Source organism: Stylophora pistillata, chromosome 2 (genome assembly GCF_964205215.1).
Source record: "Stylophora pistillata chromosome 2, jaStyPist1.2, whole genome shotgun sequence".
Lineage (NCBI taxonomy): Eukaryota > Metazoa > Cnidaria > Anthozoa > Scleractinia > Pocilloporidae > Stylophora > Stylophora pistillata.
In genome coordinates this window covers 54346958-54414877 of record NC_142520.1, presented here as the reverse complement: position 1 = coordinate 54414877, position 67920 = coordinate 54346958, and the positions used below count along the sequence as shown (strand labels likewise).

At 38.4% G+C, this 67920-nt stretch overlaps 7 protein-coding genes and 1 pseudogene across 14 annotated transcripts in view; 5 read left to right on the top strand and 3 right to left on the bottom strand.

Moving 5' to 3' along the window:
* Positions 1-7987: 7987 nt before the first annotated feature.
* Positions 7988-19400, top strand: LOC148740407 (uncharacterized). 2 transcript variants are annotated; one of them, XM_088750612.1, is made up of 8 exons: positions 7988-8195; positions 8449-8641; positions 9009-9083; positions 17936-18016; positions 18326-18406; positions 18660-18740; positions 18954-19034; positions 19292-19400. In XM_088750612.1, the coding sequence occupies exons 2-8, from the start codon at positions 8494-8496 to the stop codon at positions 19396-19398; spliced, it is 654 nt and encodes a 217-aa protein (XP_088606738.1). In that variant the 5' UTR covers positions 7988-8195; positions 8449-8493; the 3' UTR covers positions 19399-19400. The 2 variants fall into 2 exon arrangements, with proteins under 2 accessions (XP_088606738.1, XP_088606739.1); XM_088750613.1 differs by lacking the exon at positions 18326-18406.
* On the top strand, positions 10127-15866 carry LOC148740408 (uncharacterized). Of its 2 annotated transcripts, XM_088750642.1 has the most exons (5): positions 10131-10732; positions 11313-11442; positions 11730-11806; positions 12088-12208; positions 15079-15866. In XM_088750642.1, exons 2-5 carry the CDS (start codon positions 11341-11343, stop codon positions 15127-15129), a joined length of 351 nt encoding a protein of 116 aa, XP_088606768.1. In that variant the 5' UTR covers positions 10131-10732; positions 11313-11340; the 3' UTR covers positions 15130-15866. The 2 variants fall into 2 exon arrangements, 1 of the variants encoding a protein (XP_088606768.1); XR_015997133.1 differs by lacking the exon at positions 11730-11806 and having other exon boundaries at positions 10127-10732; positions 11353-11442; positions 12088-15866.
* Positions 19401-24563: 5163 nt separating the features above from the next.
* Positions 24564-27178, bottom strand: LOC148740406 (uncharacterized). The gene is made up of 4 exons (XM_088750582.1): positions 27038-27178; positions 26342-26516; positions 26197-26261; positions 24564-25949 (listed from the first exon to the last, which is right to left on the bottom strand). The coding sequence occupies exons 2-4, from the start codon at positions 26424-26426 to the stop codon at positions 25299-25301; spliced, it is 801 nt and encodes a 266-aa protein (XP_088606708.1). The 5' UTR covers positions 26427-26516; positions 27038-27178; the 3' UTR covers positions 24564-25298.
* A 24-nt stretch (positions 27179-27202) lies between these two features.
* On the bottom strand, positions 27203-31813 carry LOC148740405 (uncharacterized). 5 transcript variants are annotated; one of them, XM_088750616.1, is made up of 6 exons: positions 31307-31813; positions 31143-31226; positions 30188-30509; positions 29948-30043; positions 29363-29695; positions 28995-29117 (listed from the first exon to the last, which is right to left on the bottom strand). In XM_088750616.1, the coding sequence occupies exons 1-5, from the start codon at positions 31347-31349 to the stop codon at positions 29605-29607; spliced, it is 636 nt and encodes a 211-aa protein (XP_088606742.1). In that variant the 5' UTR covers positions 31350-31813; the 3' UTR covers positions 28995-29117; positions 29363-29604. The 5 variants fall into 5 exon arrangements, with proteins under 5 accessions (XP_088606746.1, XP_088606742.1, XP_088606743.1 ...); XM_088750617.1 differs by having other exon boundaries at positions 29363-29512; XM_088750620.1 differs by lacking the exons at positions 31143-31226; positions 31307-31813 and adding exons at positions 27203-27357; positions 27963-28088; positions 28249-28369 and having other exon boundaries at positions 28997-29117; positions 29363-30328.
* A 5270-nt stretch (positions 31814-37083) lies between these two features.
* LOC148740404 (uncharacterized) lies at positions 37084-50222 on the top strand. The gene is made up of 11 exons (XM_088750446.1): positions 37084-38280; positions 39453-39859; positions 40769-41477; positions 42167-42263; positions 42764-43013; positions 43533-44333; positions 44827-46003; positions 46194-46289; positions 48472-48728; positions 49202-49469; positions 49794-50222. The coding sequence occupies exons 1-11, from the start codon at positions 37089-37091 to the stop codon at positions 49796-49798; spliced, it is 5259 nt and encodes a 1752-aa protein (XP_088606572.1). The 5' UTR covers positions 37084-37088; the 3' UTR covers positions 49799-50222.
* Positions 50223-58103: 7881 nt separating this feature from the next.
* Positions 58104-59968, top strand: LOC148740403 (uncharacterized). The gene is made up of 3 exons (XM_088749673.1): positions 58104-58371; positions 58740-58817; positions 59868-59968. Exons 1-3 carry the CDS (start codon positions 58224-58226, stop codon positions 59966-59968), a joined length of 327 nt encoding a protein of 108 aa, XP_088605799.1. The 5' UTR covers positions 58104-58223.
* Positions 59969-60297: 329 nt separating this feature from the next.
* Positions 60298-62864, top strand: LOC148740402 (uncharacterized). Its single transcript, XM_088750632.1, has 4 exons — positions 60298-60672; positions 60891-60966; positions 61224-61301; positions 61907-62864. Exons 1-4 carry the CDS (start codon positions 60574-60576, stop codon positions 62092-62094), a joined length of 441 nt encoding a protein of 146 aa, XP_088606758.1. The 5' UTR covers positions 60298-60573; the 3' UTR covers positions 62095-62864.
* Positions 62865-65135: 2271 nt separating this feature from the next.
* LOC148740401 (uncharacterized) overlaps positions 65136-67920 on the bottom strand; it is a 4914-nt pseudogene continuing 2129 nt past the window's right edge. The window contains exons 3-4 of the transcript XR_015997112.1: positions 66404-67406; positions 65136-66107 (exon numbers count right to left, since the gene is read on the bottom strand). The product of XR_015997112.1 is annotated as an uncharacterized LOC148740401 (transcript). The remainder of the gene's footprint in view (positions 66108-66403; positions 67407-67920) is intronic.

The following is a 67920-nucleotide window of genomic DNA, read 5'->3' as shown; positions in this document are numbered from 1 at the left end:
TAATTTAAAGTTTTTAAGAATGATGGATTTAACTGAGTGGTTGTGAGGGTGAAACGTGAGAGTGAATGGAATGCGGTCGGAATCTTCCTTATGCGACGTTTGTAGTGCTGAATGTCGATCAATAAGTTGAGCGCGGTGGTAACCCGCTTGAACGACGGAAACAGGGTAACCACGTTTATCGAAGAACTGGCACATTGACTCTGATTTGTGGTGAAAATCAGAGTCATTACTACATAAACGACGAAGTCTTAGAAACTGAGAAAAAGGAATGGAATTCTTAACGTGAGATGGATGAGAAGACGAATATAACAAGTAATTATGCGAGTCTGTAGGTTTGTAATACACAGTAGTGCATAAACCGTTACCTTCAATTGAAACTTTGACGTCTAAAAAGGATAAAGAATTGTCAGAAATTTCCCAAGTATATTTCAGAGCCGGGTGAAAAGAATTGACTGCAGTTATGAATTGAGTGAGCTCCTCTCTAGTAGAGGAGGTAGCACCGATACAGTCGTCGATGTAGCGACCGTAGAGTTCAGGTTTGGACCCGTTGTATTGGCTGAAAAATTGATGTTCGACAAAACCTGCAAAAAGATTCGTATAGCTAGGTCCCATTTTTGTGCCCATGGCTACACCATTGCCGGTTTGTTTGAAGAAGTTGTTTCCGAATGAAAAACAATTGAGTGTGAGCACTAGTTCGGCTAAGCGTAGTAGTGTTTCAGATTTAGGTTCCTTAACAGTACGTTGATCAAAAAAATGTTTAAGGGCCAGAAGGCCTTCGCCATTAGGAATGACAGTGTAAAGAGACGTAATGTCCATGGTGAAAAGAAGTTTGTTTTGGCCAAGGAAATTAAAGTCTCGAAAAATTTGAAGAGCGTGTTGGCTGTCTTTAATATATGATGGTAAAGTTTTGACGATGGGAGCCATAATTTTGTCTAGATAGCTGGAGATAAGTTCGGTAGGGCAACTGCAAGCCGAGACAATGGGCCGACCCGGGTTGTTAGGTTTGTGAATTTTAGGTAAAAAGTAAATACGAGAAGTTCTAGGAGTGGCTATGATGAGATTCTTTGCTGTGGCCGGAAATTCTTGTTTAGTTATGAGTTGGTTGATCGTATTCTTGACGGAGTTTTGATTGCTGGCAGTGGGGTCTTTGCCGATCTTTTGATAAAAAGAGGTGTCAGAAAGTTGCCGCAAGGCTTCTTTTTGGTAGAGGTCGGTGCGCCAAGCAACGACTGAGCCGCCCTTATCGGCCGCTTTGATAACTATGTCTTTGCGTTTTCTAAGACTTTTTAGAGCCGAGCACTCTTCAGAAGAGAGATTAGAAAATTTGGTAATGGGTTTGAAATTGAGTTTGTTGATATCGTGGCGGCATTTTTTGATAAAAAAGTCTAATGATGCGAATTGGCCCTCTGGGGGAGTCCATTTAGACTCTCGAGTCTGAAGTGTTTCGAAAGTGTCTTTGTTCGAGGTGTTAGAATCATCCTCTTTGTTGTGAAAAAAAGGCTTTTAATTGAACGCGGCGAAGGAATTTTTCTACCTCTTGTTTAATAGAGAATTCGTCCATTGTTTTAGAAATGGGAACGAAATTTAAGCCCTTACTGAGGACGGATTTTTCTGAATCGGAAAGTGAGAGGTTTTCTGGAATGGTAACTACAGTTTTGAGGTTTTCTGGTAATGAGTGGTTAGCGATTTGGGGACCGATAAGTTGGTCAAGTTTTTGGGCCTTAATTTGGTTTAAATGATTGAAAAGTTTCGAATTAGTTTCCTGAATTTTGGCGCGGATAGATTGTAACAAAACTGCTGGACAGATTTTGGAAAATTCAGAGCGGCAATGTAGGATTTGTTCGGTGAGGCGATTACGTTTTTGGCACATAGCTCTAATGGTGATTCTCATGATGTTACGTGAAAAAGAATTTTGGGCGCATTGAATTTAGTGGTGGTATTGTTTCCATCGTTCAAGCGGGTTACCACCGCGCTCAACTTATTGATCGACATTCAGCACTACAAACGTCGCATAAGGAAGATTCCGACCGCATTCCATTCACTCTCACGTTTCACCCTCACAACCACTCAGTTAAATCCATCATTCTTAAAAACTTTAAATTACTTCAAAACGATCCAGAGACTAGCACTATCTTTTCGCAGCCTCCGCTCATTTCATTCAAACGCGACAAAAACATAGGCAATTTTTTGGTCAGAAGTTCTTTTCAGACTAATGAGCAACCAGGCACTTTTAAATGCGCTCGTGCACGATGCAAAACGTGTCCTTTCATTCACAACACTGATACAATATCGGGACCTAAACGATCCATTAAGATCACCGATCACTTCACGTGCACCTCCGCTAATGTAATCTATTGCATAACTTGCACTTATTGCAAAAAGATATACATCGGCGAAACAGGCAGAAGACTAGGTGACCGATTCCGAGAACACCTTCGAGACGTGGAAAGGAATGACAAGGACACATCGAAACCAGTCGCTAGACATTTTAATTTACCTAATCATTCTAAGCAACATATGGCAATCTGCGGTCTTTCCTTGCACTTAGGTGGCACGGAAAGCCGTAAAAATCTTGAACAAAAGCTCATCTTTCAAACCGGCAGTCTAAATCCCACAGGGATCAATGAACGCTTTTCATTCCACTAATTTATTCATGTTTTTCTCGTTGCCATGCACCCACCAATAACGTAGCTCCATTTTCTGCCTTTAAAAGCACACACAACCCACAATTCCTCTATTCGCTCCGACGAAGGGCTAACGCTCGAAACGTCAGCTTTTGTAATCATGACGGTGGCCAATTTACCATTTCAACTTTGTTGATATATCCAAATTATTTCGTTACTCCCACCGACGCAGCCCCAAACAGTTTCTTTCGAAACTATCAGCCTTTATTCCTGTGTTTGCTCGGAAACTCAAAGTATTGTTTAAATATTGTCCAGTCAGCCAACCAGTTGCCGGTCATTCACTAAGACATGCAGTCAGTCAACCAGTTGCCGGTCATTCACTAAGACATGCAGTCAGTCAACCAGTTGCCGGTCATTCACTAAGACATGCAGTCAGTCAACCAGTTGCCGGTCATTCACTAAGACAAGCAGTCAGCCAACCAGTTGCCGGTCATTCACTAAGACATGCAGTCAGCCAACCAGTTGCCGGTCATTCACTAAGACATGCAGTCAGCCAACCAGTTGCCGGTCATTCACTAAGACATGCAGTCAGCCAACCAGTTGCCGGTCATTCACTAAGACATGCAGTCAGTCAACCAGTTGCCGGTCATTCACTAAGACATGCAGTCAGCCAACCAGTTGCCGGTCATTCACTAAGACATGTAGTCAGCCAACCAGTGGCCGGTCATTCACTAAGACATGTAGTCAGCTAACCAGTTGCCGGTCATTCACTAAGATGATATGTAATCAGTCGTACAGTCAGTCGGTCGAACGACTATGCTCATTGTATTGTTTTGAGTTTTTGAGTAAGCCCTTACACTCTCATAGTCCCTTACTTCACTCATGATTGCACACCGGAATCGGGTTGTTCAAAGGTGGGTTAAGAAGATCCAGGGTGAGTGTGAAATCTGATCTTAGATCTCAAAGCTTGGAAAGAAAATTCAATAGGATTTTTGTTTTTGTCTACAGTTTGATGATATGATGTTCTGAAAAGAAAAGAGAAAATTATCCGAAAAAGGCTTTCAAACAAAGAAATAGAGAAACCAGGGTTAATTAACCCTGGGATTGCACTAATCAGCCTTTGAAGAACTGGGCCTGAGAGGCTTACAGAAATGCTAGCGTTGGAGGTTACGTGCGGTGGATCATCATCAGCATTGTTACTCATTAGCAGGAACAACATTGGGCCGAGTTTTGTTTCCTGGGGAACGCCGATGCACCGCGTGCTTAGGGGTGTTAACCCGCGGGGACTGCCTGTGCGCTAGACTAGGTTGCCAAAATACGATGTTATGATCACTTGAGCCTCGCGGGGCATGGATAGGTGGGCTGCTATAGAGGTTATGCATATTTGTTACAATAAGATGTAAGATAGTAGAGTCTCCAGTAGGTTGTTGAACGACTTGCTTTAAACTGTGATGAGAAACCAGGTCGCTACAATCGAAATCGTTGAAATCGCTTCCGTAGAAACACCAGACCATGGTCAGGACATTCGTCAAACAGACGATCAGTAGCATTAAATAAATAGTCATTCGGTTCTTTGTGACTTTAGGCAGGTCGACCTGGAGGGTGATAAACGACGCAGATAGCTATGCCAGATAAAGGTCTAGCCCGGCGTTTGGGACGCAAAAGTGAGCCACAGGCATTGGGTTCGGGTTTTCTAAGTCCAATCACCGTCTACAAGGTATTACGTTGTTCAAGTAAACGTAGATTCCGCCAGTTCGGCCAGCTACTCGATCTTTGCGGAAGGGATTGAAAGCACTGATTGATAAAAGGCTGTCATCGATATTACTACGCAACCACGACTCTGTGATAGCGACTAATAAGTCAACTGGATACGTTGCCAGCAATGCTGTTAATTCGTCTAGCTTCAGAAAAAGGGAACGTGCACTGAATAAGTAAAAACTTGGTAGCATTGCTTTCTGACTAGTAATCAAGTTGTTGTTGCTGTTGTTGCTACTGCTACTGCTGTTACCGTACATGTTGTTTAGCGCGGGGGTACCATGGGTAAAGGCTCAATAACACATGCTGATGGAGCTTCAGGTCTTTTGAAAGCATGGTCACATTCGGTGATCCTCACGGGAATCACTCTGATGAAAATTATTCAACAATTACATGAGTCAACCATCCTTAAAGAACCGAGCAATCATATTTATCCGTCAAACTTAAGGTACTTGTTTCAAAATTTTGAGAGCCACCATGAATGCCAATTCCTTACATGATTTCTAGCCATGATATCTTTAACTAAGCAAAACACTGAGTTCCACTAATTACCAAAACAACCATTTTCTGTGAGCTGAAAGAAAGTAAGAAATAAGACAAATTAAAAAAAAAAACCATAAACCTATGGAGTGTGAGTGGTTTATCCTTGTTTGGCGTAGTGAACATCAAAAAATCGTTTCTCAATCATACCAAATTAAAGCTGTTATTTGTTTCGACAATATTGGAAACTCGACAAGAAATCATTCAACAGATGGAGAGGACAATATATAAATTTTTGTGGAAAGGTGCAGACAAATTGACTAGACTCTCAGTCATTAACTCCCTGAAGAACGGTGGTCTAAAAGTTTACAGACCTTGAAACCCAAATTAAAGCCATAAGGTTCTCCTGGATTCAACAGGTTCTTGACGAGCGAGTAGGTCCATAGAAGTGCTATTTTCAATTGCATTTCATTTGAAAAAATATGGAGGAACTCTACTCTTAAAATGCAATTATGATGTAATGGATCTCAATTTAATTTTAAACGGTTTTTATCAACAGTTACTTGACTGGTGGGCAGATTTAAGAAATGCTTTCTTTGATATTATTTATTCTCATTATGTAATTTGGAATAATAAAGAGATAAGAATTAATAAACAATCTATCTTCTATAAAAAATATACAGAGTGCGGAATTATTCATTTTAATGATCTATTATTTAATTTGTATAATATACGCTCTTTTGAAAACCTAAAGAATGCAGGGCTTGATTCCAATGTTTTGACATGGTCTGCCTTACGATTGTCTGTGTCTGAGGACAAGTTATCCTCTTTTCCACCGGTGGAATTTGGTCCTGGGACGTTCAAATACAATATCATCGAATTCCAAACGTACTCAGCTTAGTCAAAACAGTTCTATTCCCTGCTGATTGTTAATAAAGCTAAATATCCGAATGGATTGTAAACTCTTTCAGCCGATTTGGAACTTTCAACCACGTTACATGAATTAATTTCGATCCCCCACGGCGAGGCTGGTAAACCCAATGTCTGTTCTTTCCAATATAAATTATGAAATAACATCTTGTTTACAAATACCAAATCATTTAAAATTGGGTTAGTTGAGTCAAAGATGTGTTCCTTTTGTGCAATTTACAAAGAAGAGAAGACTTATACCATCTCTTTTATGACTGCTCCTATGCGCGAGCGTTTTGGAACAGGTTTTGCAATTGTTGATCTGATTTTCGGAGTGAACATCTGAACATACTCTCTAAAACAAGTTATAATTGGCTTTTTAAATAGAAATGACCTGTTAAATTATTTTATCATGCTCGGTAAACTGTGTATAAGGGAGTGAAGAAGAATGAAGTCAATCCCAAAGTTTAATTTGTTTCTACGCAAAGTAGAAGCTAATAAGAAGGAGAGTGAAAAACTTATTGTCTTAAGAAACAAGAAGCTTCAAGATTTCGGGAGAAGATGAGAACCATTATTGTGTCAGAATTTTTGTTGTGATACTGTGCGCCAAAAGGAAATATATGGATGGCTCACTAAACATCTGCATTGTCTATTTTCATTATCAACTAAAAATCTAATTGAAGTATTTGCACCGTCTCTGTGATGTACTGTGGTGTCTGCCTCCCTAGAATATATATTATAAGTTAAGTATTAACTGTAATAGGGGTAGCATTGTGAGTAATGTAAACATTGTTAGTATTGTAATTACCGTAAGTGATTTAAGTAATATTAGCAACGTACTGTTACATGTAGTTAATAAGTGTAAGTAATCGCATGGGGCCGAGTAAAATTAAGGATTAATATCACGCGTGTTTTCGGAAGTTGCTGAAATTGCCCGAGTTATTAAGGATAAAATTGTATAGAAAATGACCTGAAGGGAAATTAAAATTGCTTTGAGTTAGTGGGAGGCTCAAGTTATTGAGGGTTTGAGTTACCGAGGTAAACTTACAGTAAATGTATGAAAGGAATCCAAGGGAAATAATGATGTCGGTTTGAGTTAATGCAAGGTTCGAATTAGCGAGGATTCGCGTTATCCGGAGTCCACTGTATGTTCAAATTTTCTCCCCCTACCCTGGGGCGTATCCAATTGAACTCATCAAGCCTTGATTACCAGATTAAAATTTTGCGAGCTGAATAAAACTCGAGTGGCATGGCGTGGTCGCTGAATGGTTAGTGCATTGGACTCCAGATCGAATAGTTCAGGTTTGAGCATCTGCCAGGGCATTGCGTTGTGTACTTAGGCAAGACACCTTAAACTCACAGTTCCTCTCTTCACCCAGGTGTATAAATGGGTACCACCGAATTTACTGTTGGGGCTAACCCTGCGATGGACTAGCATCCCATCTAGGGGGGAGTAGAAATGCTCCTACATGCTTCATGCTACAGAAATCAAGATAAGCTCCGGCCTGATGGGCCACTTGCCTCAAATGCAGACTTAAGCTATCAGAAATCGAAATTGAAAATCAAAATCAAGATTATGTTATCAGCCTGTGCCAAAGTCTTCAGGTGATAGCAACAAACTTTAACGATAAAGACCTTGATGATTCTGGATATCACAGAAACCTCAATAAGTATTAACACTACATATATTATTATTAATATAGTTTACCTAATTCTCCAAGCACAGCTCACTGTAAGTATTGTATCACATACATACATTGTGTGAACATTGGTTGATAAATTAAGGCCAATAACACTTTGCACTCCCCCTTTATCTACTAGCATTCTATCTCAAATCCATTTCTCTGATTGGCTATTCTACCCTTTCTATCTATGATGTGATAGAACACGAGTAGTGATTCTCAACAAAATGGTAGTAAGTTTTTATGTGTAACTTTCGAAGTGTTTTAAATTGTACTGTTCTGACAGAAAAGTTGCGATCTAATGGACTGAGGTGTTGTACTCCCAAATTTGACTACAATCACAAGTTTCCAACCTGATTATCCAGTTGCCCAAAAGGTCTATACCTTCCCAAATATTTTTTTGGTATTAAACCCCTCCCCTAACCCCCACCCTCCCTCCCCTGGAAAGTTCTCTTAAGCTTCATTTTTTCCTTTAAAATCTCTGGCTATTGAGACCTCCCTCGATCCCCCTCAGATTTTCCAAATAACCATCCTTTGGCTTGGTATGGATATTTTTATAACCTTGGTTGTTCTTTAATTATTTTAAGAAATGTCCATCCTGTTTGGCTGATTGCCCTGTTGCACTGAAAAAATGTAGAACAGCTACATGCAATTATAAATTTGAAAAAAAAAGAAGGACTGGGACAAAGTGTTGAAGAGGGGGAAAACAAGCTCCACCCATGAAACCAGAAAGCTACATTACAGGGTATGTACATGTAGCCTTATTAACTAGATGTAGTTTTTTTTATTAAAACTTCAGTTGTTCCATTATTCCTGCTGATATTGAATTTATTGAATCTCTCAATCATTAATTACATGTGTTTGTGTTAAGTGCAGCACCAAACATCATTGTACCAGGCAGTTCATTTTAATCAAGAGGTGTCAACTGTTTTAATTATTAATTTTTCACACATGGATTAAGCTATAATGCATATTTATTATATGCCTTTGGATTTCAGGCTGATGTCCTTCGCCTCCACCATGACTACAATGTTGTTGTGCTCATGCATAAGAAGCATGGCAGAGGCCATAATATCTATAAATATGGCACCCCTGGGGTGGCATATGATTTTATTGGGGACAAAACAACAATGGTGGCACCCTGCAGGGAGGGACAGCTTTTTTTAAATTTATATGCTGCTTTTTGTGAAGGTATTTAATACTTTTTATTATGTGACTGTATAGTTATTATGTGTATAGTTTATTGTAACTAGAAAAAAGTCATTGTTTTCCTTCATTTACATAAAGTTGACACTGCATACTAGAAACAATATAATATGAAGAACCTTTAAGAATGAAATAATAAAGACTCCTTATAACTTATAACTCCTTCTAACTCTTCAAGATTAATTTTGTATGAAGTCAATGAAAAAAAAACATTACAAGATGACCACAAACAGGGTTATCAGTGATATGTTATATGCAAGCTAGGATAACATAAACTGTCTGGGTAACTTCATTCATATTAACTTTACCCTCTGTTACATTGAGTTTATTTAAATTTTCATTCTTCATTCAGCCAGATGTAGGCAAAAGGGAAAAAACACAACATCAACCCCAAGCCTAGATGAATTGATGGAACAACTGTCTTCATGTAAGTATTCCATTTTTACTTAGTTGTCCTACAACATATTCGTTAAAAGGTAAGCAAAGCATTTGGTGGAACTGGTTTGGTTCAATTTCTAGCCTTGTCCACTTCAGGGTGTTGTGTTGTCGTACAAGAAACATGCCCAGTTTCACCAAGCATGTGACAGGTCTACATGTAAATACTGACTAAACAATTTGGTAAACTTTTTGCTTTAGGTGAAATTACAAGGAAATAATAACAAGTTTTTACTACTGAGTAATTGATTTGTCATGTTCTCATTGTCATAAGTCATGTTGGCCTAATGGCTCTTAATTTTGCTGGACTCTGGATTGAGCAGTCTGGGTTTGAGCCCAGGCTGCCATTGCTGTGCTGTACTTTTGATCACTTTATACTCACAGTACTACTCAACTGAGAATGAATGAATGAATGAATGAATGAATGAGTGAGTGAGTGAGTGAGTGAATGAGTGAATGAGTGAATGAATGAATGAGTGAGTGAGTGAGTGAGTGAGTGAGTGAATGAGTGAATGAGTGAATGAGTGAATGAGTGAATGAGTGAATGAATGAATGAATGAATGAGTGAATGAATGAATGAATGAATGAATGAATGAGTGAGTGAGTGAGTGAGTGAGTGAGTGAGTGAGTGAATGAATGAATGGGTGTCGTTGAATTGTTGAGGCAACCAGACAGATCAGTGTTGTGGGGGGGGGGGGAGTGTGATATACCATTGTCCAGGAAGAGCTGCGATACTTATTGGAATAGAGTAGTTTTTACTTAAGAGTACAAAAAAAACTTGCATTTACTTTGGTTTTGCATTACTGTGATTGGTCTTAAAAACTGTTTGGTGGTTGCTTAAAAAATCTGTGCCACTTTCTAAACCAATCAGATGTGTAAGTAAACCAAATCTAATCACAAGTAAAGGCAGAAGCAATCTTGACTTGCTCACACAAGTTTTACTGCACTTGTTGCTAAGGAAAGCATCATCACGAGCCACAGGTAAACGGAAGTTCAAATATTCGAAAAGGCTGGTTGCTATGGAGTGACGTCATAAACCGGATAAGTTTCCATCATCGCCTTGACAGCCTTTTTCGATATTTGCTCGCAGTAATCTGAGTAGTTGCTTGAATTTGTACAATCTCTGTTCCTGCTGGGTACAATGAAGCCTTTTGTTTATTAGGGGCTGGATCGGCCTATTGACATTTGGAGATTGGATTTCATATTAATATGCGTAAGCAAAAGCGGGAATGTTTAGTTTCGCGCGGTCGCGTGCAGTTATGGATCCCTTGAAACTTCGAAGGGTTGAATTGCTTCATTCTCCTCCAGATGAGTCAAGGGAATGGTTTATCTTAAATTTCAAGAAATGTGGCATAAGAGTCAGCAAGTTTTTTGAAGTAGCCTGTTGGTGGCACATTTTCCAAGCGTTTTGTACGGTCCAGCTTTTAAAAAATGGCGGAAGCTTGGATGACCGATATGTTCAGAACAACAAAGTGGCCATCGCCTCTCTATTTGGAGTTGTTTCTACCATCTTCCGGCAGAAATTCGAAGAAGGAGAAGTGGTGAGATATCTTTGGTTGATCGATAAAATAAATTCTTGATCCTGGATCAAGAAAAGCTTGGCAAACGTTACTTAGCATTTTCAAGCTAAGACGAACCGGGGTAAGTCATAACGTTTATATTTTTATTAAGATTGGAAAAAGTGAGTTTGCTCTCTTATGTTTTGTTGTGAATGCTGGTTTCACGGTGTATCAGAACTCATCTCTGCTTGGCAGGAAAATCACATAATTGGCTGAGTTTGATTTTACGCTGAGCCTCTAAGTCTTCTAGCTATGATCACTTTTTATGGCTACTTTAGGAGAAATTTCGGGTTTGTTTCCTTGATAGGGTCTTGACAGTATTATAATTTATTTCATTTTTATTTTTCTACGATAAAAGATTTAAATCGCCAGAGGGATGCCATTGAGAAAACTGGAATAGTAGTTAATGGAAGATGCTTTAAAGTTAAATTTCCAGGTTATTTGTGTGTGCCAATCTTGACTCTTTATATTTTTTTTATCTTATTATTTTTTATTTTTGTAATGTTTTTATGTTACATGTCTAGCTACGTGATAGTAATTATTGAATCCATTTTATGCTTGGCAGTGTTAGAAAATATCTGGGAAAGTATAACATTTGAGATCTTTGGTGTAGCTATTTTAACTTCAACTTCTTGTTATCTTCTTGTCTTTTTTCATGACAGTTACTCTTGATTTAACAAAACACTGATAATGCTGCTCAAGCAAAGAGCTGGTGATGCCAAAAAATATATCAATGAACTTTGCAAGCAAGGATTGGACACAGAGTGCTGTGTATTCTGCAAAGTTATTAAGGTAGGTTATAGCTACAATGCTAAATGACATGCATCATAGTGGAATTATACAATAACACAAAACATATTCAGCCTACTGGTATTTGTTATGCAATTTATTTATAATCAATTAGTGAGAGCTTCCTTGGCTTTCTTGACTTTACAGAAAGGCAGACGAAAGGTGTTCATAAAAGTGAACATATTTTATCTGTGGTGAACAGTGATTATATATCTACCATTAGTAGTGAACATTATATGACTTTAGCTCAGTTAATTCATTATTGAGTGATACATGCAATTTATTTGTAGGAATATGCCTCTCCTGATGTTCCTTTTGGGGAAGCCTTTGCTGAGTGTTTCCTAAAGAGCAAAGCAAATATTGGGGGGTAGGTACAACTCTGCATTTCTGCATTGACATGCATAAAAAGTTCCAGCTTGCAGTATGGTATTTCACTTTCTATTGGAATACATGTCTTTAAATCTCACTTGGGATACTTAGTTTGATGGACAGTTGGCATACTGCCGGCCGACAGTTGGCCGACAGTTGGCCGACAGACTTTTAGGGGAGCTGTTCTTCACTTTTATCCAGTTACCAGCAAAAATATGGTAAGCTTGGATTATAAAGGTGGAAACTTTATTCACTGTTTTTTTTTTCTGTCTGTTTCAGATGGAAGGGGTTAAGAGATGACTTGCTCTTTCTCCTTGAAGAGGAGCCATGTGATGTTAATTTATGTGCTCTGCCTGCAGTGTATGACATTTTAATTTTTAAATTCTGTGCACCCATTGAAGTAAGGCATAGTCAACATTGTATCATTTAAAAAAATCTATTTTCTTGAAGTCTTATCCTGTAACAATATTATTTTGTTTAGTGTTGCCTGGTCACTTCTGAGATATATATTTATTTGTCATATTTCTAAGATTTATATGGCATTCGGCGTAATGCCTGAGAGCTTCTGGGATATAGCAAACTTAGTTTTTCATTCACTGTTAATAGAGGGAAATTATGCCTTTCCTTTCTGGTTCACCCAGGCTGAAGTCCTTCATTCAGAGTAATGCCTGAGCAATTCTGGGATATATAACATACCTAGCTTTTCATTCATGGTCAATATAGGGAAGTGTTGTCTATCCTTTCTGGTTCACACAGGCTGAAGTCCAGGCATTCAGAGTAATACCAGACCACTTCTCGGATTTATAACATACTTAGCTTTTCATTCATGGTCAATATTGGGAAGTGTTGTCTATCCTTTCTGGTTCACCCAGGCTGAAGTCCTCGCATTCAGTGTAATGCCTGGGATATATAACATACATAGCTTTTCATTCATGGTCAATATAGGGAAGTGTTGTCTATCCTTTCTGGTTCACCCAGGCTGAAGTCCTGGCATTCAGTGTAATGCCTGAGCACTTCTGGGATATATAACATACTTAGCTTTTCATTCATGGTCAATATAGGGAAGTGTTGTCTATCCTTTCTGGTTCACCCAGGGTGAAGTCCTGGCATTCAGTGTAATGCCTGAGCGCTTCTGGGATATACAACATACTTAGCTTTTCATTCATGGTCAATATAGGGAAGTGTTGTCTATCCTTTCTGGTTCACCCAGGCTGAAGTCCTGGCATTCAGTGTAATGCCTGAGCACTTCTGGGATATATAACATACTTAGCTTTTCATTCATGGTCAATATAGGGAAGTGTTGTCTATCCTTTCTGGTTCACCCAGGGTGAAGTCCTGGCATTCAGTGTAATGCCTGAGCGCTTCTGGGATATACAACATACTTAGCTTTTCATTCATGGTCAATATAGGGAAGTGTTGTCTATCCTTTCTGGTTCACCCAGGCTGAAGTCCTGGCATTCAGTGAAATGCCTGAGCGCTTCTGGGATATACAACATACTTAGCTTTTCATTCATTGTCAATATAGGGAAGTGTTGTCTATCCTTTCTGGTTCCCCCAGGCTGAAGTCCTGGCATTCAGAGTAATGCCTGAGCACTTCTGGGATATATAACATACTGAACTTTTTATTCATGATCAATATAGGGAAGTGTTGTCTATCCTTTCTGGTTTACCCAGGCTGAAGTCCTGGCATTCAGTGTAATGCCTGAGCGCTTCTGGGATATATAACTTACATAGCTTTTCATTCATGGTCAATATAGGGAAGTGTTGTCTATCCTTTCTGGTTCACCCAGGCTGAAGTCCTGGCATTGACTGTAATGCCTGAGCACTTCTGGGATATATAACAAAGTTTCACATAGCTTTTCATTCATGGTCAATATAGGGAAGTGTTGTCTATCCTTTCTGGTTCACCCAGGCTGAAGTCCTGGCATTCAGTGTAATACCAGAGCACTTCTGGGATTGATAACATACTTAGCTTTTCATTCATGGTCAATATTGGGAAGTGTTGTCTATCCTTTCTGGTTCACCCAGGCTGAAGTCCTCGCATTCAGTGTAATGCCTGGGATATATAACATACATAGCTTTTCATTCATGGTCAATATAGGGAAGTGTTGTCTATCCTTTCTGGTTCACCCAGGCTGAAGTCCTGGCATTCAGAGTAATGCCTGAGCGCATCTGGGATATATAACATACTTAGCTTTTCATTCATTGTCAATATTGGGAAGTGTTGTCTATCCTTTCTGGTTTACCCAGGCTGAAGTCCTGGCATTCAGTGTAATGCCTGAGCGCTTCTGGGATATATAACTTACATAGCTTTTCATTCATGGTCAATATAGGGAAGTGTTGTCTATCCTTTCTGGTTCACCCAGGCTGAAGTCCTGGCATTCAGAGTAATGCCTGAGCGCTTCTGGGATATATAACATACTTAGCTTTTCATTCATTGTCAATATTGGGAAGTGTTGTCTATCCTTTCTGGTTTACCCAGGCTGAAGTCCTGGCATTCAGTGTAATGCCTGAGCGCTTCTGGGATATATAACTTACATAGCTTTTCATTCATGGTCAATATAGGGAAGTGTTGTCTATCCTTTCTGGTTCACCCAGGCTGAAGTCCTGGCATTGACTGTAATGCCTGAGCACTTCTGGGATATATAACAAAGTTTCACATAGCTTTTCATTCATGGTCAATATAGGGAAGTGTTTTCTATCCTTTCTGGTTCACCCAGGCTGAAGTCCTGGCATTCAGTGTAATGCCTGAGCACTTCTCGGATATACAACATACTGAGCTTTTTATTCATGGTCAATATAGGGAAGTGTTGTCTATCCTTTCTGGTTCACCCAGGCTGAAGTCCTGGCATTCAGAGTAATGCCTGAGCGCTTCTGGGATATATAACATACTTAGCTTTTCATTCATTGTCAATATAGGGAAGTGTTGTCTATCCTTTCTGGTCCACCCATATTGAAGTCCTGGCATTCAGTGTAATGCCTGAGCGCTTCTGGGATATACAACATACTTAGCTTTTCATTCATGGTCAATATAGGGAAGTGTTGTCTATCCTTTCTGGTTCACCCAGGCTGAAGTCCTGGCATTCAGTGTAATGCCTGAGCGCTTCTGGGATATACAACATACTTTAAGTTTTTTCATTCATGGTCAATACGGGGAAGTGTTGTTTATCTTTTCTGGTTCACCCAGGCTGAATGGAAGTTCTGCTATTCACAGTAATCCCTTAGTGCTTCTGGGATACCTAACATTCTTATTTTCTTTGACATTCACAGGTTAATCAAGGGAAGTGTTGTCTCTCGGCCTTACTGGTTCACCCAGGCTGAAGTCCTGGCATTCAGTTTAATGCCTGAGCGCCTCTGAGATATTTGACTTACTTAGCTTTTTATTGATGGTTAATATAGGGAAGTATTGTCTATCCTTTCTGGTTCACCCAGGCTGAAGTCCTGGCATTCAGTGTAATGCCTGAGCGCTTCTGGGATATACAACATACTTTAAGTTTTTCATTCGTGGTCAATACGGGGAAGTGTTGTTTATCTTTTCTGGTTCACCCAGGCTGAAGGGAAGTTCTGCTATTCACAGTAATCCCTTAGTGCTTCTGGGATACCTAACATTCTTATTTTCTTTGACATTCACAGGTTAATCTAGGGAAGTGTTGTCTATCGGCCTTACTGGTTCACCCAGGCTGAAGTCTTGGCATTCAGTTTAATGCCTGAGCGCCTCTGAGATATTTGACTTACTTAGCTTTTCATTGATGGTTAATATAGGGAAGTATTGTCTATCCTTTCTGGTTCACCCAGGCTGAAGTTCTGGCATTCAGAGTAATGCCTGAGGTTTTCTGGCATATATAATGTGAATAAATTCTTGTGACGCAAACTTTTCTGTTATTTGAGCTCTTCACCTACATCTACAGCAGAGCGACAGGAATAAATAGTCGTTTGAGACAAAAATTTGGAAAACAGCTTCATTTACTGTTAAAAGTCGCCCTGCAAACCGCGACGGGAAGAGAACATCAAAACAAAAAATGCTGCCAAAAAAACTCAATAAATAACACAAGGCAAAACACTGCTGGTACATTTCTTTGCGAAGCTAGATCGTGAAACTCTGATGCGACGTTTTTGTAGGGCGTAAACACACGACGACGATTGATTTCCTGACGAACTGGGTAATATGAGATAATATAAAGTATGAAACAACACGAAGTAACGCGCACAGCCTCAAGTGATCGATATACCGTAATTCCTTGAATAAGTTCCCACCCCTTGGCCATTCAAACTTGTAACTCTGAATAAGAGCGACACCGGAACCCTTTCTTTTTCAGCTTTCATAACATTTTAAACTTTTACTACCTTAGATGAATGTGTTGGGAGAGATTCTTGCTTTAAGAGTTATATTACGCCGATGTATTATCTTTCCTTTTTATATGGCTGGCTTCGCAAGCGGTGCAAGATGCAGCGAATTCTGTGAGCTGATTGACTATTAACCCTTGCTTATTTTTCGTTTTCTGCGGTGGCCAGCGTTGCAGCCATTTTGTCTTTGTGTAACCTGCAGGCAAGCTCTCGTTTGGCTCTTATCGCTTGGCTCAGGTTTGAGTTTTCCTGCTTGGTCAATAACGCATTACTGGATCTACCGCGCTCTATGTTAATTTCCAAACCACTCTAGCGCACAGCGCTTGACTCAGTATTTAAAGTTGGTTTTTCGGAAAAAGTCAACGTCCCACCCCTCTCAAGAAGCTTTTAGAATATAAAAATTCAAGGACTTTCTAAGGATTGGTTAAATTCATTGGGGGACTTGCCCTGAAATTAACAGACTTGCAAGACAGTACGAACCCTGTTAAAGTTCAAGGGAGTTTAAACTTGTTCGACGTAACGTGTCATTAAACGAAAGTTGGTCTTTGTCTGTTTAAAAGCTTTGTCAGCTTGTTCAACATCTATCTTGATTTGAAAACAATTATTATTACCCCCGCTCTCTGTTTATTCACGATTTTAATCATCGTTGCGGAGGAGGTAGCGCAAAGAGATTTTCAATACCAGTGCGTTAATCACATCGTACCTATAATGTCTGTAATCTCTCGCAACTATCTAGAGGATTCCGGCACCAATATAAGTCATATGAAGGCCAGTGACAAAGAATCTTATGTGTACTGCATGAATATCGTTTAAAAAAACTGGAACAGTGTGTAAACTATAAATGCGACATAAAATATCAGTGAGAAAAAGCCGCCATGTATTGTGGACTCTGCGTTAAACAGCAAGAGAAATTATAGGTTGTAATACGCCGAGTTTATTCCCAATAACTGGTAACCGGATGCTCAAAAATTACAGCACCAAGCGTCAGCTGTCAAAGATTCCGAACACAGCGGGAAAAAAGTCGTCGGTTCTGGAATTTACTTTGTTTCCGTTCCGAAAACAAAAATCTGGTAAAAATTGATTAGAAAACAAAACACTCAGGCCGCCAGTTAAATGTCGTAGTAAATAAGCGTCGCAGCCTATGTCAGTATTAATGAAGTTAACTAAATCCGCAAGCATTGACTAAGAAATGTTTCTTCGACGTGACTGTAACTGCCGCAACACACTCCGGGCGAGCGCTTTGTCTTGTCACTATTTTTAAGCGCCGGCCATGTACACTTTTTTCGGATACGGCTTCTTTAATTACCTTTTCACGCCATAGGATGATGACATGATTGTGTAAAAGTTGACGCCTCTATCAGATTAGGAGCGAAATACGATCAAAAATTTTACCCAAGCAAGCCACTGGTATCCAGCAGAGAATGCGGACTAAAAGTACGGATTCTCTGCTGGATACCTAGACTTTTTTTGGTTGCTAACGGCGTGAGGCTCGTTATGGAACTGAAAGATTCATTAGGGAATAAATCGTGTGCATATAGGGTGGTCTAACGTGCATGTGTGAGTTGTAAATTAGCCCGTAGCTATGGCTACCATAAATACCTACAGTTGTAGTTATTTATTTAAAACAAGAGATAACTCTACCTTTGGGTGATTTACATTGTTGTTAATCATTGCCTGAGTCCCTGACTTGGCAGCCTGCTGTTACTGATTCATACACCAACGTAATAAGCTTTAGAGCAACAGGTATATTTAATCTCACTTAAGCAGGAATTTACTTTTACAGCTAAGAAAAGCACTGGCGTTGAAGATCCTCGAGACTCCTCTAAAGAGCCTCCTCAAAGGAGGCCAACAGATGGGCAATTATGTGAGTATATAGCATTGTAACGTTTAATAATAATTATCCTTTTTTCACAACTTACTCTTCTACAACTTCGAGCGAAAGTGTTGCAGAGAAACAAATCATGTCCTCGATCCCTTAAGGCAGCTAGCTATTAGCTAGAAAGGCTTCTGAGACTTCCTGCGTAATACTTAAACTACAGTGATGAATGAGATATCATAATAGAGAATGATCTTGGCCAAAAAAATGAAATAAAATAAATCATATACCAACGTAGTTGGTTTAAAAGCAACAGGTATATTTAGTTTTACTTGAAGCGCGAACTTAACTTTACAGTCAATGAAAGCACCGGCCTGGAAGAGCATAGAGACTCCTCTAAAGAGCCTCAACGAAAGAGGCAGACAGCAGGGCAATCGTGTGAGTGTAGCATTTGTAACCTTAAATAATAATTATTCCTTGTTCACCACTCACTCTTCCACAACTTCGAGTAGCTGCGTCGAACAGCGACAAACTGGGTAATTTAGATACTATAATCACGATTTTCGATGAAACGGTCATAAGTCGACATTTGTTGTTAATCGGTGCTTCCCCTGAAGGCCGCTATTACTATTCATACACCAAAGAAATTAGTTTAAAAGCATCCAACTGAAGCATGAATTTACCTTTACAGCTAAGGAAAGCATTGACCAGAAAGAGCCCAGAGGCTCCTCTAAGGAGCCTCCACGAAAGAGGCCAACAGCACGGCAATCACGTGAGTATAACATTTGTAATGGTAAAAAAATCCTTATTCCTTGCTTACCACTCAACTCTTCTACAACTTTGAGCAACAGTGTTGAAGAGTGACAAATCATTGCCTCCCTAAAGGCAGCCAGCTATAACTATTCATACACCAAGGTATAAATTGGTTTTAAAGTAACAGGTCTATTTAACATGATCTTAGTGACGAGTAGACTTACCTTTGCAGCTAAGGAAAGCACTGCCCTGGGAGAGCCTAGACGCTCCTCTCAAGAGCCTCCACGAAAAAGGTCGACAGCAGGTCAATCACGTGAGTGTAAAGCATTTTAATGTTAATAATAGTTTTTCTTGTTTGTCATCATACTCGTCTTCTACAACCTCGAGCAGCAGTGTTGAAGAGTGACAAAGTGGATAGTTTATTGATCGCATTTATCATGCCATAGAATGAAACGGTCACAAGTCAACATTGGTGTCAATCATTGTCCCCTGAAGGCAGCTATTACTATTCATACCCCAAAGTAATTAGTTTCATAGCAACAGTACTGAGGCGTAAACTTATCTTTACAGCTAAGGAAAGCACCGGCCTGGAAGAGCCTAGAGACTCCCCTAAAGAGCTACCACAGAGGCAAATAGCAGGGCAATCAGATGAGTATAGCATTTGTAATGTTAAATAATAATTGTATTCTCTCTTCTACTTTTTGTACAAGAAGAAGCTTAGTGGGAAGTTTATATAGTGATATTAATAATGTCATAACGGCCAACATACTTGCAGATAAGTGCACAGACTGATAAGGTCATTAAAGATTGGACAAGGACAGTCTATATTTTAGATAACATACCATTTTATTTTGAGTAGTATTTTTGCTGTAATAATATCATACTTGTTATTGATTTTCAATTAATCGTGGATAACTTTCACTACCCTCTGGCTCGATACCCTTTGAACTGTTAGTATTTTCAGCAAGACTGTCACTGAACATAAAACATGTAGCTTTTTGAAATCTGTATCTATATCCGCCCTTCAGATCCCAAAAGAGCAAAGCTACAGTGTTGTTTTCTACCTAATTTTTGATGCCTTTTAAATGAATAAATATGCTGAAAGAAAACTGGTTCACTATTTTAAAGTCAGATTCACTTTTTTTTTTGTAAGTTTTCTAAAGTTGTGTGCTTTTGACTTGCTTTGCTGTTGTCGCTATATTAGAGAATAATGACAATTGCTTTTGTTGCATTTTTTTTGTAGGATCACACGGGACTGAAGAAACGTCCGTTGTATTTTACCGGGTGGACGACAAGTACTTGGCGGTCGGCTACCTGCAACCGAGTCGGAGGACCCTGCATGGCCAGACTCTCCCTGCCGGCGTCGATGTCGTCCTTGTTACATGGGTCGACAGCAAGGAAGAGGAAGTGCCACCTCCGCTCGTAATAGGGGAACCCGAAGAGAATGCCAAGCTGTGTCCTGGGCAATTCTTTGGGTTTCCCAGGACCTGCTTGGCCAAAGTTAAAGTTATCTGAACAGTGGCCCCGTTGTTCAGTGTTTTAGCCTTAGAGAGAGATAGCGTTTCGTTTTGAATTCCTTTTCCATTACTGTTCGTGTAGTGAGCGTCCGCTCACTTTATAATTTTCTTACCAGTGGGAATTAAAAAACGAGACTAATCGTGAGTTTTACTTGTTTTTTGCTTCCGATGAAGATACACATGACGTGGGGAACTTACGTAGTAATATCACTACGAAGATACGCACCGAAACCGACCTTTATAGTGAAGGCAATTTTCTTTTATATTTTGCTTTCCTTAAGACGATGATGATGATGATGATGACGATGACCATGATGATGATGATGATGATGATGATGATGACGATGACGATGACGATGACGATGACGATGACGATGACGATGACGATGACCATGATGATGATGATGATGATGATGATGATGATGATGATGACAACGACGATGACCATGATGATGATGATGATGATGATGATGATGAATTAGTTTTAATTCTAAATTGTAATTGCTGGAAGAATCTTTAAGTTGTGTTTTATCAGCCTACAGATTGTTGTATGCGCCATAATATCTTTATGTCAATGTATATCAAATCTAGTCCTCTTCTTTGACTATACGTTAAATAAACTTAGGCATACCTGTATGCCTCGTGATCAATGAATTTCGTTATATTGAAAGTGGAAGTGTTTATTAGTATGAATGTGGTTTTCAATCTTAGACTGAATGATTTTTGCTATATATCTTTATTGAAATGTATATCGACTCCAGTTACTCCTTTATTTTTAATTCAAATGCTGGAAGAATCTTGCAGGAGTGTTTGATGGGCGTACAGATTGCTTCATCGTGCCGTATATATATATGTATATATAGATAGAAAGTCCTTTATGCGGGAATATTATTAGGATCCTTGGTAATTTTCCCTGTTATTTTGCCTCTTCATCCAAATACCCATTTGCAATTGTCCTAACAAATATAAAGAAACAAGATGGTGCTTAATGGTCACGATATCCATCCTGATTGTTACCCACCCTTGCATGTATTTACTCATTTCGCCGTTCTGGACAAGTTTCACAGGTCAAAGGTCGCCCTTCAACCGAGCCGAACTACATCTAGTAACTGAGTACGGCAAAAGCACGGTGTCAGAATAACATTTTTAAAGCACGGCAAAGCAGTTAGTGACGGAAAGGTTTGCCGTGCTACACGATTCTGGCACGATAGCGATTCAGATATCGTGCTTTTGCCGACCCAAACAACATTTAAAAATTATATTGATGTATTCTGGTGCGACTGCGTTTTCGCGGGAAGGTAAGGGGAGATTTGTCACGTGGCTTCGTTTCCTCCTGGTACGAGTGGTACCACGTCTGAATCAAAATTATGTTTCTGCCGAACGTTTTGTTGAGCGCACTTGCCGTTTACTTTGGCACGACAGAAGCCCGACGCCTCAACTGGGCCTTAAACTCCGAGTCTCTTATCTTTTCTTGGTTAATGTTGTATGCACTGACTGCAGTTCTTACAAGGGAAACGAAAATGAATTTAGACCAGCCATTAAGAGGTCGTGACCGTAAATATCGAGAATCGCTGGCCAGGCTAAAAAAATCGAAAATTCTGATGATTTACCTGTAAAAACCCCTTAGGGAGATGTATTAAAAAAAAATATTTCAAAGTTTGAAAAATCAAATGTGTCCGAGGAAATGGGGAAAAACGAAAATTCGGGTTTTTATCTAATTAATTATGCAAAAAATACAGCAAAATTGAGCAACTTTAGCGGGCTAGTACTGAAGGAGGATGTTTCGTAAGATATCCTGGGGGGGGTTTAGTTCAAAGTATAATTCATTTGATTTTTATTTGTGGAATTTTAAGGAGCTTTGGTTTAGTTTTAAAATTCACATGATTTTTATCAAAGTGCTGTTAGGCGCTTGTTGCGAAAAGCGAAAAATCGACCAACTTCAAGCCTTCAAAACGCTTCTTGGTATGTATGGTATCATGTCAAACTACATGCTGGCACAAAGTTTGGTCCTTATACTAAAATACTATGAAATAAAAAATTTGGGTAACTCAGAAACGTGCTGTCAAAACGTAAACCTTTGCGACGCACTGTGGCCAGAAGTCACGAATTTGCATGACCTCTTAAATTGGCCGATAGCTCAGTAATACTGTCAGCGGTTCAGGGCCCTTGATTATTGACCGTATAAACGGAATTGCCAGGGTTGCATTGAAAACTCCAGAGTCAGACATAACACAATCTGGTTTTACTCCCAATCACACTTCACTCCATTCTTTTATCAAGCCACCCATCGATTAACTCTTGAAATTCCTTAGGTTTAACAGCGTGGGTAAGGACACCACAAAAACTATATTCAGCTTTAGTTTCTGATTTTTCGGAAAGTTTTAATATAACAAAGGGACACGTTCTTGTCAATCGATAACCGGTTGTCAGGCACTCAAAGAGAAAAATTTAAATGTTCAAGGTATCAGCCATCCTCATTTACAATTCCAAATAACTTTTTACATCAGCGTATTTTCAGTTTCGTTTACGATGTGGGCGTGAAATTTTGCACGTGTCGTTTTATGGTAAAGATCCTTAACATATCAAAAGTTTGTTTCAAACAGTAAGAAAACATGCAAAGAACTTCAGGCGTTTTATCCTGGTTTTGATAAAAAATGCTGATTCTGCAAAAAAAATCAAAGCTACGATCCTTTCATCAGATAAAGCTTATCGACTTACATTTCTGTGTCAAATTAGAAGTTTATTGTGTTAAAGTAAGAGGATTTATTAAACGTAAAAGTTTACATTTTTCCATCTTCCAAATTTTGCAATGTAGAATAGGCCACATGGTCAAGTTATCAGTAGCACATACACTCAACAGTTACAGTGATAACCCGCATGTAACAAATTAGTAGTATTTTGCCCAAAAAATTTTGACTTGATGGCGGTACATTCCAGGATAATGCCCGAGGTTTGTACCCATGACATGTATCAGTTGCAATGGACTCGTAGTTCTGTATCGATCTGTAGAGCTTTACTTAATTATACAGGACAACTTTCTTCTGAGAGCAAGTACAATAATTGTGATAATCCGTTCTACCTTCTGTATTTTTTCGAGTCACTTTTATTAGTAAAGGTTAGTAATACATAACCACGCGACATGTTCTTGTCAATCGATAAGCGTTGTTAGGCACTCAAACTGAAACAATTCAAATGTTTAACGTATGAGCCGTCCTCATTATAATTCAAATGGCGGAAAATCGAACTTTTTACATCCGCGTTTTGGTTAGGTTTACGATGTGAGCCTGAAACCATGTGTCTTTTTTGGGTTATGATCATGAACATATAAAAACTTTGTTTCAAAAAAGAAAACGAAGAAGTCATTCATACGCCGCTTTATCGTGGTTTTTCCACAAAAAACTGCTGACTCAGCAAAAAATCAAAACTTCGATCCTTTTATCAGATAGAGCGCATCGACTTACACTTCTGTGCCAAATAATAAGTCTATTACGTTAAAGTACATGGATTTATATCCCTAACCCTTAAACACTAGCCCTAACCCTAAAAAAACCCTACCCCTAACCCTACTCTAACCCTAAAGTCAGTTAAATAGACATACTGGCAGACAAACAAGCAGATAGACTTACAGACAGACAAGCATATGGAAGGCTGGACAGACACTAACAGTAAGACAGAAAGATAGACAAGCATGCACAGATAGATAGAGTGGCATTTTGACATACATACACAGATAGAAAGACAGACAGGGAGATGGAATTACAGATAGATAGCCTTAGACACAGATAAAGAGATACACAGACACAGGCAAATACGGAGACAGACAGACAGGCAAAGAAGCAGACAGACCGAAAGACGGACAGACACTAGATCGACCGACCGACGGAGAGAAAGACAGATTAAAAGACAGGTAAACAGAGGGGTAAATAACTTACCACAAATTTCTGACGGCTTTGATTTCGGGCAAAAAAAAAAAAGAGTCCGATAATAAGTGTCCGAAATTTTTAAGCGTCCAGAATTTTACGGTAAAATAACACAACGCTGGTAAGTCGCAACAAACCTGATGTGACGAGGAAGTGTTTTGAAATAGCAGGATTAATGGACACTGTCACTAAGGAAATTAAACCAGAAGATCCTTTAAATATTTGTAGTCTTAGATTAATAAGCCACTTTGAGTTACAAAGATCTTATGTCGAGCAAATTTTTGGTACGAGACTGCATAAATTACGTAATAAATTGTCAGAATTTGTATTTTTTTTCTCATCGTTGTATCTGTAAACCCTTAAGGGCGCAGTCAAACTATCATTTCCGCACTTTTTTCCAGTTCATTTCGTGTTTGTAAATTTGCTCCCATTTTAATTTAATCAAGTTTCATATCGACAAACAAATGACAGTTACATCAATCGATTGATCAATCTGAATACATATTTACTGACAATTATCACCTAAATAAAAAAGACCTTTTTTCTATGCCATTACTTGCGTTTACTAAAAAAGAAAATGTCGTCTCGCAAATACCACCTTAACTCTTTGGTAATCTGATATTACGGTTTAGTAGTACCACTATATAGAATCACTTAGACAGAAAATGTGCGGGGGTAAGGAATTCGTAGGAAGTCATATCGTTTCAAAAAATAACTATTTGGTACATCTCGGTGTACACTATAAAAAACCGGGATAAGCTCCGGCCTGATGGGCATCTTGGCTCGAACGTGAACTTTACGTTACCTAATTTAAATTTCTGAATGTCTACAATTGTTAAATTGCCAAACGTGCTGGTATTAAGCGTTGCAATATCTTGAAAACGTGCCTCAAACGGAGGAGCTAATTTATCAGTGGTGACAATAGCTGCTCCGTAGGGAGGGGTGACTGAGCGAGTCGAAAGCCGCGACAGTGCCAATTGTTGGCTGACCAGAAAAGTCACAGTCTTGTCATCATAAATAAATATCGAAGCACAGCGCTTGTTCTGTCTCGCTAGCCGGCGAAGTTGCTCCTCTACGGTGGACAAGCTGTGCTGATCACATACCCTAAAAGGGTATGTCTGTGCAAGTTTAACAGTGGCATTACGGTGGACAAGTTGTGCTGATCACATACCCTAACAGGGTATGTCTGTCCAAGTTTAACAGTGGCATATCTGCTGAATAATTGACCAGCTTCGGCGGCATTGAGGTATCGATGTCGCAATGAATGACGGGAATTGTCATACAACACGTTTCCAAGACGCATACACAAGTAAAGAAATTTTGTCCAATCTGAGGGCAGGTCAGGTTTGCAAGCGGAAGCGAAATGTCGACTGTTAGGAACGTGTGAGCGACTGCTAAAGTAATCAGACTACAGGCATTGCTTCCATTGCGACCATCGATAGTAGACTGGCAAAATTCTGGGGAGAACATCCAACTGTACACGTCACCATCGACCAAGGAAACAGGTTCAACTTGTTTGGAAGGTTGTGTCACAATATCGTCACCCAGTTCCGCCTTAATGTCATCCCACTCTGGTTCACTCGAGGCAGACTCCTCATCATCATCTCCAAAATGTTTGATTGTTGCTTTTTCAGCGAATTCGAACTCACTAAAATCACCTTTTGTAGCCGCTTTAAACATGGCAACTACTTGGGCGATTTGTGCCTTAGCAAAGTCCAAACCTTTTCGTGCTAATGAGATCTTTCCGCGCACAGCAAGGGACTCTGTGCCTTCATAGCAATAACGGCCCTCCTGAAAAAGACGCCAAAATATCATTCAGTCTGTCTTTACTTAGTCCATGTCTTTTTATATGCAACAATTCAAATTTACAATATATTTCTGTGTATATGAATATGGACGGAAACGTGTGCATGTACGTTTGCGTGATTGCCCTTGCAGACCACTAGCTTAGCTGGAACAAAAACCTGGCAGAGATTAACTAAAGGTTGATCTAACGTTGGGAGAGAAGAATCAAAGGTAATGTCAGAGGCACACCTACCGAGCTACCTTCAGAGGAGGAAACTGGCCCACTTGCCTCGTCCAATGAACAATCTTCATTACATTCTAAAAATTGAAGAATACACTGATTTAATAACATGCAACATTCATTATTTTGCACCAAAATGGAAACGCTGTTCGCATACCTGACAAAACTGCTTTCAGACTTTCAATTGTTGATAAGATTTCTGGAATAACAGTGTCCTTGTAGAACTTCAAAAATCCAGTCATCTCTTTTTTCCAAAAGTACCTTCTCCTCTGTCAACCTTCTGCCCTCCAGATACTTCTCCACAACTTGTTTCTTAGTACGAAGAGGCATTTCTAAAAAAAAAAATTAAATAAAAATATAGAAAATAAAAAAGAAAGACATCCAAAATCTAATTAAGACATTAGTTTGTTAAAACTGATATCCAAATATGGCATCCTTAAATCGTGCTCGATTGCAAAGCAAGTCATAATTTATCACAGCGTAAGAGTGTCATCACAGGGTACAAAGAAGTTCAATTTTCCAGCTTGCCCGAATTTCCCCCCAAAAAAATCTCTTTAAAAACTTTCACTTCCCTTCAGGCATGTTGTGGGTAAAATCCACTAACCCAACAGCAAAATCCCGTGACTAGCCTGGGGCTATAAGACACCAACTTCTTTCTACCCTGTATCGCCACATGCTAATCATCATCTTAAAATCAAATGGGACTCATTAAAATCATTTTCGGGGTGTTTGCAGTTTAAAACCAAAATCATGCATTTCGTGTTCTTTCTTTTCACAAGTTTTCACAATACAGTCATATAAACATGAATATATTAAAATATAAAATATATACACTGCATTGTAATTTATTTACCACCAGTCTGATCATGTAGAGCCCACGGAAAGTTGTTGTCAAGGGCATCTGCAATTTCCACTTTACAATCTGTGGTAGTGTAGTGTCGCGAAGTCTTTTACTGGAACGGAACAGACTCAAATATACAAGAAGAGTTTACACCCAAAGTAGTCAGATCCAACGTATCTAAAACGTCCTTAGCTTGGCAGCCAAGCCTGCAATATCCATGGATACCCGGATATAACAGGTAGCAAGATTATTGTACTCTGAAATAAGCCTTGCAAGGTCTGATTTTTCTTCAGTGATCTTTTTGCGTAAGCGATGACGTTGTTTTGAGGTATCTAGGGAAAATACAATTGTAACAAACAGGAGAAAATAGGCAAATTATGTCAGTAAAATAATTTATTAATCATCTGTCCTTATCATGCCATAGTCACATAGGCCTTCACTGTCTTGCTCCAGCAATTTACTAGTTCAGTCATCGTCATTTTCCCCAGGTCTGATGTAAGCACTACATAATGAATTAGTTCTTTTTTCATCTCATCCAAGTTCAGCTAGGCCTTCAGCTTACAGAGCATAATAGTAACATCCAAGGTGTGGTCCTCCTTCTGGCAAGCAGTCGTATTGCATTGTTATTAACTGTGTCTGTTTCTGCAGTCATAACCCCATCCACCTACAGAATAGCCAAAGCCCCTATTTGCCAGCTTGTTCAGAGTTCCTGTCAGCGCCTTTGCAGCTACTGTAGCAGTCACAGGACCTGAATACTAATGTACCTCAACCTGACAGCCATTCCCCTACTTAACTATTGCCCACTTTCCACGAGTGAGGACGTTAGGGGTTGGTCTTTTGGGAAGCATCTTAATCAATAAAGATGGAATAGTGAAGCATGACTAAATACACATATTGATGACCAAAAGGCATATAATGAATAAGAAAATAAACTAACCTGCTAGTCGATTGACATTTTTCAATCTCTGGTTTATAGAAGAGGCCATATACTCAATCTTCTGATGAAGTTCAAACGATTTCTGAATAGCAGCCCCATCTTCAGATGAAGATTTCCAGTCAAGTTCTGAAAATTAACAAGGTAGTGCTCATCAATCAACAGGTTTTGCAGACAGGATGTAAGTTTAAATTCTTCAACTCAAACAGCATTAAAACTCTAAATGGAAAATCAGGACCAAAAATCTTAGCACAAATCACTACTCAAATAATTAATTTCCCAAAAGTACGTTTAGCATGATCTCTGACTTCCGATGTCCAAACGTCAAGATTACAGGATTCAACATCTACTCCAAGTTCTCTAGCCAATGCATAGAAATCTTGACAATGCTGTTTCAGGTCCTTTTTTACCTGTGCATTATAAAATAAATATATAAAAATAAATACCATGTGATGCTTCCACTGATTTTTGTAATTATATCAAGAAAAATGTTTCATGACAAAACATAAACAATTTCGTCTGCATTCACAGCATAATGGGGAAAAGGTTAAAAAATAATAATTAACATAATTATAATAACAAGTATAAAATGCATGATTCTAATATTATAAAAAAATGTTATTTAACTGTTATTAAAATAATGCTCATTCACACATGTTCAAATCGTTTTTAACTAATGATACCAGAGTTGAGTCAAGCAAACTGTCGCTGTGCTACAAATACAAATGACCTTTGCAAATCTTTTAGATCACAAATCAGCGAGGTTAAGAATTTTACAGGAATTCCAAGCAATAGCATGTTCAGTCAACAACTCCTCTCGACAAGAAAAAAAAAGGAAAAAATTAATGACAACAATGATTTCATTACAATAATCAAAAGATTTCACATTATAGCATAATTATATTATGTCAGCATTCCTTCATGCTTAGGGAAATGAATGGGAAGGAGGTTGTACTGCAAATAACACTATTGAGTTAGAAATTTACCAACAGTTAATTTATGATCATTTAGAGGTCAAATAAAGATATATATACAACCTTCAGGGCACATGTGCTTTGATGTTGATCCACAGCATGATACATAGCTGTTTATCTGTTCCACTTCTTCTCCTGTAGAGCGAGCAGCCCCCTCCTGCCACCACCCACCCCCCCAAAGAACCTAGCATGTGTAATGCAAAATATTCCTTTAGAATGTAACATCTAGTTTTTAATTTGTTCAAGTTAAATTCAGATTAAAATAAATCTTACATGGTTGGTTTCATTGTGGAAGCAAACATCTACTTTTATAATATCCTTTATTTACTTTTCCTCAAAATATATAAATTTCTCCTTACTCTATAAGTGTCAAAACAAGTAGGAGCCACCCACAATGTTTAGATTAGATACTATGAATGAAAAGTGTACCTGACAGGACCAACTGTGAGCCTTTCCATGCATAACTGACAATGCTGGTTTCATTTTTGATGCACTCTGGGGATCTTTTTTCATCAGCCATGGCCAGTATTTGCAGACAACATCTTCCCAAAAGTATGTTACTTTTCTAGGCATCATGTCCTAAATTTGAATATAATGAGCATAACCATACACTTCACCATAAAACATGTTCACTGCTCGTTGCGCAGTCCCATGTTGGCAGCCAGTAATGGTCAGCCCAGTCTCATCAAGACGGTTTTTTTTCTTGAGGGTGTTTCTTGCTGCATGCCAGTGGGACTCACCACAAGTGTTATTACCAGTTTCCTTTTATAAAAAATTGGACAATATAGTAAAAACTAAGGCACAATTTACAAAGAGTAATACAAGTAATACATTAGCTTTTATCATACATTAATTAATGTCAGAGATTAATGTCATAGCATACATTTGCCTAGCAAAAAAAACATTGATATCTCTGTTTATCAATAGCAAGGACATAACTGCAGTGGGAAAGAATAAATTTACTTATAAACATAAAAAAGGATACTAACCAAACCAAGAGTAAAAAAAACTTACATACTGATTTGTATTCTTGTAGACTTAGCTAGATGATTATCAACTTTATCATTGCTTAAAATGAATGTTTCACCACAATAGGAATCTCGTTTTCTCCTAAAAACATAAAAAAAAATTACAAAACAGGGTGGTAGGAGAGTAAAATTAAATTATAGTTATTTAAAAAGGAAAGGATTGGATGTTTTACCTCAATTTTAATTGCATAATAAAAATAATCACAACCTATAAGAAATTACTTACATGTGTATAAGGAGGGAGAAAAAAATCAAGAAAATACTTTCTCTATCATGAAAAGGATTTCTTCTGTGCACATCATTGTCACACTTTGCACACATGATCTCTTTCAAGCCACACTGCCGACAACGGACAAGAGATTGGTCTTTCTTGCAGTGTACACAGGGAGCTGATGGTAGAAGGGGCTCCAACTCTAACAGTGACTTCATAATTTGAGGTCTTTTGTTGGCCCAGCTTTTGCCTAGATCCTCCATTCTTGTCGTCCAACTCTTCGGGATTGTTGGAGGCTTGGTATAAGTCGCACATTCCTCAATAAGTTGATCTAAATCTACAAAAATATTTGTATAAACATAACAAAACATAAAACAGAACATATAACATAAAGCAAAACAAAATAGACATGATATAACACAACACAACATAACATGTTTATTTCATAACTATAAAACCTTTAAATAATATTTATTTAAATGTATATTTAGATTACGAGGTAAAGATTTCTATCATCACCTTTGATAGTTGATGAGGGCATCACCAGAATTGACTATCAAGCGATAATTGTGAGCAAATAATTTTATTTGTTTTAGTATAAATCTCACAATCCTTCAAAACTGAGAAACAAAACTATCACATCTCCATGTGAGACACAAAATGCAACAGAAAGAAACAGCCACCATTTTGTAGAGAATCACTACCCACTTTCTATCACAGAATAAAACTAGGCAGCAGGTAGCATAGCCAACTAGAGAAACGCATTCGTGATAGAAAAATACACATAGACAAATTTTAAAAGTAACTTTAGAGCCAAGGTTAAAACAATAAATTCATTAAACTCTTATAACAAAAGAGTAAAAATTGATGCAAGTAAATGTTTTCATTTAAATGCATGCAATGAAGAAAAAAATATTTAGTTTGATCAAAATGCTAAATAAGCTTGACGAACGTATACATGTAGCAGTACCATCTGAAAAATTATCCGCATACAAGTCTTCTAAATCCTCTCTAGGACTATCCGAGAAATCCACATCGTGGGCAACTGGAGAAGCTAAAAATAAAATCGAATATAGATAATGAGCAGAAGGGCAAAATTACCTAATTAATTCCGATTGATTTATAACCTTTTACCTTTACATCTAACTTGACATAACAGGTCAACAACTAGACTCATCAGGAACAGCCGTGGTAGTACTGCTTGGTCGATTTTTTCTTCGTCGATATTTGGAGTACTTCGATCGTTCGCCTGTAAAAGGGTTTCTGCTGAAAACGGTAATATGCGGTTTCTTTTTCTTTTTTTTTCGAGGCAAGTAGACACTCTGCCTCAGCCACGACAGTCGCTAAATCAAGCTATTGTTTTTTCTTTTTCTCGCGTTGGAAATTGACTAAGCGTTCAGCCATTTAGCACGCAAACGCTTGTAAAAGTAGAGACTAAGAAATATTATGCGAGACAGCCGCCATTTTGCTTTACACAGCAAGCGCGACAAATGGGACCTGGGTATGACGGACAGGAATGAACCGGAGAATGATCACAACAATCATTTCCGGACGTGTGGTCAATTGATCCTATTGATCATTTCTCACCGGGAGTGGGCTTCGCTCAAGGTCTCATATTTTCGAAGAATTGCTTGAACAGAAGCGCTACCATTAAGGTCTCCTCATAGGCTATCAAAACATTGTCTTGGCTTCCTTATCAGCATTGAAAGATCTTCCACAAATTCTGAGATCAGTAGAATCCTCATTCCTTGATTATAAATTCAACAAATTGATTACAAAATACAAAGAGCACAGGACGTTCTCTTGAACCATGTAAAAAGAAAGAAAAAAAAACAACAGAATTTGTCGTAGTATCATTACTTTGTCAATTAACCCAGCGTTATAGTTAGGTAATGAAGTAAATATGTAATAAAGCTGATAAGTAAGTTATCAAATTATTTTTTATTTCTATCGGTCACCACAAGGTAAGATATAGTTTACGGAGGGGCGTATCAGAAAGAGGACAATATATTTGGGTCTGGTTTCATTTATTTATTAACCTGTTCATCTATCATTAAATTATTTCTTCCACAGCCAAGGAGTTTATCTGATTCCGCTAAGTAAATTACTGTTACCAGACTTGCCAGAACGAATGAATGACCGAGCTGACCAGAAAGTCTGACTGCTCACCGTTAGCATTCAGGAGACGGTGTTCGTACTTTCTGTACAACGTTAGCCAGTAAGAATCTCATTTGAGATGATGGACAAAAAGGACTGTGCGACTTAACTCACCTTTCTTCTTTTTCCTGTATTTTTGCTAATAATAAAATCTCTCCGAAGCTCATATAAGCTCTCCACCACCCACTCCGGCAAAGCGACCAAACCTTTTCCCGCCCTCCCTCACTCGGGAAGCTTTGCTACCTTTCATGACTGGAGAGAAAGTTCTTCGTAATTCGATAGAGGGTGTAGCTTTCACTTTAAGCTTGAGAGTCACGGAGTACAGTTTATAACAGATTTCGCCGCTGTTTCCTTCCAAGTTTACCCTCTTTTCAGGTAAGATATTTGTAGTTTAGATTCTCGCTTGTACTAAGAATGATGAGCGATGCCGTTTGCATGCAGCATTCCTCAGTGAGGGGCTTATAGTGTTCTTTCACATATTTCAAGATGTTCAGTTTACGATAATTCGAAAGTGCGATTATCGATTTGTCTTCTGTTTCAGAGGCTTTGAAATAAAAATATCAGGTTAACAGGCAAAGGAAAGAGCTGATCATAAAATAAGATTTTCTGTTTAAGGGGAAGCTTTTGAGGGGAGATTCCTTTAGAGTTTCGAGGAAATTATTCAAGTCAAAGACTAAGTACTTCCGTTATCATCTGGCGTCCCAGATCCGAATACTTTGGTAAATTACACCCCACGGTTCAAAATTTTTTTCGAGATAACTTGTTTGAATTGATGTTGTTAATCTCATTGATTTCCATGGTATTTACCTGATTTCAACATGAAGATGTTTGGTTTGAATGGTCGAGCGCAAGCAAATATTTGATATTCAGGAATTTCTCAGATGCATGATCACATGATTTGGAATAACCTTTAGCACAAGTGAGCTATTTAAAGACTAGGAAATTGAGCTCCCCCTACGCGTTCGTGGAAATCGAAATCTTCTAAAAATTAGGGAAAGCTCTTTAAATATCACTCCCATTTTATTGAGAACTTGCTGGATTACGTGAAGGGCGAAGAAATACGATTGCTCTTTTTTTTTAGAAACCTTTGAACTAGATATTTTTTAATAGTTTCCTAGTTTTCAAAATTTTTTTTCTTTTTTTTTTTTTATATAGTTGGTGTGATACCCCTCAAGGTTTTAGCAACTTTGATAAAATTATGTAGATGTAGATGAACTCAGATATTTGTTATTCGCTAACAATCTTTCTTGATGAAACAAAGAAACCACAGCATACATGTAATATGCATTTTAAGCCAAATACTTCCCAGTACCTACTCAATGGCTTTGATTATTATAGTTTAGTATATACTAAAACAGTGGATGGTGTTAAAGGCGTGCTCTGATTGGCTAGTCAAACTCCGAATATCCTTTGCTATTTACCTCTGTCCTTGTTTCTTCGCCTGACTTAGTACACGACCTAATGGTTGGTCAACCTTTCTCTGATCACAACTCGATAAATTTTTTTCTATCGAGATCCCCTCGCGGGTATCGTAGGTCCAAGAAATTGGCCTATTCCTTCAGAAAGGCAGATTGGGAACATCTTTGGAATCTCTTGAATTACATCCCTTGGCACTGTGCTTTTCTTGAAGACAACATCGACCTTGTTTGGGGTCACTGGGGGGGGGGGGCAATTTAGGTCAGTAGAGAACACTAAGGACCTTGGAGTAACCATCTCTTCTGACCTGTCCTGGGGCTTGAATGTATCTGCAATGGTAAACAAGGCAAATATGGTACTAGGTATCATGAAGTGGTCCATCGGAACTAATAGCCAGTACGTGTTTTCACAGCTCTATAAATCACTGGTCAGTCCCATACTGGAGTATGCGGCTCCTGTTTGGAGTCCATATTTGATTAAGGATATTACGGCTCTAGAAAGGGCTCAACGAAGAGCCTCGCGACTAGCTTTAAGGCAGAAACGAGGCAAAATGAATTACGAACACCGTTGTAGCTTACTAAAATGGCAAACACTAGAAAAGCGGAGAGAATTTCTATCTCTGGTTAAATGTTATAAGATAGTTTTTGGTATTGATCACCTCTCTTTCCCAGATTTCTTTGTGTTTCCCAATAAGCGTACAAGAGCTAACCACGACTATAAACTTTATCTGAAAATTAAGAGCAGTTTGTAATTGTTACAAATATTGTTTCTTCATTCGGATTGTGAGGAAATGGTATAGCTTGCCAGGATACATTGTCCATGCTGAATCATTGTCGGTTTTTAGGAGTAGACTTAAAATTTATTTGAATATTTACTGAATATTTATTGAATCTCTAGCCTTTAAATTTTATCTTTTGTATGTTTTTAGTAAGGGAAATTGTTTTTATACAGGGCTAACCTCGCGATTTTCACGATTTTCCCTTTTCAGGATGTATTTTTTACATTTGCGTTCTAGCTTCCTTAATAAATGTTATGTTATGTTATGTTATGTTATAAATACTTGCGTTTAATCATTGGGCGTCCCAGATCCGAATACTTTGGTAAATTACACTCCACGGTTCAAAATTTTTTTTGACGTAACCTGTTTGAATTGATGTTGTTAATCTCATTGATTTCCATGGTATTTGCCTGATTTCAACATGAAGATGTTTGGTTTGAATGGTCGAGCGCAAGCATACAGTTGATATTCAGTAATTTCTCAGATGCATGATCACATGATTTGGAATAACCTCTAGCACAAGTGAGCTATTTAAAGACTAAGAAATTGAGCTCCCCCTATGCGTTCGTGGAAATCGAAATCTTCTAAAAATTAGGGAAAGCTCTTTAAATATCACTCCCATTTTATTGAGAAATTGCTGGATTACATGAAGGGCAAAAAAATACGATTGCTTTGTTTTTTTTTTAGAAACCTTTGAACTAGATATTTTTTAATAGTTTCCTAGTTTTCAAAATTTGTTTTTCTTTTTTTTTATATATATAGTTGGTGTGATACCCCTCAAGGTTTTACCAACTTTAATAAAATTATATAGATGTAGATGAACTCAGATATTTGTTATTCGCTAACAATCTTTCTTGATAAAACAGAGAAACCACAGCATACGTGTAATATGCATTTTAAGCCAAAAAATTTCAGTTCCAGTATTTGGCCAGTTGTCTCTTGTTTATGAAAACAACAAATACTTCCCTGAACCTTTATACTCAATGGCTTTGATTATTACAGTTTAGACTCACCATAACAAATCTGACTAGTTGAGTGCATTCATTCAATATTCAATAGTGTGAAGTTCACGCAATAAAATGCACACCTGATTAGCTCGAAATTAACCACTTTCATGCGGACTCAATTAGTATCAAAGTAGTCTACTAACTAAACCCATCCTTAAATCTACTTGTCAATGTGTGGTTGCATGACATGTGATAAGCATTGTGATGTAAATCGAACCTAGCTTGAGAGTCAGGGAGTGTCTACTACAAGCCAAACAGCTAGATTGTGGGAAGAGATACAGAGTTTGGGACAACTAGGTCCAGACAATTCTAGCCATGCAGTCATAATGGATGGAAAAAAAGACTTTTGAAATGTAGAATTCTATAAGGAAATTGAGTGAAGGTTTCTCTTGATTTAAGTCAAAAATATGTGTGACAGTTTAGGCTGCCACAATAGCTCAGTTGAATAATGTGGAGCAAGATTTTTGACTATTTTGTAAAATTGGCTTATATGTATGTAGTTCTCTCCTGATACTGAGTGGCTTCCAAGCAAGTTCATCATGTACCTTTGTGAAGCTGGTTCCCTTCTTAGTTATACTTTAAACATAAACAAAAAATTATTATCAGTTTTCTTACTCTTTGTAATTAAATTGTTTATTGCATCAACCACATCATTACATGACATAATGTGTACAACAACTTTTGCTGACTTAGATCTCATGCAAGATGTATCATAAATTGAAAATTGTTGTCTCAAAAGCATCATGCTGGGTGACAAACTCTTCAAAAAAAGAAAAAAAAAAAGAATTAAAAAGCAAAAAAAAATTAAACACAAAAAGGCTCTTATTCTGTTTTTTTCGTATTCCAAAGAATAACTTATGTCAGAGAGAAGGACTTATGAAATCAGTTTCTGTTAAAGAATCAGGATCATCTTCTGAGTAATTTCTGTGTCAATTGGAAATGAAAACATTATTAACAGGGGATAAATTGAAGTGACAGGTCTGGAAATAGCTACTTGGTTTGAATATTTTCAGCTTGGAAATCATTCATGTTTTGGTTTATATTACAACTGTTTAAGGTTATCACGTCCAAACATAACCAACCATAGATTTGCACTAATGATTTCTTTCCTGTTAGATATTAACCTTTACAATAAAAGTAATCTTCATGTTGTTTTTAAAGAGTCAGGAGAACTCAGTTTTAAAATTTAAGTATTTTCTTGTTCGTAATAGCCTTGTTGTTAACATGTATAACGCAAGCAGTTTATTTTTTGACAAAAAAAATTGTACAGTGAGACTTAAGTCAAAATGTCTGACATGAAAATAAATAACTAGAGCTCTTACAAATAAGCAGTGTTTACTCAGAGTGTTTAAAAGAACACTGAAGGGTGGATGGCTTCCAAAGATTGTACTTAGAGGAATAAAATATAAGTCATTAGTTTGGTTTAGTAGAAGTTAAATTATAAACCTCATTTTTTCCATTTTTGGTTCAATGATTATAATGCCAAAGCAAGTTAGTTTAAGTTACTCACCTTTAATGACAGCTTTTATTTTTGTTGTGACAGTTTCCCATGAATGAAATGGAATTTCTTTCTCAAGAAGAGTTAAGAAGAAAGATGTTAACATCTTTGGGAGGAAAGAGTTTAAAACTCAGTGGCGAAAGTTTGCATGAATTGCCTGCAGCTTTGTTTGAATTGACTGAGTTGGAAGAACTTAACCTGTTAGAGAATGAACTTACAACAATACCTGAAAGTATCAGAAAACTAAACAATCTTGTGGTACTTGATATGAGTACAAACCAGCTGTCTATATTCCCTACAAGTTTGACACAGCTGAAAAAACTCAGAGAGCTGGACATCTCATTTAACAATCTAACCACCATCCCTGATGGTATTGGGGAGATGGTGGAGCTGAAGAGACTGCAGCTGAATGGCAACCAGTTGACTGTGTTGAGTCCAGCTATAAAACAGCTGAAGAAACTCAGACTGCTGGACATCTCACATAACAATCTAACCAGCATCCCTGATGGTATTGGGGAGATGGTGGAGCTGGAGGACCTGGACCTGAATCACAACCAGTTGACTGTGTTGAGTCCAGCTATAAAACAGCTGAAAAAACTCAGATGGCTGAACATCTCACATAACAATCTAACCACCATCCCTGATGGTATTGGGGAGATGGTAAAGCTGGAGATACTGGGACTGAGTTACAACCAGTTGACTGTGTTGAGTCCAGCTATAAAACAGCTGAAAAAACTCAGATGGCTGAGCATCTCACATAACAATCTAACCATCCTCCCTGATGCTATTGGGGAGATGGTGGAGCTGGAGGACCAGGACCTGAATCACAACCAGTTGACTGTGTTGAGTCCAGCTATAAAACAGCTGAAGAAACTCAGATGGCTGAACATCTCACATAACAATCTAAACATCATCCCTGATGGTATTGGGGAGATGGTGGAGCTGGAGGTACTGTGGCTGAGTGGCATTCAGTTGACTGTGTTGAGTCCAGCTATAAAACAGCTGAAGAAACTCACAGTGCTGGACATCTCACATAACAAACTAACTAGCATCCCTGATGGTATTGGGGAGATGGTGGAGCTGAGGAGACTGGAGCTGAATAACAACCAGTTGACTGTGTTGAGTCCAGCTATAAAACAGCTGAGGAAACTCAGATATTTGGATGTGAGAGGGAATCCTTTTACAGTTGAAGGAATAAGAAGTGTTATGGAGCTAAAGGATAAGATTCTTGAGGTGTATTCAGTTGTCCCAGGTGAGTAAAGGAAATTCCTCTTCACATTAATGTTGTTACATGTGCATTATTTACTAAATTGGTTCTAATGGTTGACTTGCAAGTGGTTATGCTGCTTATTACTGATAATTACAGGCAGCTGACAATAGTTTTATAATAAATCGTGAGAAGAATAATGAAGTAAATGCTGTCACAGTTATACTGTATGATCGAACAAAGGTTGCATCACTTTAGAAATACATGACATTTGTACTGGAAGTTTTAGTTATATTTTGAAAGGTTTATTTTAACGAATTGGCTGACATTGAAATTTAAGTTGAACTACAGTGTACTATAATTTGAGAGGGAATTGAGGAGTGATTAAGTTTATTACAAATCATTTTACAGTAAGGGATTATTGTAAGTTGTAATTTTTTCTTTCTAGTAGTTGATTGGAATTTAAGAAGTTTATTGCAAATTATTTCACAGTTGTAGGAATTGCTGTTGTAATTTTTGCTTTCTGTTTATTTGATTTTAATTTTAAAAGGAAGAATTAAGTTTATTACAAATCATTTCTCATCCAGGAATGTAGTACTGTAAGTTGTAACTCCATAATTTTTGCTTTATTTTATTGGAAGTTATTAGGAATGTAACAACATTTAGCTTATCATACAGAATTTATGGACTGATATGATTTTAAAACGAGAGTTTAGGTTATTGAGAATAAAACTTTTGTCTTAACTGGTCAGGAGTAATTCTGATAATTGTTACACCATAATTTATGCTGTCCTTGTAATATTTTAGAATCTATCAATTGCTACGTTATGGGAATGTGATTTTTCTTTCTGTTTTCCAAACACCATTTGGCAGAATCGACATCAATTATTGCCTTTGTTTAGTTTGATCAGTCACGTTAAAATCAATTTACTCTTAATGTTTCATTTCATTGAGTCAGTTTATAATAGTCATTGTGTATGTGTTTACCTAACTCAACAATGCAAAGATTTTTACATGTATATACTAGCATAGTTTCTAACTTTATGCATGAAGGACATGTAATTAAATTGACTTAATTATCAGGCCTTTTTCAGATTGTGTTTGAAACTTTTGAAAACAGAAATTGCTTTTCCTTTAGGGTTTTTATAATAATTGCAACTTCTTCTGATTAGCCTTTTTCCTTTGGCTCAATCATGATGACTTTTCAATTTAATTAGACCATGTGGATAGACAAAGAGCACAGTTGGCTTATGAAGAGGCTTTAAAAGATGGATATGTACAAGTTTACCGTGGTCGTGTTATACTGGTTGGTCAGGATCGCGCCGGTAAAACCAGTCTGAAGAAGAGTCTTTTAGGCCTTCCATTTGACCCTAAAGAACAGAGTACTGAGGGGATTGAAGTGGATCCTTCAAAGTGTGAAATTGATGTTGACCAAGCTGTCAAGAACTGGCAGTTGACCAGGGAGAGTAAGCCAGGACTGGTTGAATGTTCAAAAGATGTAGCAAAGATTGTGGTTGGCAGAATGTGTGGAGCAGATATTTCTCAATTTTTAAAGGAAGAGAGAACCGAAGAAGGAGAACTGAAATTAGAAGATGAAGTTGAAGGTGTTTTCAAGTCAAAGCAGGTTTGAGAGTTTAAAAAAAATGCTGAGAATTTTATAAAAGGAGGAGAAGGGAGGAAAGCAGCCGAATTAGCCTTTTGAGAAATATTTGTTTTTAAAGAGAATGAATAGGATTACAACTTGCTATTTTTTAAAATTATTTTCTCTACGAAAATTCTAAATTTCTTACATTTAGAATTGTGTCTGAAACAGTCTCAATTTCTCTTTGATGTTTTCACAAAAGTTTAGATGAGACTAAATTTTATTTAGACATCAGGTAAAAAAGATTTTCAAGTAATTTTTGTTTAAACATCTTGAATGAAGGCATACATGCAAAAATTTTACCACAAAAATGAGCGGTATCTTTTGATTTTTCCAATCTTCAATTGCTTTTCCAGTGGTGTCTTCTCTTAACTTAAAGGAAACTTGAGATTTTTTCCTCCAATTATGTATAAATTTTTAGTCGTAATTATTTTTTATTCTCTGATGTAATGTTTTCATAACTCTTGTTACATTTTGGCCATAAAATGAATGTATGTTATGCTAATGCTTATGTAACTTCAGTCTCAACAAACATTTCTTGGTCTAAGTTGACTATCTCCAGGGTGGGAGGATTTGCTCTTCAATGTCTTAATCTATATGCAGTAAAGTTTCTCTCTGTCTAAGGGCTCTTAAACTTGAGATGTCAGCCTCAGAACTCTTTACAGTAGCCAATTTACATCTTCAACTCAGTTGGTAAACCAAGTTATCTTGTTATACCCCCCTCACTAAAGCAGTACAACAATTTTTTATAAAATTGCCCCCTTAAAATTATTCTAGACTGAGGTGATCATAATAATTTACAATTTAGCAGCCTGTTCATAATGTCAAGTTTTGAATACATAATTATATATACTTAAGTGAGCATGATAGTTTATTTAATTCTCCATTCAGGTTGAGGAGAATGAAGGTTTCAGAGATATTCTGCCAAACAGTGGCAATGAATATTCTACTGAATGTAAAGATGAAAACGTGCAAGCTGAGCCTGATATGATGATTGATGTTTCTCAACCACCTGATACTGTGAAGCATGTTCATCAGTGGTTGGAGTATGCTCAGGGGAAACCTACTGAAAGTGCTTTACTCACAGAGGAACCGTATGTTACAATGGACTTGTGGGACTTTGCAGGGCAGCACTTGTACTATGCTAGCCATCCGATCTTCTTATCACAGCGGGCTCTCTACATATTGGTGCACAATCTCAGCAAGCCTTTGGATGCCCCAGCTGAGCCCTGCGTGAGACAAGGGAGAAACGATGTGAAATTGGAAAACCCTAACAATGAAACAAACATGCAGAATTTGCTCTCATGGTTGGCTACAGTACATAGTGTTGCTTTGGGAACCGATGAAACAGATGATGATGCACAACACAAGCTGCCCTACCTCTGTCCCCCAGTGCTCATTGTTGGTACACATGCTGACAAACCAGTTGAAGACATTGCAGCAATAAAGAAACAAATTAAGGAGAGAATTTCTGGTATGGAATGTGAGAGACATGTGGTCAGGCCTCTATTCTGCATTGACAATACAAAATCACAGAGACTAAACTTGATTAAGAAATTTTTTCAGAAGAGTCGAAAGCAGAAAAAAACGAATGAAACGGGTAAGATGTTTGCCTTTATGTTGTATCCTTTGTTATATGTTTCTTAAGTAATTGATGACTGTATATATGCATTATTGACCCAAGTGTGAGGTCACAATGGCTGGATACTGACAAAAAGTTACAAACTTTGCAAGTCTCCTCCACACACTTTTTTCGATGCATGGGATCAAAGTGTGTGATCCCGAGTCCATCCTACTGGCTTGGGTAGCCAATCAGAACACAGGATTTTCTTCAATGGGTGCTGGACACACATGCAGTTATCTGACATTTATCAGTTTTAAAAACACTTTACAATTTGGTTGGCAAGCATTCATATTATCTGACTAGCATTCAGTGGTTGTGTTGTGTTTCAATAAAATTTTAAAAGACTCGTAGAATGAGTTAAGGCTTGTAGTGAAAGCAAGAAAGCAAGCTAGGTTTTCTTTCTTTTATTAGCTGCACTCTTCTTAGTTTAAGGCGGCACCATACCAGGTCCTATACTTTTTTGCTGACAGATCCATTAATTTCAAAGTTTGGAGTAAGGAACAGAGGCTTAAAATATTGGGATTTGAAGAGTTAATCATCTTAGCTATGTTGTCAGCTGTAAAATCTCTGCAATCACACAATTAAAATACAAATTATGCTCATTGTCAGCACATGTTTCTGTGTTGCTTAATACTTTGAATTCCTTTTCTAAATATATCCTGCAGGGCAAGAAGGAAAAGTAGATGGTATAAATGAATTACAGAACACAATCCTGGAGGTGTTGTGGCAGGAGCCTTATATGGGTGAGAAAATACCAGTCAGGTAAATGAAAAACGCAATTTATTTGGAATAACTCCGGTTCAAGCACTTCAGGATCAATAATTTATTCAAAATAGACGGCAATGAAATTTCTTTCAATATAATCGGCATATTCAGCATAACTCAACATGCATGAAAATGTATATCAATGCAAAACTATCTCACCTCCAGTACTTTAAAGTTCATCAAAACTCTTAAAACATCAGATCGTGCAAATACACAGCAGTCTATTCAGTACAGACCAAAAAACTCTAACCCTTGACATGGAGACAATGTTATGATTATAAAAGATTAGAAGATGTGATTGATATCTGAGAAGGCAGGGTTTTCTGAGTTGAGACGTTGTCGCAAAAAATAACCATGTTGATTATTCCTGAAAGTTGAAGACACCATACGGCCAAATATGAATGTACACTAGAAGAGTACAAATACATACACGACTGACTGAAATCAATACCTAATTTTATGCCATAATACATTCTAAGTAGTCTGTTTCCCTTTAGGTGGTTTTTGTTTGAAAAGGTGATTGAAGCTTTGGTGGCCAAACAGATTTATCACAGAAATCTGCAACAACTTGAGCACCATGCAAGAAAAGATTGTTTCATGGAAAATGGAAAAGAGTTTGAATCCATGATCAGTTTTTACCATGGCCTGGGGATGATAATCAAGCACCACAGTACAGTTGTACTGAAGGTTCAGTGGCTGATTGATCTGTTCAAGCAGCTGATAACCATACCACCTTTCAATAAACAGGTATATTTAAGTCAATTTCATTATAGAAAGGCTACCTTACTTGGAAAATGTTGTTCAATAATTTAGAACAACAGGAAACTAAGCATGATGTTTTTTCGAAGAAAGAAGTAACTAATGCAAAAACTGTGACTTTTTAAACTGTGAACATGTGTCTTTTTATTGTTTATTGTTATAATCCTATGATTTGTTGACCCCATTTCACCTACTTTTTGCTGCTTCTCAGGTCATATATTAATTTAGCCTTTTTGTTTACAATTAGAGACTTGGATTAACTTCTTACTGCTCGTAATAATTGTATTTAAAAAGTTGAATAGTTCTTTTCGCGTGTGCTAGGGGGCGTATTCACCTCTGAGCAACCCAAGATACAAATTTTCCCAGGTTTAATATCCGACCATTTCAGTAAATTGATGGAAATAAACTTTTTTTTCAGTTGTTTTACATGTATGTGGGAAATGTTCAAAAGGAACATTACGTAGCCTTCCCTTATCCAGAATTGCTGAATTTTTATACATTTTATAGAATCCCCTGAATGCTAAGTACTGGCAAGAACTTGAAGGAAGTGGCATCCTCAGCATGGAACATGTTGATCATGTGTTCTCCAGCTTTATTGGACAAGGAATCATCAAAGAAGACATCTTAGACCTGATGGAGCGATTTGGTTTGATCGCGAAGTTCTCAGTTTCCCCAACTGACGTAAAGTACTTTGTACCAGCTCAGCTGAAGTCATCACCTGATAAACTCTGTAAGATGAAACCGTCGTCAGCGGATCCCTGTCCATTGTATCTCCTGTTTGTCCATGGCTTTGTTCCTCATGGTCTCTTCTTACAACTCGTCTCACGATCCATTGGTTGGTGTTCAAAGACATGGCCCACGCATCAACCTACCCTGTACCAAAATGGAGCATGGTTCATCATTGGCAAAGATATTCATGATTTTGTCCTTATATGCAAAACAGGAGTTGTGAAGGTAATCTTGAGACAAAGAACACAGAGTCATCAGGTTGTAGGACAGAACTCCGCCGAACTAGCAAGTGTCGTTCGTGAATTTCTTGAAGACACCCTTCATAATCTGTCACAAGAGATGCCGTACCTGAGGGGACTACAGTATAGGCTGTGTGTTGCATGTCCTTACTGCCATCAAGGGGCAGAAGAACCAAGTCGTGCATGCTCAGACCACGTGAAAACCACGTGCACCCACGAGGACTGCTTCCACCTCATTGATGCAAATGAAGGCCGAGCGGAAATATGTAAAAGAGATATCGATGATAAAATACTTCCTCCCTGTGGATTGGGGAAATGGTTCTTGAAAAGAAGAAGGCAGGTATGATCGATGAAAAAGATTTTTCGAGTACAGATTTCTAGCCTCTGATTCATCTTTGGAAGTTCTCTCCTCCATTTTACTTGTTGAGAAAGGTAGCCGTAATAGTTTATATCCAGTTTCAAATATTAGTAAGAGAATCTCTATCACGATGAAATTATTTTTGAAGTTTATACTTTTCTGTCTTCCTTCGGTTAAGTATTGACCAACACATATTTATATCGTATATGTGCACGATCCTTCCCAGTAAAGCACTATTTAAGCAATAGTGAAAATCAGACCTGAAAAGAAAAAAAAAAAAAAAAAATTCAGGCCTGTACGGGATTCGAACCACTGACCTCTGCGATACTAGTGCAGCGCTCTACCAATTGAGCTAACAAGCCAACTGGGAGCAGGCCATCAAATTAATTCGACATAAACCCGTAGATGATAAATCAAACAACAATTATGAAACGTATATGTATTTCATATATATTTTTGTGTTGTTTGATTTGAGCCAATGAAGTCTGACGCGGCATTGAAGGTGACTCTCCTGGGCAGTGAGTGGAGTTCATCAATGGGAGGCTTGTCCACCATAAACCGACAGCTTGCCATTCTTTTCGCCAAACATCCGCAAGTGGACGTCACTCTCCTTGTTCCACAGTTTGCCTGTTCTGAAGAAGAGAGGAGAATGGCAACGAGTCACAATGTATCCTTGAGAGAGGCACAAAGACGCCCGGGTTATGCCGACTCCCTTGACTGGCTGAGTGCCCCACCAAGAGATCTGGCCATTGACATAGTACTGGGTCATGGAGCAAAGCTTGGTAAACAAGCTCAATTTATTAGAGAATCGCACTTTTGCACGTGGATACAGGTAGTGCACACTGCACCTGAAGAACTTGGAATGTACAAAGACTATCCTGAGGCCATTTCTAAAGGAAATGAGAAGAACAGAACTGAAGTGGAGTTGTGTAAGTTGGCAGATGCTGTGGTAGCAGTTGGACCAAAGTTGACAAAGGCTTACTCTTCCTACCTGCGCTCATGCGAGAAGCACCAAGATATAATTCAACTGACGCCGAGCACGTTCAGTGAGTTTTCTGACGTAAAACAAGCTGCAGTTGACATGGACAAGTTTAAGGTTCTAACGTTTGGCCGTGGTGATCTAGAGGACTTCAGCCTGAAGGGCTACGATATCTCTGCCAGAGCAATAGTTGAACTGAAAGACAGATCCTACCATCTGATCTTCGTGGGTGCAGCTGACGGTAAACAGGATGAGGCTGCAGCGAATTTACTGAAAAGTGGAATTGATAAAAGGAAGCTGACTGTGAGGAAGTTCGTGCAGAGTAAAGAGGAATTGAAAGAAACATTTTGTGAAGTTGATCTCTGCATGATGCCCTCTAGAACAGAAGGATTCGGCCTGACAGCACTAGAAGCTTTGTCTGCTGGTCTTCCCATTCTTGTCAGTGGCAACTCAGGATTTGGTGAAGCATTGTGCACTGTACCATCAGGCAAATCATTTGTTGTGGATTCTGAGGACCCTAAGGAGTGGGCAAAGGCAATTGCTGGTGTCCGAGCGAAGGAAAGATCAGACCGCCTCCATGAGATTCAGCAACTGAGGAGTTCCTATGAAGAGAAGTTCAGCTGGGAGAAACAGTGTGACATTCTTGTGGAGAAGATGTGGGACTTTGTTCGTGGTGAGAATATTTTGAATATCCTTCAAAAAGTGTTTTTGGGGACGACTCGGCTTTCAGTCCCTTGTAAAGCATCATGGAAAGCTGGGACCCTACAGATAAAAAAATATGTTTAACCTGAATAGTAATCAGTTGTTTTACCTCTTAATGATTGGTGTGATATTGAAAAAAGGTTTCTTTCTATCTTTTGTAGCTTCCAACAGACAAGACCTAAGATTCAGAACTCAGGAGGGCGAAGATGTGGATACGCCAACCGAACAACTAACAGTTGATTCATTACTGACTCCAAGTGAGTAACAAAATATTTATAACACATGGCAATTGACATCCCCAAAGAGTAACATACAGGTTTGAAGAAGATCCAACATTTCTCCTTTTCTTTTCTTTCAACTTCAGGCCTGCTACGCTTTTTGAAAATGGCACTTGTGATAATATTTTGCACTGCGGAAGAGACATATGTTATTTTTGTACCTCTACTTTCTCCGGTTATGATCCATAGACATGTATACACTAGTTTGATTTTCTTCTACTTTCTGATCTGGGCGGATGGCTTGGTGTAATTTTTGTTTTAGTCGATTGAAGTTTTTATTCCATTTCAGCAGAAAGCAAACATAAATTGCGTAAAACAGGAAGACTTGGGGCGTTTTTCTTTTTTGTTCTTTTTTAGTCGACTATTAGGATGGGGCAGAATATGCAAAGGTGTCACTCACTCAGATGTAAACAAATCGATTTAATAACGACTTTCCGAAATTAGACGGGAACACCTCTATTACATTTCCGAAGGAATGCTGCGACGTTAAAATTTAACTCGACTGACCTTTCTTCGGAGGAGTTTCGATGTTGATTAAAATACTCGTCGCAGTTAGCACATGTGTAACCGAGTCAAAGCTCTTTGAAAGACTAAAGGTGTAACTATGAGTGAAGACGCTTAATGCAATTGCTTTTCCGCGATCATCTTTAGCCATCATTTGGATTATTGTGGAATATTCCTCGCTGTTCGCCGGTATATTTTGTTTTTGACAAAGTGTCCAGACCACAATCGTTCTTAAATACAATTTCAAGCCTTCATTCTTCTCACTGCGAGCCGTCAGTATTTACATCTTTATATATCGCTAAAATGAGTAACCGGCGAATTTTTATAGGGGAAAACGAGGCGTTGTTTTCGTGACTGGCCAATTGTTTACTTTTCTGATGGTTTTACCTCTCATCTGTTTGGTAACTATGCAAACATTAATTCGTAAAAATCATTGTGTGTACACCCCTGAACGTTAAAAATATATCAAGTGGAAGGAACATTTTTGGTCTAAGTCCACATTTTTGTCAAAAAAATGAAAATATACACATATCGGTTTAAAAGGTGGAGAGTTTGTACCACATACAAAAGCTGTCTTTTTTTTTTTTCAGTACTGACATCTCGCGCGCGAAATGAGAAGACAATACGAAGGCTTGAAATTCTATTTGAGAATGATTGTGGCCGCTTTTTTAAAACCCGAATTCAGTGGCCACTTTATTAAAAAAAAAAAAAAAAGAAATATGCGAGGAAACGGGGAAGGAATATTCCGAAATAGTACAAATGATCGTGAAAGTGATTGCTAAGAGGCGATTGCGCGACACTCAAGTAAGTTGTAACATGATATATGTTATCATGTTTAAGACGAAATAACAGTTTTCAAAATTTCCAGTCTGCCTTCTGTACCCAATCTACAGTCTGCAGTCTGCAGTTTACACCCAGTCTGGAATCCGTACCTGGTTTACAGTCTGTATTTTGTACTGACCGATAGCTAAAATGTGAATTCTGACCATTCAACCAACATCACCCCAGCAGTTCAAAGAAATACAAGTAGTTTCAACTGTATCAGGGAGTTACCCATTGGAATTTAATTGTCTTCAAAACTCATTCCAACACGATGTATTCACGACTCATTCACAGTTTCCTTTGTTTTTTCCCGAAACGAAGCCCAAGTTGAAATGCTGTTGCTATCAAAACGTGTATTTGTACCGGCTATTCAGAGTGTAGTCGTTTTCCTACACAATAATAAAGTAATCATATATTAATGCGATTAATCCTTCATTTATACGAGGTCTAACCCTAACCGCGGTTTTCATTTAAATAAATGTCCTTCCACAAATTTAATATAGTTTAGAACGCGGTTTTGGCAAAAAACGGCTCAGTGAACTTTGTTTAAACAACCGGCGCTGGGGTTCTTTTTCCAGTTATGCAAATATGTCAGAGTGGAAACCTTGTCGTAAATTTTTCCTCATTGCATCTTCTCTCTTGACTTTTAGTATATTCGTTTGCAAATAAAAAGTCACAATTTATCATTTCAAGGCTCAGTAGCTGGACAATACACTGGTTGATTAGTGGTTGAAGCCCTTTTTTCCTTTTTTACCCCTAAACTTCTCTGTAAAGATGGGGAATTGTTTCGTTTCTTTCATGCTGTTAGATTAAAAAAACTTTTTGTCCCTTCTAGGTTCTTTTGACCGAATCATCCAGGGACTTAAGCAGATGCAACTTGATGCAAGCAAAGTTCAGAGCAGAACAGATCTATCATTGGGGCTGAGGAATATTGCATCAGACAAGGGCTTCACGATATCTGACAATCAAGGATTAGGAAATTGCATGTTCTATGCCTTGTCAGAACAACTGGAAATTGTTAAAGGAATCAAAATCACACATGGCACATTAAGACGAACCTTGGTTCAGTACCTCAGAAGTAATCCAAACCTAGTAAGCTGATGTTAATATGTCAAACAGAGTTTGTGACTTGCAGTTCTTTTTAAGGTTAAGTGTGAAAACGGGTCAACACCACCAGAGCATATCCCAGTGTTCACGGCATAATTTTATTATTCAAGAAGCTGCACACTGATGTTTGTTACAGTTGAATCATGTGTTACTTAATGTGGCCTCCGAAGTACCAGACTTTTACGGTTTTAGTCATTTGAATATTTTGGTGTAAAAAATGCCCTCTCCTAAACATCTATCAGATAACACTAAACAGAACTCCTGTTATTCTCTTAATGATGGATCTTTCCTGTTGTTTTTCTGCTGTTTGCGAATTGTTGCTGTTCTACAATAAATGCTAATTAAAGGTTGTCACGTACCATTCTTAAAAATATTACTCCATGACTCGTACTCCGCGCGCTCAAGTTCCTATCAACAATCCTCTTTAAGTTTGTTTCTTTAACTGATTTTTTTTACAGCCGAATGGAACAGATCTGTTTCACTTTGTCCATGGATATCAAACATGGACTGACTACTTGACACACATGGAACAAGATGGCGCTTGGGGTGATCACGTGATTCTGTGTGCCGCAGCAAACTGCTATGAAACGTGCATTCGTGTGGTCAGCAGTCTAACCCATAGCAATGATGTAATGATTACGCCACATTGTCCAGTTCACGAAAGCAAAGCACTTGTGCTGGGACATATTCATGAGGTGCACTATGTCAGCCTTCAACCCGCTCAAGGTACAGCTCATTACAGCACAGTTAGTAATTTTTAGGCTTAGTTTCATAACAGTGTATTTCGTTTAACGTGTTACATAGAATTATAAATCTTCCTCTTAACTCTTAGATGACAGTAAATTTAGGCTTTAACGTCAAGGCTTTTTCTCCATTTTCCTATCCATTCTCTTTCTTTGCATATTAACATACGTGATGACGGGGGTGGTTTTCATAAACTTCTTTCCAGTACTAATTAACGGTTAATCGCCCGCTAGATTGAAACGGCATTTCATGTAGTTTATTCTCCTTTGCTTTCTAATCGTTCTGTTGTGTTTGTCGGTTTTACAGGTTAAAAGACAGGCTATCTACACAGTCATTATACTCGGCCCAGACCTCTGTAAAAAAACCCGGCTGAGTGAAGATCTCTCCAAAAGTTTGCCGTGGGGCGAAAGAAGAAGCAAAGTCTTTTAGAAGTTTAAAAGTTTTCTTTTCAGAAGTAGTCTCTCTCGATAAATTGAGTAGTTGTCACGGTGCATATAATTCTCTAAAAACAGAAAATCCGGCATCAAGATAAGACAATTCACGGAAAAACGATTTGTTGTTACTGAATGCCCCAGAAAAAAATTTTAATTTCGGTGCGGTTTACACTGGAGGTGACCGTGGACGAGGTGGATGGTCAATTTGAAAACACGCAACTTGAACAATTCAGGCAGAATATTTTTGTTTCCATAAAGTGCGATAAAGCATTTGTAAATAAATTTCAATGTTTGAAGTGAAGGTTTGAAACGTTTTGTTGGTGTAGTAGAGAGTCCTAAATACTTGCTGTGCTTGTATACGCATCTTGTAAACCCAGCTAGAGCGGTTAATGCTCACAAATCACAGAAATATCTAACAAATATGCTTTTTATGACACGATTTAGGGATACTAGCGTTTCTTTTCACCTAGCACTCCCCTCAAAGCAGCTTTGTTGATACTTATTCTAAATTTCCGATAAAAAGAATCCAAGAATATCTGCAGCTGTTTTAGACAGCACCCGTGATCATAGCTACACCGTTGACTGGGTATGGGAGATGGGCGGGAACGGGGAGGGAAGATAAGAAATTTTATACGGAAATTTATCGAATTTACAAGTGATAGTTTATTGACAGCGAAAGTAAGTGCACCCCTCCCTCCTGATTATCTCCTCTCCTACCCTCCCCTTCCCCCTTCAATTGCAGCGACCCATTAAGGCGAACACTTGGTGAAAAACTGTCGATGGGGATAGCAATGATTAGGAAGAGAATTTTAGCATTAGCCGTATAAAATGGCCACAATGTCAACCGTTAGCCGTGAAATTCATCTTCCCGAGGAGGCCCTCATTTGATTGTCGCATCTGTAGTAAAAGGCAAGATCAGCGACTGTGACTTTGTACTTATTGACCAGCGATTGATTTGACTATTCAAGCTTCAAAACGTAGACCTTGTAGAACCTCTCTTTTGAGCCATTCGCTTTAAGTGCCTCCATATTAAAAGATAAACCACCATTATTCCACTGGAAAGACTTGACCCTTCCAGTTCAAATTCCCTTCCCCGGCTTGGTAAGGTTCAAAGGACGACAGTCAAAAGCCCGTGGGTTGCCCCAGATGTGAAGCTGAGAATTAATCGGTGTACAACGTCACTGACACTGATTCAACAATTTTTTAACTTGAAAATCTGAAAAAAGAATGTCAATTAGTACGCCAAGTAAAAATAATTCGATTGAGTTAATAACCACACCTACATAAAAAAAGACAAACTCGTGATCATTAGTGACACTTTCTCTACAATGAATTTCGAGCAGAAAAACGCAAACACGAGGTAAAAAGGTTGCAAGGAGATGTATTTTCCAAACAAAAAAACTCGATATTTGGATTTTAAAATACTGATGATTTTCAAAAGCCTACCATGGGCTCAAAATTAAATGAAATGGTCCCGTTTACTTAAACCATACCTCGATCCTTCCTATTCAAATCTATAAAATTAATATGGGCCTGCTTTCTTTCGCGCTTTTCATGAGCAACTTCATGTCTCTACTCGGGGCACTGATATCCGCCATTTCACGGCTACCGACCCTCGTTTTAGTTTTCGTAAATTTTTTAGGATGGAGAAGCATGTCTGGAAAAAAAAAACCATAACACGTCGCTATGTTCACCATAAGGTGTCTCTGACTGAAATGAGGATAGTCATTTTTCAGTCGATGTGCCGCCTCTTATGCGGTCTTGAAAAAAAAGTCGCTCTTAATACCCCAAGAAGACACAGAAAGTCCGGAAAACGCCTTTATCAAACTCCAAAAGATTTCAAAGCGAGTATCTCAAGAATGTTCTCCCGAAGAAAAATTAACAAAACTTAAGCTTGTTCTCCGCTAGATGAAACTCAGGCAAATTTTTATTCTACACTGTATGTGTCATTGTCAAATGATCTGAGGATCCTGGAATGGTTTGAAGAATGAATCAAGCGTCAAACAGGAACCTAACCTCGGTCATCAAGTCTGGAAGAAGTAAAAAGGAGATCCCAGCAGTAACTAAAGACTGCAGATGAAGATAAAGCAGCGTACATTTTACTTCTTACACATATTTCTTACCTTGGAATATTCGCAGTTTACTGTCTGGGATTTGCTCTTAGTACAGTATCTTGCTGTGTCATATGAATGTACATACCACTGCAGTTTCCAATGTCTCTCCTTATTTGATTAAATCCATGGAAACGAGTTTTGATTGTAGTACACGTCAAGTTTTGTAGTTTTGTTTATTCATATACGTGTAGTTATTCCTATGTTTACTTGGAAACTCAAAGTATTGTTTAAATATTGTCCAGTCAGTCAACCAGTGACCGGTCATTCACTAAGACATGCAGTCAGCCAACCAGTGGCCGGTCATTCACAAAGACATGCAGTCAGCCAAGCAGTTGCCGGTCATTCACTAAGACATGCAGTCAGTCAACCAGTTGCCGGTCATTCACTAAGACATGCAGTCAGTCAACCAGTTGCCGGTTATTCACTAAAGCCCAGGTCAAACGGCGCATGATAGTCGATGATAGTTGAAGCACGCGCTTCCGTTTGACCATCAACTATCATACACTATTATCGACTATCACCAACTATCATTCATTTTAAGCTGCTCAAATTTTTCATGATAGTCGATGATAGTTTTTCTCGTTTGACCACGCGTATAGTAGTTCATGATAGTTTTTGGTGAGCTGTTTTCCCCGAAAATCGGCGGACTCGTTTAAAATGGTCGCCAAAAGCTCCTCGCGAGGCTCAGCTTTAGCTTCAGAAATTCGTTTTTATACCCAAGATAATAATAATGAGAAAGAAAATATTGAAAACCAAGAATCTGGAGAAAGCGTCAACTCGCAGGAAATCGAAGAGACACCGCTGAAAAAACAGCGTTTCACTAAACGTTCAACGGCGAGATGGAGTAATGACCTGATATTACGTCTAATAGAAGTACATTCCACCAACAAATCGATTACTATTAAGCAAGCTGCCGCCCTCTTTCGTCGTAAATTCATACTTCAACAAGTTTGTTTGTCTCACGCGAAGCCATGTTAGTGTTCACATCTTACGCGAAAAGAGCCTGGAACTAGCTGCTCGCGTGACTTTGCTCGCGCGACTGCCGGTGAACTATCATCAACTATCTTAAAACTTTTTTGGCCGTTTGACCATGCGAATGATAGCTGGTGATAGTTGATGATAGTTTGAAGAGAATCAATTATCATCGACTATCAGGCGCCGTTTGACCAAGGCTTAAGACATGCAGTCAGTCAACCAGTGGCCGGTCATTTACTAAGATGACATGCAGTCAGTCAATCAGTCGTACAGTCAGTCGGTCGAACAACTATGCTCATTGTATTGTTTTGAGTTTTTGAGTAAGCCCTTACACTCTCATAGTCCCTTACTTCACTCATGATTGCACACCGGAAACAGGTTGTTCAAAGGTGGGTTAAGAAAACCCAGGGTGAGTGTGAAATCTGATTAGAGATCTCAAAGCTTTGAAAGAAAATTCAATATGATCTTTTTTTTGTGTACAATTTAATGATAAGATGTTCTGAAAAGAAAAGGGAAAATTATCCGAAAAAGGGGTTTAAACAAAGAAATAGAGAAACCAGGGTTAATTAACCATGGGATTGCACTAATCAGCCTTTGAAGAACTGGGACTGAGAGGCTTGCAGAAATGCTAGCGTTGAAGGTTACGTGCAGTGAATCATCATCAGCATTGTTAATCATTAGCAGGAACAATATTGGGCCGAGTTTTGTTCCCTGGAGAACGCCGATGCACCGCGTGCTTAGGGGTGTTAACCCGCGGTGTCTGCCCATGCTCTAGACTAGGTTTCCAAAATACGATGTTATGATCACTTGAGCCTCGCGAGGCATGGATAGTTGGGCTGCTATAGAGGTTATGCATATTTGTTACAATAAGATCTTAGATAGTAGAGTCTCCAGTAGGTTGTTGAACGACTTGCTTTAAACTGTGATGAGAAACCAGGTCACTGGTTACCAGGTCACTACAATCGAAATCGTTGAAATCGTTTAGGAGAACCAGACCCTGATCAGGATGTTCGTCAAACAGACGATCAGTAGCATTAACTAAATAGTCATTCAGTTCTTTGTGACTTTAGGCAGGTCGACCTAGAGGGTGATAAACAACGCAGATAGCTATGCCAGATAAAGGTCTAGCCCGGCGTTTGGGGCGCAAAAGTGAGCCACAGGCATTGGGTTCGGGTTTTCTAAGTCCCATCGAGGTCTACAAGGTATTACGTTGTTCAAGTAAACGCAGATTCCGCCAGCTCGGCCAGCTACTCGATTTTTACGGAAGAGATTGAAAGCACTGATTGATAAAAGGCTGTCATCGATATTACTACGCAACCACGAGTCTGTGATAGCGACTAATAAGTCAACTGGATACGTTGCCAGTAATGCTGTTAATTCGTCTAGCTTCAGAAAAAGGGAACGTGCATTCAATAAGTAAAGACTTGGTAGCATTGCTTTCTGACTAGTAATCAAGTTGTTGTTGTTGTTGTTGTTGTTGCTACTGCTACTGCTGTTACCGCACATGTTGTTTAGAGCGGGGGCTATCATGGGTAAAGGCTCAATAACACGTGCTGATGGAGCTTCACGTCTTTTGAAAGCATGGTCACATTCAGTGATCCTCACGGGAATCACTCTAATGAAAATTATTCAACAATTACATGAGTTAACCATCCTTAAAGACCCGAGCAATCATATTTATCCATCAAACTTAATTTATATAAAAGCACTTTGAGAGCAACCATGAATGCTAATTCCTTACATGATTTCTAGCCATGATATCTTTAACTATGCAAAACATTGAGTTCCACTAATTACCAAAACAACGATTTTCTGTGAGCAGAAAGAAAGTAAGAAATAAGACAAATTAAAAAAAAAAAACGATCAACCTATGGAGTCTGAGGGGTTTTTCCTTGTTTGGCATAGTGAACATCAAAAAATCGTTTCTCAGTCATACCAAATCATAGTTAGTCCCCTCTACTAACTATGACCAAATTAAAGCTGTTATGTGTTTCGACAATATTGGAAACTCGACAAGAAATCATTCAACAGAGGGAGAGGATAATAGATAAATTTTTGTGGAAAGGTCCAGATAAATTGACCAGACTGTCAGTCATTAACTCACTGAAGAACGGTGGCCTGAATCTTACAGACCTTGAAACCCAATTTAAAGCCCTAAGGTTCTCCTGGATTCCACAGGTTCTTGACGAGCGAGTAGGTTCATAGAAGTGCTATTTTCAATTGCATTTCATTTGAAAAAATATGGAGGAACTCTACTCTTAAAATGCAATTATGATGTAAGGAATCTCAATTTAAGTTTAAACGGTTTTTATCAACAGTTACTTGACTGGTGGGCAGATTTAAGAAATGCTTTCTCTGATATTAATTATTCCCATTATTTAATTTGGAATAATAAAGAGATAAGAATTAATAACAAATCTATCTTCTATAAAAATATACAGAGTGTGGAATTATTCATTTAAATGATCTATTATTTAATTTGTATAATATACGCTCTTTTGAAAACCTAAAGAATGCAGGGCTTGATTCCAATGTTTTGACATGGTCTGCCTTACGATTGTCTGTGTCTGAGGACAAGTTGTCCTCTTTTCCACCGGTGGAATTTGGTCCTGGGACGTTCAAAGACAATATCATTGAACTCCACACGTACTCAGCCCAGTGAAGACAGTTCTATTCCCTGCTGATTGTTAATAAAGCTAAATATCCGAATGGACTGTAAACTCTTTCAGCCGATTTGGAACTTTCAACCCCGTTACATGAATTATTCTCGATCCCCCACAGCGCGGCTAGTAATCCTAATGTCTGTTGTTTCCAATATAAATTATTAAATAACATCTTGTTTACAAATACCAAATCATTTAAAATTGGGTTAGTTGAGTCAAAGATGTGTTCCTTTTGTGCAATTTACAAAGAAGAGAAGACTTATACCATCTCTTTTATGACTGCTCCTATGCGCGAGCGTTTTGGAACAGGTTTTGCAGTTGTTGATCTAATTTTCGGATTGAAAATCTGAACATACTCTCTAAAACAAGTTACAATTGGGTTTTTAGATAGAAATGACCTGTTAAATTATTTTATGATGCTCGGTAAACTGTGTATAAGGGAGTTTAGAAGAAAAAAGTCAATCCCAAAGTTTAATTTGCTTCTACGCAAAGTAGAAGCTAATAAGAAGGAGAGTGAAAAACTTATTGCCTTAAAAAACAAGAAGCTTCAAGATTTCGGGAGAAGATGAGAACCATTATTGTGTGAGAATTTTTGTTGTGATACTGTGCGCCAGGAGGAAATATATGGATGGCTCACTGAAATACTGCATTGTCTATTTTCATTATCAACTAAAAATCTAATTGAAGTATTTGCACCGTCTCTGTGATGTATTGTGGTGTCTGCCTCCCTAGAATATATATTATAAGTTAAGTATTAATTGTAATGGGGGTAGCATTGTGAGTAATGTAAACATTGTTAGTTTTGTAATTACTGTAAGTGATTTAAGTAATATTAGCAACGTACTGTTACATGTAGTTAATAAGTATAAGTAGTCGCATGGGGCCGAGTAAAATTAAGGATTAATATCACTTGTGTTTTCGGAAGTTGCTGAAATTGCCCGAGTCGCGCAAGTGCAAGGTTCGAATTAGCGAGGATTCGCGTTATCCGGAGTCCACTGTATGTTCAAATTTTCTCCCCCCTACCCTGGGGCGTATCCAATTGAACTCATCAAGCCTTGATTACCAGATTAAAATTTTGCGAGCTGAATAAAACTCTAGTGGCATGGCGCGGTCGCTTAAAGGTTAGTGCGTTGGACTCCAGATCGAATAGTTCAGGTTTGAGCATCTGCCAGGCATTGCGTTGTGTACTTAGGCAAGACACCTTAAACTCACAGTTCCTCTCTTCACCCAGGTGTATAAATGGGTACCAGCGAATTTACTGCTGGGGGTAACCCTGCGATGGACTAGCATCCCATCTAGGCGGGAGTAGAAATACTCCTACTTGCTTCATGCTGCAGAAACCAAGATAAGCTCAGGCCTGATGGGCCACTTGCCTCAAATGCAGACTTAACCTATCAGAAATCGAAATTGAAAATCAAAATCAAGATTATGTTATCAGCCTTTGCCAAAGTCTTCAGCTCATAGCAACAAACTTTAACGATAAAGACCTTGATGATTCTGGATATCGCAGAAACCTCAATAAGTATTCACACTACATAAATTAATTCTCCAAACACAGCTCACTGTAAGTATTGTATCACATACATACATTGCGTGAACATTGGTTGACAAATTAAGGCCAATAACACTTTGCACTCCCCCTTTATCTACTAGCATTCTATCTCAAATCCATTTTTCTGATTGGCTATTCTACCCTTTCTATCTATGATGTGATAGAACACGAGTAGTGATTCTCAACAAAATGGTAGTAAGTTTTTATGTGTAACTTTCGAAGTGTTTTAAATTGTACTGTTCTGACAGAAAAGTTGCGATCTAATGGACTGAGGTGTTGTACTCCTAAATTTGACTACAATCACGAGTTTCTAACCTGATTATCCAGTTGCCCAAAAGGTCTATACCTTCCCGAATATTTTTTTGGGTTTAACCCCCTCCTCTAACCCCCACCGTCCCTCCCCTGGAAAGTTCACTTAAGCTTCATTTTTTCCTTTAAAATCTCTGGCTATTGAGACCTCCCTCGATCCCCCTCAGATTTTCCAAATAACCATCCTTTGGCTTGGTATGGATATTTTTATAACCTTGGTTGTTCTTTAATTCTTTTAAGAAATGTCCATCCTGTTTGGCTGATTGCATTGTTGCACTGAAAAATTGTAGAACAGCTACATGCAATTACAAATTAAAAAAAAAAAAAGGACTGGGACAAAGTGTTGAAGAGGGGGAAAACAAGCTCCACCCATGAAACCAGAAAGCTACATCACAGTGTATGTACATGTAGCCTAACTAGATGCAGCTTTTTGTTAAAACATCAGTTGTTCCATTATTCCTGCTGATACTGATATTATTGAATCTATCAATCATTAATTACATGTGTTTGTGTAAAGTACAGCACCAAACATCATTGTACCAGGCAGTTCATTTTAATCAAGAGGTGTCAATTGTTTTAATTATTAATTTTTCACACATGGATTAAGCTATAATGCATATTTATTATATGCCTTTGGATTTCAGGCTGATGTCCTTCGCCTCCACCATGACTACAATGTTGTTGTGCTCATGCATAAGAAGCATGGCGGAGGCCATAATATCTATAAATATGGCACCCCTGGGGTGGCATATGATTTTATTGGGGACAAAACAACAATGGTGGCACCCTGCAGGGAGGGACAGCTTTTTTTAAATTCATATGCTGCTTTTTGTGAAGGTATTTAATACTTTTTATTATGTGACTGTATAGTTAATATGTGTATAGTTCATTGTAACTAGAAAAAATTCATTGTTTTCCTTCATTTACATAAAGTTGACACTGCATACTAGAAACATTATAATATGAAGAACCTTTAAGAATGAAATAATAAAGACTCCTTATAACTTATAACTCCTTCTAACTCTTCAAGATTAATTTTGTATGAAGTCAATGAAAAAAAAAACATTACAAGATGACCACAAACAGGGTTATGAGTGATATGTTATACGCAAGCTAGGATAACATAAACTGTCTGGGTAACTTCATTCATATTAACTTTACCCTCTGATACATTGAGTTTATTGAAATTTGCATTCTTCATTCAGCCAGATGTAGGCAAAAGGGAAAAAACACAACAACATCAACCCCAAGCCTAGATGAATTGATGGAACAACTGTCTTCATGTAAGTATTCCATTTTTACTTAGTTGTACTATAACATATTCATTAAAAGGTAAGCAAAGCATTTGGTGGAACTGGTTTGGTTCAATTTCTAGCCTTGTCCACTTCAGGGTGTTGTGTTGTCGTACAAGAAACATGCCCAGTTTCACCAAGCATGTGACAGGTCTACATGTAAATACTGACTAAACAATTTGGTAAACTTTTTGCTTTAGGTGAAATTACAAGGAAATAATAATAAGTTTTTACTACTGAGTAATTGGTTTGTCATGTTCTCATTGTCATAAGTCATGGTGGCCTAATGGCTCTTAATTTTGCTGGACTCTGGATTGAGCAGTCTGGGTTTGAGCCCAGGCTGCCATTGCTGTGCTGTACTTTTGGTCACTTTATTCTCAAAGTACTACTCAACTGAGAATGAATGAATGAATGAATGAATGAATGGGTATCGTTGAATTGTTGAGGCAACCAGACAGATCAGTGTTGGGGGGGGGGGGGGAAGTGTGATATACCATTGTCCAGGAAGAGCTGCAATACTTATTGGAATAGAGTAGTTTTTACTTGAGAGTCCACAAAAAATTGCATTTACTTTGGTTTTGCATTACTGTGATTGGTCTTAAAAACTGTTTGGTGGTTGCTTAAAAAATCTGTGCCACTTTCTCAACCAATCAGAAGTGTAGGTAAACCAAATCTAATCACAAGTAAAGGCAGAAGCAATCTTGACTTGCTCACACAAGTTTTACTGCACTTAACTTGTTGCTAAGGAAAGCATTGAACTGAAAGATTCATTAGGGAATAAATCATGTGCATATAGGGTGGTCTAACATGCATGTGTGAGTTGTAAATTAGCCCGTATATATGGCTACCATAAATACCTACAGTTGTAGTTATTTATTTAAAACAAGAGATAACTATACATTTGGGTGATTTACATTGTTGTTAATCATTGCCTGAGTCCCTGACTTGGCAGCCTGCTGTTACTGATTCATACACCAACGTAATAAGCTTTAGAGCAACAGGTATATCTAATCTCACTTAAGCAGGAATTTACTTTTACAGCTAAGGAAAGCACTGGCGTTGAAGATCCTCGAGACTCCTCCAAAGAACCTCCTCAAAGGAGACCAACACATGGGCAATTATGTGACTATATAGTATTGTAACGTTTAATAATAATTATCCTTTTTTCACCACTCACTCTTCTACAACTTCGAGCGAAAGTGTTGCAGAGAAATAAATCATGTCCTCGATCCCTTAAGGCAGCTAGCTATTGGCTAGAAAGGCTTCTGAGACTTCCTGCGTAATACTTTAACTACAGTGATGAATGAAATGTCATAATAGAGAATGAACTTGGCCAAAAAAATTAAATAAAATAAATCATATACCAACGTAGTTGGTTTTAAAGCAACAGGTATATTTAGTTTTACTTGAAGTGCGAACTTAACTTTACAGTCAATGAAAGCACCGGCCTGGAAGAGCATAGAGACTCCTCTAAAGAGCCTCAACGAAAGAGGCAGACAGCAGGGCAATTGTGTGAGTGTAGCATTTGTAACCTTAAATAATAATTATTCCTTGTTCACCACTCACTCTTCCACAACTTCGAGTAGCAGTGTCGAACAGCGACAAACTGGGTAGTTTAGATACTATAATCACGACTTTCGATGAAACGGTCATAAGTCGACATTTGTTGTTAATCGGTGCTTCCCCTGAAGGCCGCTATCACTATTCATACACCAAAGGAATTAGTTTAAAAGCATCCAACTGAAGCATGAATTTACCTTTACAGCTAAGGAAAGCATTGACCAGAAAGAGCCCAGAGGCTCCTCTAAGGAGCCTCCACGAAAGAGGCCAACAGCACGGCAATCACGTGAGTATAACATTTGTAATGGTAACAAATCCTTATTCCTTGTTTACCACTCAACTCTTCTACAACTTTGAGCAACAGTGTTGAAGAGTGACAAATCATTGCCTCCCTAAAGGCAGCCAGCTATAACTATTCATACACCAAGGTATAAATTGGTTTTAAAGTAACAGGTCTATTTTAACATGATCTTAGTGACGAGTAGACTTACCTTTGCACCTAAGGAAAGCACTGCCCTGGGAGAGCCTAGACGCTCCTCTCAAGAGCCTCCACGAAAAAGGTCGACAGCAGGTCAATCACGTGAGTGTAAAGCATTTTAATGTTAATAATAGTTTTTCTTGTTTGTCATCATACTCGTCTTCCACAACTTCGAGCAGCAGTGTTGAAGAGTGACAAAGGGGATAGTTTATTGATCGCATTTATCGTGCCATGGAATGAAACGGTCACAAGTCAACATTGGTGTCAATCATTGTCCCCTGAAGGCAGCTATTACTACTCATACCCCAAAGTAATTAGTTTTATAGCAACAGTACTGAGGCGTAAACTAATCTTTACAGCTAAGGAAAGCACCGGCCTGGAAGAGCCTAGAGACTCCCCTAAAGTGCTACCACAGAGGCAAATAGCAGGGCAATCAGGTGAGTATAGCATTTGTAATGTTAAATAATAATTGTATTCTCTCTTCTACTTTTTTGTGCAGCATTGTACAAGAGGGAGCTCAGTGGGAAGTTTATATGGTGATATTAATAATGTCATAACGGCCAACCTACTTGCAGATAAGTGTACAGACTGATAAGGTCATTAAAGATTGGACAAGGGCAGTCTATATTTTAGATAACATACCATTTTATTTTAAGTAGTATTTTTGCTTTAATAATATCATACTTGTTATTGATTTTCAATTAATCGTGGATAACTTTCACTACCCTCTGGCTCGATACCCTTTGAACTGTTAGTATTTTCAGCAAGACTGTCACTGAACATAAAACATGTAGCTTTTTGAAATCTGTATCTATATCCGCCCTTCAGATCCCAAAAGAGCAAAGCTACAGTGTTGTTTTCTACCTAATTTTTGATGCCTTTTCAATGAATAAATATGCTGAGAGAAAACTGGTTCACTATTTTAAAGTCAGATTCACTTTTTTTTTTTTGTAAGTTTTCTAAAGTTGTGTGCTTTTGACTTGCTTTGCTGTTGTCGCTATGTTAGAGAATACTGACAATTGCTTTTGTTGCCTTTTTGTAGGATCACACGGGACTGAAGAAACGTCCGTCGTATTTGACCGGGTGGATCGCCGGACAAGTACTTGGCGGTCGGCTACCTGCAGCCGAGTCGGAGGACCCTGCATGGCCAGACTTTCCCTGCCGGCGTCGATGTCGTCCTTGTTAGATGGGTCGACAGCAAGGAAGGGGAAGTGCCACCTCCGCTCGTAATAGGGGAACCCGAAGAGAATGCCAAGCTGTGTCCTGGTCAATTCTTTGCGTTTCCCAGGACCTGCTTGGCCAAAGTTAAAGTTGTCTGAACAGTGGCCCCGTTGTTCAGTGTTTTAGCCTTAGAGAGAGATAGCGTTTCGTTTTGAATTCCTTTTCCATTACTGTTCGTGTAGTGAGCGTCCGCTCACTTTATAATTTTCTTACCAGTGGGAATTAAAAAACGAGACTAATCGTGAGTTTTACTTGTTTTTTGCTTCCGATGAAGATACACATGACGTGGGGAACTTACGTAGTAATATCACTACGAAGATACGCACTGAAACCGACCTTTATAGTGAAGGCAATTTTCTTTTATATTTTGCTTTCCTTATGATGATGATGATGATGACGATGATGATGATGATGATGATGATGAGGATGACGATGACCATGATGATGATGATGATGATGATGATGATGACGATGACGATGACCATGATGATGATGATGATGATGATGATCATGATGATGATGGTGATGATGATGATGATGATGATGATGATGATGACAACGACGATGACCATCATGATGATGATGATGATGATGATGATGAATTAGTTTTAATTCTAAATTGTAATTGCTGGAAGAATCTTTTAAGTTGTGTTTTATCAGCCTACAGATTGTTGTATGCGCCATAATATCTTTATGTCAATGTATATCAAATCTAGTCCTCTTCTTTGACTATACGTTAAATAAACTTAGGCATACCTGTATGCCTCGTGATCAATGAATCTCGTTATATTGAAAGTGGAAGTGTTTATTAGTATGAATGTGGTTTTCAATCTTAGACTGAATGATTTTTGCTATCTATCTTTATTGAAATGTATATCGACTCCAGTTACTCCTTTATTTTTAATTCAAATGCTGGAAGAATCTTGCAGGAGTGTTTGATGGGCGTACAGATTGCTTCGTCGTGCCGTATATATATATGTATATATAGATAGAAAGTCCTTTTTGCGGGAATATTATTAGGATCCTTGGTAATTTTCCCTGTTATTTTGCCACTTCATCCAAATACCCATTTGCAATTGTCCTAACAAATATAAAGAAACAAGATGGTGCTTAATGGTCACGATATCCATCCTGATTGTTACCCACCCTTGCATGTATTTACTCATTTCGCCGTTCTGGACAAGTTTCAAAGGTCGCCCTTCAACCGAGCCGAACTACATCTAGAAACTGAGTACGGCAAAAGCACGGTGTCAGAATAACATTTTTAAAGCACGGCAAAGCAGTTAGTGACGGAAAGGTTTGCCGTGCTACACGATTCTGGCACGATAGCGATTCAGATATCGTGCTTTTGCCGACCCAAACAACATTCAAAAATTATATTGATGCATTCTGGTGCGACTGCGTTTTCGCGGGAAGGTAAGGGGAGATTTGTCACGTGGCTTCGTTTCCTCCTGGTACGAGTGGTACCACGTCTGAATCAAAGTTATGTTTCTGCCGAACGTTTTGTTGAGCGCACTTACCGTTTACTTTGGCACGACAGAAGCCCGACGCCTCAACTGGGCCTTAAACTCCGAGTCTCTTATCTTTTCTTGGTTAATGTTGTATGCACTGACTGCAGTTCTTACAAGAAAAACGAAAATGAATTTAGACCAGCCATAAAGAGGTCGTGACTGTAAATATCGAGAATCGCTGGCCAGGTTAAAAAAATCGAAAATTCTGATGATTTACCTGTAAAAACCCCTTTAGGAAGATGCATTAAAAAAAATATTTCAAAGTTTGAAAAATCAAATGTGTCCGAGGAAATGGGGAAAAACGAAAATTCGGGTTTTTATTGGTATTTTTATCTAATTAATTATGCAAAAATACAGCAAAATTGAGCAATTTTAGCGTGCTAGTACTGAAGGAGGATGTTTCGTAAGATATCCTGGGGGGGTTTAGTTCAAAGTATAATTCATTTGATTTTTATTTGTGGAATTTTAAGGAGCTTTGGTTTAGTTTTAAAATTCACATGATTTTTTAACAAAGTGCTGTTAGGCGCTTGTTGCAAAAAGCGAAAAATCGACCAACTTCAAGCCTTCAAAACGCTTCTTGGTATGTATGGTATCATGTCAAACTACATGCTGGCGCAAAGTTTGGTCCTTGTACTAAAATACTATGAAATAAAAAACTTAGGTAACTCAGAAACGTGCTGTCAAAACATAAATCTTTGCGACGCACTGTGGCCAGAAGTCACGAATTTGCATGATGGAAATCAGTTGTAGAAATCTTACCGCCTAACGGTTCTGGTGTAGGAAGGGCTCTTTTGACGGCTACAACATAAAATTTACAAGAATAATAACCAGTATTTAATAGCGTTTGATTCTTCTTTAAGCTAATGGTTTTTTTGTTTTTAATTCTCGATACTGTCTTGACGAAAAGCAAAATGTTTCTATTGCGTGACAATTGTCACGTTGGATCAAAGGTGAAGTTGCCGAATAAAGCGGACACGATCTTCTTTTTCGTCAAAACTCCATTCTAAAGCATCCAGTCCTATATATCTCGTTTTACATTATTTGTATCAATTATTTTATGAGTCTTCATCGAACAACATTCAGCCGGCCTGATCCTGTCTGACTCCAGGCTGACTGCCAAGTGCGGTTCGAAGGGGACTTTTTCATTTCCGGCTTGCGCCCTTAATACGGGGGCCGCGGAGCCATGGGGTTCAGTGGGCTGTAGCCTCACCAAGAGCAATTTATTATTATCAATATTATTCATTTTAATCTTTGTAATAAAAGATTGAAAAATTTTTCTTAGGACTGAAGCGTATTTCCGGTGTCTTCAGAAGCTCTAGACTTCAAAATTTGAGGGGGGGGGGCATATCCCAGGACACCCTATCAGCAGTCTTTGTCTACTAAGAAAGGCGCGCTAAGAAACAGGTAAAAGGAAGTTCTCCTCGGAGAGGAGGCCCCAGGACCCTCATAGGTAGGTCGGTGCCGATGAGCTCACACTACGCGGGAACTTCAATGGCTCCTCTAATCCAAAATATGTTCCTTGCCTTTCGTTTTATATCAACGTTCATATCATTTTTTTAAGCAGCCTTTGGCCATTTGCCTTTTAAACTGCACTGCAAGAGCAGCATCTAACAAGGTCTTCGAGCAGAGCGATGTAAGATGTCTTTTTTCTCTGATCAACCTTAGGTGGTAATGCAAGATTGAGACTCTCGCAAAGGAGTTTTAAGATTGCAAGTTTGAGATTTTTGAGTGTGTTACTCTCGACTATGGAACAGATGTTATACTGTTGGTAATTAATAGGATGAGTTACATTTAACTGCTCAAAAATAGACTCCTTAGCATTTGAAAAATTAGATTCTTCCTCCATAACAACCAGATCTTGCTCAGTTACAGCTTGTGCGCAGGGGCTGTCTGCTGTTTCACTTTTGCTGCCATTCTGGAAAAAAATGAAGCTACTTGTTGAGTTGTCAAAAACTCAGAGACACTGAACAAGCGCTCCCCGTTCGATCCCTTTGCTCTTTTCATTTCTGTTGCAACCATTTCCGCGTCGACCCTTTTGCCACTTTCTTGCCCGATGGTAAATCTGGCAGTTAGATACTCTCGTTGCTTTTCGTTAAACCGGTAAGCTTTCTTAACTTGTTTTAAAGCGAAGCCTTCCGACGGTGTCCCATATCCAGTGCTACGAGGACAGGTTTCAGGAAGTAGAGGAATAGTTGGCACTTGAACCTTCCAATAGCCTTGCAGCATACTTAACCTTCGCTTTATCAAGAAGTGTCTCTCTTTCAACCGTCTTTGTGCATGTTCCGAACGCGAGATGCTTTTCCAGAGAAGAGTGCCGTTGGAAAATACGTGTGCAGCCCTCTTTTGGACATGGAAACACTTGATCATCGCCTTTCGCTTCACGGCCATAGTCCTCTTCCTCTGCGGGATCCGTTGTGAAAGTTTTAGTGGGCTCTTTAAGTTTTCTCCTTGGGGCGATCTCTTTAAATTCTCCGGGGGAAAAAGTAACCGAAATATTTTGGTAATAGCGTTCTGTGGAAAATAATGACATCAAAAGATTAAAAAAAAAAATCAAACACACCAAACCATTATCCAGAGTGAGATTTTCTGCGATTCACACAGTAAAAGTTTATTTTTCTAGTATAGTGTTCCGTAAATAAAAAAAAATTGAAATAAACTTTTATAACAAAAACTGAAGACAGGTTTGATGTTTTTAAGTGATTTTGATTTCAAGCTTTCCCTCGCTGAGGTTTTCAGTCTCAAAACTAAAGAGAGATCACGCTACATTATAGCTAGAAACTGGATAGAGAATATAACGTAAGGTTTACTATTTGTTCCTTCCAAAGAGATGCATTTGCCGGGGCCTATATCAAATGCCTGCCACACCCTCATTCCACCGGGATAAAATCTGAAGTTGTTCAGTTTACTGATGCCATTAATCTTCTGTTGCGTTGGGGGAACAGTTTCGCGTTCCCCAAGACTGTCTAACAACACTACACGAATCCCTGGTAGACCCCCATGGGATAGAATTGCGTTTTTCATTTCCTTCGTATCGGTAACATTGTTCCACTCGTTTATGAATCGTGTTATGTGTCCTTTAATTGTTGCAGCCATACGATCAGCAGGCCCTTTTCCGCCCTGGGGATCTGAGAAGCCTATCTCAGCAACGTGAATTCCTGCTTCTATTTCTATTGTTGGCACTGACAATATGGTATAAGTGCTATGGTAGCACCCTGCATTATCTTGACGAAAAAATGCTTGATTGATTTCTGGGTGCTCTGATTTCAAAGTTCTAAGGATATGTGCCATAATGGAGACCACAGCGGAACTTCCTTGGGTGCAGTTCTGGATAATATGTACAAATCCTTGTGACTCAAACTGGTTGGCTCGGCGGCGCACGACAACGGATATATGCCAAGAGATGCCGCGCTTACCGAACCAGTCTGACTGAGATTCACGATACTTGCGCGGTAGAAATTTCATGACCCAGTCCTGGGTAATAAAGACTGAACCACTATCTAGCTCTCTGAGAATCTTCAATCTAGACTGGTCTTGCCTCACTGTACGGAGTTGGTGAGCCTTCCAAGCATGAATTACGTCCTTGCTGTGTTTTACCAAGTAGGTGGCTTCGTCATGATCATCTTTCGTGTGAAAATAAGCCTCTTCAACAGCCCCTTGAATCTCATCTAGAACAGTACCAAGCTCTTCACATTGAAAACAGTGGTCCTCATGGGTATGTTGGCACTTCTGCTGAAAACAGCTGTCACTCGGATCACTCAAAGCATATGACATACAATGATCTGCTATGGTAGCCTCATCGTCAACGTGCACCTATCAATATACCATTATTTTCTTAGTATGTAAACGCAGAAAACAAAAACTTAAAGCACTCGCCCCACCCTCCGTTTCAAGTATGTAAAATGGTTTTTGTTACTATTAGTTGTAATTTGTAAAAAAAGACTGATCACTTCTAAGTTATATTAGACTGCTTGCAGTCTGCATTTTCTCATCCGTATAGTTCTTATCTCAGCCAGCGTGTTTGCAAATCACGACGTTATCGTTTATCGCGGCTCGCGGCTTCGCGGCTCGCGTGCTTGATTTTCGCGTGCAGCAGTAACTTGGCAAAGACAAATACGAGGCTTATACACTAAAGTTATAAAAGTAGCATGGATGATCAGGGCCGAGGTAGAGAAAATCACAAATGTAGGCGATGTTAAAGCCCACCCTGAAATCAATAACAGGGAGAGAATGGGAGTTAATGAACTTTAAAAACTACTCCATTTTCGAATTTAAAGTTACCGCTGAAGACAGACATTATGAACGCACTCATACAAGGTTAGCCTCG

Bases quoted from the DNA above. Each gene is read 5' to 3' on its own strand.
- LOC148740407 (XM_088750612.1), top strand. From the start codon at position 8,494: ATGCATAAGAAGCATGGCAGAGGCCATAATATCTATAAATATGGCACC. The intron at 18,017-18,325 runs GTGAGTATATAG...TTAACTTTACAG, and splicing joins GCCAACAGATGGGCAATTAT to TCAATGAAAGCACCGGCCTG. The intron at 18,407-18,659 runs GTGAGTGTAGCA...TTACCTTTACAG, and splicing joins GCAGACAGCAGGGCAATCGT to CTAAGGAAAGCATTGACCAG.
- LOC148740408 (XM_088750642.1), top strand. From the start codon at position 11,341: ATGCTGCTCAAGCAAAGAGCTGGTGATGCCAAAAAATATATCAATGAA. The intron at 11,443-11,729 runs GTAGGTTATAGC...ATTTATTTGTAG, and splicing joins TATTCTGCAAAGTTATTAAG to GAATATGCCTCTCCTGATGT. The intron at 12,209-15,078 runs GTAAGGCATAGT...TGACATTCACAG, and splicing joins AATTCTGTGCACCCATTGAA to GTTAATCAAGGGAAGTGTTG.
- LOC148740406 (XM_088750582.1), bottom strand. From the start codon at position 26,426: ATGACTGGATTTTTGAAGTTCTACAAGGACACTGTTATTCCAGAAATC. The intron at 26,262-26,341 runs GTATGCGAACAG...TTCAATTTTTAG, and splicing joins TCTGAAAGCAGTTTTGTCAG to AATGTAATGAAGATTGTTCA. The intron at 25,950-26,196 runs GTAGGTGTGCCT...CGTCTTTTTCAG, and splicing joins CCTCCTCTGAAGGTAGCTCG to GAGGGCCGTTATTGCTATGA.
- LOC148740405 (XM_088750616.1), bottom strand. From the start codon at position 31,349: ATGAGTCTAGTTGTTGACCTGTTATGTCAAGTTAGATGTAAAG. The intron at 31,227-31,306 runs GTAAAAGGTTAT...TTTTATTTTTAG, and splicing joins ATGTCAAGTTAGATGTAAAG to CTTCTCCAGTTGCCCACGAT. The intron at 30,044-30,187 runs GTAAGTAATTTC...TTATGTTTTTAG, and splicing joins TTCTCCCTCCTTATACACAT to GAGAAAACGAGATTCCTATT.
- LOC148740404 (XM_088750446.1), top strand. From the start codon at position 37,089: ATGGAATTTCTTTCTCAAGAAGAGTTAAGAAGAAAGATGTTAACATCT. The intron at 38,281-39,452 runs GTGAGTAAAGGA...CAATTTAATTAG, and splicing joins GGTGTATTCAGTTGTCCCAG to ACCATGTGGATAGACAAAGA. The intron at 48,729-49,201 runs GTAAGCTGATGT...TTTTTTTTACAG, and splicing joins TCAGAAGTAATCCAAACCTA to CCGAATGGAACAGATCTGTT.
- LOC148740403 (XM_088749673.1), top strand. From the start codon at position 58,224: ATGCATAAGAAGCATGGCGGAGGCCATAATATCTATAAATATGGCACC. The intron at 58,372-58,739 runs GTATTTAATACT...TTCTTCATTCAG, and splicing joins ATATGCTGCTTTTTGTGAAG to CCAGATGTAGGCAAAAGGGA. The intron at 58,818-59,867 runs GTAAGTATTCCA...TTACTTTTACAG, and splicing joins GATGGAACAACTGTCTTCAT to CTAAGGAAAGCACTGGCGTT.
- LOC148740402 (XM_088750632.1), top strand. From the start codon at position 60,574: ATGAATTTACCTTTACAGCTAAGGAAAGCATTGACCAGAAAGAGCCCA. The intron at 60,673-60,890 runs GTGAGTATAACA...TTTGCACCTAAG, and splicing joins GCCAACAGCACGGCAATCAC to GAAAGCACTGCCCTGGGAGA. The intron at 60,967-61,223 runs GTGAGTGTAAAG...TAATCTTTACAG, and splicing joins GTCGACAGCAGGTCAATCAC to CTAAGGAAAGCACCGGCCTG.